At 52.8% G+C, this 71,087-nt stretch overlaps 1 protein-coding gene across 1 annotated transcript; it reads right to left on the reverse strand.

The window, feature by feature from the left end:
- Nucleotides 1-11,002: 11,002 nt before the first annotated feature.
- Nucleotides 11,003-36,064, reverse strand: WFDC1 (WAP four-disulfide core domain 1). The gene is made up of 7 exons (XM_080829027.1): nt 35,298-36,064; nt 22,858-23,041; nt 18,907-18,990; nt 17,840-17,980; nt 14,372-14,413; nt 12,803-12,874; nt 11,003-11,430 (listed from the first exon to the last, which is right to left on the reverse strand). Exons 1-6 carry the CDS (start codon nt 35,451-35,453, stop codon nt 12,816-12,818), a joined length of 666 nt encoding a protein of 221 aa, XP_080685153.1. The 5' UTR covers nt 35,454-36,064; the 3' UTR covers nt 11,003-11,430; nt 12,803-12,815.
- Nucleotides 36,065-71,087: the final 35,023 nt, after the last annotated feature.

Below are 71,087 nucleotides of genomic sequence, written 5' to 3' on the forward strand. Positions count from 1 at the left end.
ACCGTCTTGCCAGGAAACCTGTGCCGGCAGCACAAGACCGTTGTCCCCACCACGGAGAGTGGCAGCTGGGGCGGGGGCACTGAGGGTCAGAGGGACACGGGGAGACCATCCTCCCCTCCCCACCGTGTTCCATTCGCTGACAAGTCCGCTCTACCCCGCTCCTGGGCACAACGGGAGCCACGAGCTCCGCTGACCTGTTTTTCCTTTCGCTCGGTTCCACTTCCTGGGCTGCTGCCAGCAGAAAGCTCAGCAAGGCGGGGGGAGAAGGCCCATCTGCGGCGGCTGCCGACAGGGCCGACGCCACGCTGCCAAGCCATCTCGCCAATGTTATCACGGTTACCTTGTTAAGTGTAAAATACGACAGTCCGAAAGAACCGCACAAAACCAAGGCGTGGCTTGAACAACGCTTATCAGGGGAAGCCCCGGAAGCCACCAGCCAGCGGGGACAGAGAGTGGGACGCGGCCACCCCGACCAGGACCCTCCGCTGAGCGCAACAGCCCCCCACCCCTCAGAGGTGCCCATTCTCCTGACTTTTCACGTTCACATGTTCATGGCTTCCCTTACCCGCGGCTCTGCTTTGGTCTTGTGGTGTTGCTAACTCGGTGTGTCCTTTGAATTCCCCTAACCTTCAGGTTTCCGATCTGCATTCGTTTCTTGTCACCACAGTAAAAGACCATCACGAGCTTGGAGGCCTGAAATGACACAAATTGACTCCTCACTGTCCCAGAGGTCGAACGTCTGAAACAGTCCCAACTGGACTGAAATCCGGGGGTTGGCAGGGCTGCATTCCTCCCAGAGGCTCAGGGGACAATACAGGCTCTTATCTCTTCCAGCTTCTAGAAACCGCTGCGTCCCTCCGCTCCTGAGGCCTCTTTCCATTTGAAATCCAGAAATGGCTGGTCAAGCCTTGCTGCTCGCGCTGCTTCACCTTCCTTTTGACCCTCCTGTTTCCATTTTACGAGGCCTCCTGATTGCCCTTGGCCCATCTGAACTATCTCCCTCTCTCAAGATCCTTAACTTACGCACACCTGCAGAGTTCCTTTTGCTACAGGAGGTCATAGGTCACATGGACAGCTTTAGGGGCCATTTTGCAACCTCCCACTCCATCTAACTCCCCCCCCTTTATAAGTTACCTATTGGGGAGCCCAGGCTGTGTGGCCTCTAGCATCCCCCACGACCTGGATTTGGCAGATCACACACTCCCAGTGCAGCTCTGCACGTTCGTCTGTCCTCGAACTTGCTGCAAACTGGCAATGTGATCATGGTCCAGAGGCCGGATCGGGCTCAGGCGCCATCCCCGCTCTCCAGATGCCAGGTTGTCTCTTTCTGTGACGCTGGGACTCACTGGCTCTGAACGTCTAGATTCGCGAATTCACTGGGCAAAACTGTGATATCCTAATCCCAACATTTGCTTCGAAGTATCACTTGGAGTACTTTCTGAAAGAGATGCTTTCCCTCGTCTCCAGGCGGGCTGCCCACTGGAACGAGAAAGGCAGACCCGCTACTTGATGCCTGCCCTTGACCAGTTTTCAAGCGAACACGTTGATTCCCCAATATCCTCTAAAGAAGATCCACTAAATTTTTAAAAACATTTGGTGAGCTCACGAATTTAAACATAGACTTTAATGGATAGATTCATAGATTTTTATAGCAAATATAAATCTTTTAAATGATTTTATTTATTTATCTGAGAGAGAGATCACAAGTAGGCAGAGAGGCAGGCAGAGAGGCAGGGGGAAGCAGGCTGCTTGCTGAGCAGAGAGCCCAATTCGGGGCTCGATCCCAGGACCCTGGGATCATGACCTGAGCTGAAGGCAGAGGCTTTAACCCACTGAGCCACCCAGGTGCCCCTAAATGTACTTTTTAAATGAAATTCCTGAGCAAAAATAAACAAGCGGGACTACATCAAACTAAACAGTTTTTACACTGTGAAGGAAACCATCAACCAAACAAAAGGCAGCCTAGCGAGTGGCAGAAAATATTTAGGTATTGCATAAGGGGTTAACACCCCAATACATAAAGGACTCCTGTAACACTGCAAGAACCAACTAATCTGATTTCAAAAACGGGCAGAGAACTTGAATAGACATTTCTCCAGAGAAGACATCCAGATGGCCAACGGACACGAGAAGACGCTTAACATGGCTCAGCGTCAGGGGAATACAAAAGTCTGACGAGATCCCACCTCGCACCTGCCTGAATGGCTGGTATCAAAAAGACAAGAAACAAGGGCTGGCGAGGATGTGGAGGCCGGGAAGCCTGCAGGAGGGGGCGCAAACGGGTGCAGCCGCTGTGGAGAACAGTACGGGGTTCCCCAAAACACTAAACATAGAAGGATGAGAGGGTCTAGTAATTCCACTTCTAGGTATTTACCCAAAGAAAACAGAAACAGGAATTTGAACAGATGTGCGCACCCCTGTTTATTAGAACACGATGTGCCATAGTCTGGGTGTGGCAGCGACGTCTGTGGATCGGTAGACACGCGGGCACGGAAGGTGTGGTGTGCACAGACGGTGGGACCTTACTCGGCCGGAAGAAGGATGTCGTTCTGCCATTGGCGGCGACGTGGATGGACCTGGAGGACACTGCGCTAAGTGAAGTCAGTCACAGGACAAATCCCATATGATTTCGTACAAATGTAGAATAAAAAAAACAAACCCAGAACCAAATCAAGCCAACAGACAACAAAAATAGAAACGGAGTCCTAAGTATAAAGAACAGACTGGCGGCCTCCGGAGGGCAGGGGAGCGGAGGGTCAGCAGGACGGGTGAAGGGGAGGTCCTGAGGTCCCCGGGAGGTCACACCGTGAACTTCCGCCGCGACCACACGTGGGTCGGTTGCCTTGCTCCAGAGCTCGGCCTGATGGTGCCACTTGGGTTGGCACCTCCCGCCTCTCATAGGCTAAGTCCTGTGACTCTTCTCTCACGTGCGCGGACATGGAGACTAGACTTCCATCACCCCGCTCAAGTTCTCACTTAATCAAAGGGTCCAGGAGTCTGTCCTCTTAACGGTATGTAACTCGTGTTTCCAAGCCTTAGGGACAACCACACCCGGGGCGACTGTCCTGGGTGTTGGCTCTGAGCCCAGCCCCCGCCGCCTGGCCCTCAATCTTCCTGGAGTCCAGAGCCCCCACCTCGATCCTTGGTTGTTTGTCCCTGTTTCCCTGCTCGGCCCTGGAGGCCCGGAGAACCTTCCCGGGGCTCCCAGAGGCATCACAACTCATAGCGAAGGGCGGGCCCCTCCCCTCCTCTCTCTGGGACTTTAGGGAACCCATCGCCCGGGGCAACCGTGAGCTCCTTCCCCTCTATCTCTTGCCACGTCACTGCCTTGCAGCCTCCCCGCCTCAGGGGGGTTCCCTGCTTTTCCCAGCAGCCCCCCAATCTCCTTCACACCTCCCCAGAGGCCCATCCCCAGCCCGGCTCCTGAGAATCAGGCTCCTCTTCCTCTTACCTTGGCCTTGCCGCCCGTGTCTGGTAAGAACACTTGCTGTGCACCGGGGAAAATTCTAGGTACTTTCTATACTTTATCTTTGGCCCTTCTCACAGCCAGCCCAGGAGGCACGTGCCGCCAGCTGCACATTGTAAGGATGAGGATACCTTGGCTCAGGGTTCCCAGGAAGTGAGGGGAGGAGCCAGATCCCACCCACTAACCATCCAGCGCCAGCGTGGCCAAATCTAACCGGAAAACAATACCACTTAGGGCCAGCCCTTCAGCATCCTTTGGGAGCAGGAGTTAGAACCCGCATAAATAGTAAACGGACAACATGCAAGTATGGAATCACTTCCATGGGCTGTCCGTCTTTCTCCAGAGCAGAAGTTCTAGAGCTGGAGCTGGCCTCAGAGTCCCAGGGAGGGGGTGTTCAAACACACAGGTTGGGATTGCTTGCCCAACCCCAGAGTCTCTGACTCAGTAGGGGCGGGAGCTGGGCCTGAGACTCTGCATTTCTAATGAGTTCCCTAGTGATGCTGCTGGCCTGGGGAACCCTGCTTTGGGAACTGCTGCTCTAGTGAACTTGCCCACCTTGGGAGAACAGGACTAGGCTGGGACTGTCTGTCTCCTCCCAGGACACATGGGTGGGGGGGTGGTTCCAACACGAACTTTCCCAACCAGTGGTCTTGTGACAATGAGCATACGGGTACGTTTAAAAAAAAAAAAAAAAATCCTCACCTGTTAGAGACGCATTCTGGACCCTTCATAGGGGATATGTAGGATATCCAGGCTTTACTTTAAAATACTCCAGTCTGTGCCCTTACAAAAAAATTGAGGGTTAGATGAAACAATGGTAGCTGGCTGGTAAGTCCCAAGAGGTTCTTTACACCATTTTTCTACACCTTGTTTCTATGTGAAGGTGTTAATGGTAAATCTTGCTGATTTCATATTAAAAAAAAAAAAAAAGCTCTGTCTCCCACATGTAGTAACTGGATAAACATGAGTAAGAAGCCAGCAGTACCCAAGCTTGATATTCTTTCTGCTGTCAACGCAGTTGATGGCATCCTTCCAACCCGGTGGCCGAGGAGGGGATGCACGTCAGGCACTCATCCTGGCAGGTACTCGGGAAATGACGACTGCCCCCAACTTACGCCCCTCTCGCACATTCTCCAGCCTGGGCCTGGCTGGGTAGTGCCTAATGGGCCTGGCACTCTCCCACCTCAAGGCACCTGTTCAACAAGTTCCTGGGTTGAATACGGAACTGGCCAGAAGCCTGCCCGTCTGGAGCAGGAGGTGTGGGTGTGGAATGTGGGGCGGCCGATCACATGCATGTCCCTTGGGAGGTGAGGCCTCTCGGGAGCCTCGGTGACTGCCCCACGGGACACCTGGCCTGGTTTCTGTAGGTGGTAACCAAGGCTGGGGCAGGAATTCCCTGGCACCGAGTTCAGAGGCGTTCCGGCGGATTCCGGGGGGGCTCCAGCTTGCCAAAATGTCCCAGCCGAGGCGTTTCTTGTTCTGGTTGCCGTTTCGTATTGCTCTGTTTGGGTCTGGCTTTGATCATACGTAAGAGAAACCCGCTTATGCCAGCCTCGGCCAGAGTCAGGGGCGGCGGGCCCCGGTGGGGGCGGGGGCACCGCGAGAGTCTTTCCTGGGACCCCAGGACAGGGAGGGCGGCCAAGGCTCTTATCAGTTGGATTCCAGTCCTGGAACGCGGTCAAGAACTCCTGCGGCCGCGCTCTCTGCGCTTCCTCCGTCTTCCTCCTCCTCCTCCTCCTCCTCCCAGGGCGGCCGGCGGCCTCTGCACAGCCCCAGTCCCCTCCCGCGGTTCACACAACCAGCTGGGCGGCCGCCTGCCCGGGTCTCCTGCGGGCCGGGCCTCGGGCACCAGCTCCACCGCCAGGATCCCACGGCGTCCCGCAGGGGCCTGGGAGAACGTGCAGCTCTCAGTTCTCTGACTCTCAGACAAGGACACCGAGGTGAGGAGAGCGGCGGCAAGTTCCGGGAGGACACAAAGCCCAGAACAGAGGCGGAGCCCGGAGGCGCATCTTGCCACGCCGGAGCCAGGCGCCTGGGCACCTTCCGGCGTCGAAAAGACTCAGGAGCACGATGGGATGGGGGAGTCTGATTGGTCTACCTTGGGTCAGGTGACACAAGGCTGGGCCAATCAGCTGTGGACAGGGCGGGGTCTCAGCGTACCAACATGGCGCCCCCCAGGCCCAGCGTCAGAAAACCGTTCTCAGATAGGGTCGTGGGTATGGTGATTGGTCCACGTGAGCTCCCACCTCTGTCCCCTTCCTCCTTCCCGAAACAGCCTTACCTGGACACGCAGAGCTCTGCTGCGTTTGTCTTCCCGCTTAAGGGGTTAGATGAGGCTCGATTTCGAATCTCATTTCTGACATTTTCCTGATGGTCTGTTCTTGGACAAATGACTTCTCCTCTTTGAGCCTCAGTGTTTTCAGATGTGAATGAAGATAGCATCCTGGCCTCTCAGAGATATGGGGGAGAATCGAATGAGGTAGATAATAACCCGCGCAAACCCTTCTGTGCCTCCCCATTGTTTTCATGGTGAAGTTCAAACTCTAGCTGTGGACAAGCTGGCACCTTTCAACAACCGTCCCCCTGTCCTCCCACTCCCAGAGGCCCCCCTTTCCGAACCATGCCCAACTGCTTGCAGTTCCTGGAACCTCTCTGGTCTGTGCCTTTGCACATACTGTTCCCTCTGCCTGAGATGCCTTTCCTCTACTTCCCCGATTTAAGTGAGCTAACTTACTCCCTATAGTTCGTTAAATTGTGTCTCCCCCCAGAAGAGAGGTGTTCCCCTCCTAACCCCCAGAATCCTGGAACCTGTGTGTGTGGCCTTATTTGGAAATAGGACAGATATACTTAAATTAAGGTTGCTGAGATGAGATCATCCTGGATTTAGAGTGGGCCCCAAATCCAATGAAAGCTGTCCTTGTAGAAGAAAGGAGAGAGGAACTTGACACAGAGGGACAAAGACACTGAGGGAAGGCCATGTGAAGACAGAGCAGAGATCACATGATAATGCTGGAATTTTAGGCAGCAGCCCACAAGAGATTGCAGGAAATCTGTTTTGGCCAGAGTAACTCTCGCCTTCTCAGCCAGGGACCTGCTCACCTCTCCCCAGGTGAGAAGCAGGAGGATGCCTTTCCTGGGATTCTAAGAGGATTTGTCCTACACTGTCTTCATCTGAAGACCCCACCTGCCTTCTTTTTTAGACCGTCTCACTGATCTCTTTGTGAATGTTCTAGAAAAGACTGGGGGTGGGGGAGTGAGTTAATCCTGGCAGCTCAGGTGGAAAATGGCCCCAGGAAAAACTAGCTAAGTCCGTCATCCCAAGGGACAAGGGGAGTGTTTCAGGAAGTTTGCTCTCACAGAAGAACCTTGTCAGTGGGTGAGGCCTCTAGGCAGCCCCAGCATTCAGCCAAGTGCCCCCAGGGTCCAGCCACTTTTCAGGGGCCTTATATGAGGCTCTTTGTCTCCGGCAGGCAGGGCTTGCCTGCTCTTTCCCAGCTACCCCTCCCCCCCCGCCAGCCCCGCCTTGAGCTCGTGCTCCAAGGCACCGTTCACTGTCAGGAGAGACTCAGCCCTCTCGGAGCCCGGGGCCACCCCTGACCCTGTGGCGGTGGACCGGTCCCCAGGCAGCCACTGAGGTGGCTGTGGCCTCTGATGACTCCTCCATATGGGAAGAGAGAAAAGTCCAGACGGTGGATTCGGAGAAGAGGGGCCGGCCTCCTCGAAGTTCTGGAAGAAGGACAATGGGAGGTTGGGCTCCTGATAGGCCTGTTCCAAGCCTTGAGGCCTTGGGCGAACTGCTTCAGCTTGTGGAACTAGGGCGAACCTCCGCAGCGATGCGGAGCTCCCGTGCCAGCTTCCTGGTGGCGCTGGTGTGTGTGCTACGCAAGCTGTCACCACGGGCGAGGCGGGCCTCCCGGGACGGCCCGTCTCTCCGCGTGTCCCTTAAATGTACCATTATCGCAAATAAAGTGTGTTTAAAAATGATTTCTAAATAAGAAAAACAGGTAGACAACCTCAGTATAAAGTATAACCTGACTTTGACAGTTAATGGCAGGGGTGGGGGACAAATGCGTTCTCTCCTTTATACAGTCTTTTCCAGGAAGGCTTCCTACAATTTGTACCTCCAAGGAGAAAAACAGTAAGTGTGTAATCGCTCTCTGTTCTGAATGACTATAGGTGGGAGAATGTCCTAATCGAGTCAAATGTTTTATTCAAATCTCAGTACCCGTACATGTTCATACAACTACATAAATTACAGGCTTGTTCTTGTTGATAAGGAAAAAGAAAAAAAAAATCCCTACTTCCCAAAGACGAGAATCCGATTATTTAGGTCTACATCTTCACCCTTCCATTTACTAGCTGTGTGACACTTGCTGAGTGACTTTATTTCTCGGCACCTCAGTTTCCCTAATCTGTAAAATGGGTTGATAGTATCTTCCTCGTGGGCTTGGGATAGTTCAGAAGAGTTGCTTGTGTCTGTAGGAGGCTTACAGAGGTGCCTGCAACCCAGTAAGTACCCAGAAGGAGCTGGATCCTGGGCTAAGGTTGCTGTGAGGACTAATGTTACAACGTAGGGCAAGGGCTAGGAGCAGGAGTTCCTGCTAAGGATTCATTGCCCACCTTTCACTGCCTGGCTGTGTACGACCTTGGACAAGTCACAAGACCTTCTGAGGTTTGCTGTCCTCCTTTGTAGAATGAGGTCTCTGGTGTGGACATCTAGGAGACTGCCTGCCGGCCCCCAATGTGTGCGTTTTCCTGGGCCCCCTCCTGCTGCACCATCCCCACCGCTCCCCTCATTGCCCCTGCTCATGGCAGAGCTGACAGTTCCTTCTTCAGCCTTCCCCTGGCTTCAGTTGGTGACCCCAGAAATGGGTGCCTTCCCCAGGGTGCCAGAGGGGTGGCAGGCAGGGGACGGGTGTGCAGGATGGAGTCTGGAGCTGCCGGGGCCTCGTCTCCCATCACGGGGAAGACGGTCACTCTACCCAGAGACGACAGACAGAACTGGCGGACTCTATCCCTGGTTCCTGCAGCCCCTCAAGACCAGGTGAGGCCCTGTCTTCCCAAGCAGGGGCTGTCGGGTCTTCCTTAAAGGCAATAACAGTAACAAGAATAGCAAGGAGCGCTTACACATATGCACCGCGAGCCAGGCACTGAGCCATCTAGGTACTAGCACTTTTGCTCCTCCTAGCAGTATCAGGAGGTAACTTTGCCCCCTTTTACAGATGGGGAAACTGAGGCACCGCAAATAACCCGTGTAGGGTCACGCAGCCAGCAAGTATCAGAGCCACCGTGTACCATTCTTATGTGTACCTGACAAAGAAGCTATAAGTGAAATGGATGGAAGAAGGTATTTCCTAGAAGGTCATCACGTATGGACCCAACTCTCCCGAATCGCTTTTCCAGGTTGCCAGTGTCCGAGTCTTTCTGCCAAGATGGTCCTGTGCGTCCCCGAGAGCGCTGGTGACACAGAATTTCCCAGAAGGCTGTTCCTCTGTTGTTCTTGGAAGTCTCCACCAAGCTTGCTTATGCCCAACCTGTATGTTTCGACATGCTCGTGTTCGGGCAATGATGCACAGTGCCTGTGACCACGACTGGGGCACATTCCAGCTTCAGGGAAATGGGGAGGTGAAAAAATGGGGCATCTTGGATTCACCAAGCTAGCGTGGTCCGTGCTTGGTAAATATTCTTTGCCAGAATGGACGTGTGAATGAGTGAATGAATGAGGGACAAGCGAGTGGGGAGGTTAGTGAATTTCCCTGCACCTGAGGGCAGCACGCGCGTGCAATTTACGGATGGAGGAAGGGACACCAATTAGAGGCTCATTATTTGGGCTTTCCCAGAGTTCTCAGCGAGGGGGCAGCTATGCCTCCAAGGGACCTTGGTGCCGGGCTGATAATAAGGAATTCTAGCCAGACCTGCCAAGCACCTGCTGTCCATAATCTCCCTGATGCCTCCCCAGCGAGTCTGATAGGCAGCTACTCTTACCACGCCCACCCCACGAAGAAGAAACTGAGGCTCAGACAGGCTAAGTGCCTTGCCCGGGATGGGAACCCAGGCTGACCAGTCTCTGATCTCTGCACTGTGCCCTCAGCCCTGATCGGTCTGGCTGTTCCGTGGACCCCCTCCACCCTCAAAGGCTTCAGCCAACCTCAGGTCCAGGTTCCTTCCAGCCCAGTGAGATCAACCCTCCAGGACGGGGGGCTTACTGGGGATTCCACGGGTGAGCCAAGCTGCGAATACTGTAATCATATATTTCACGAAGGGGCTCATGCCTGGCTCGGACAGACATGAACCCCACTCCCCAAAATGGAAACTGGATTGGTCTCTTGTTGGACTTGTCACTCTCAAAGAAAGTCGTCTTTCCTTTCCATCAGCAGGAAGGAAGGTCACAACGTCCGCCCGCACGGTGTGACAAAGGCGCACTCTACGTAGGTCGTGTATGAATCACTGGACTGTTCCCCTCTCATGTTTCCCCACAAAAACAACACGAAATGAAACAAAGACCCTAGTAGTTCTTCAGCAATGCGGAGGCACCAAGGCCCCTCCGTCACCGGTCTTTCCAGTGGACTTGGAGCGCTTCGTTCTACAAGAGTGTGCGTTTTATGGGAGAAAGCGTGCGTCTGGGGTCAGGGAGGTGCCTGGGGCTGGGGCTGCTTGTTTTTTGAAATATGGGAACGTGGGTGTTTGTCTTCCACCGAAGCCCACTTTGGAACTGGGAAGGTTGAGCCCCGCAAAGGTCTGATCAGTACCACTCACCTCGGGCTGTTCGGAAAGGGTGAGTTAGTGGTAAATGCAGCCACTGCTGTCCATGAGCCTACGCAGGTGTGTGTCCGTACTGTGCAGCCGCTGTTGAGATGTGTGTAACGGCTGCTCCCAGGGCTCTGCCCACAGCCCCGTGGGGTCCCCGTCCTGGCAGAGGCTCCCCTAGGGGCAGCCCATACCTTGTCACTGAAGGGCGCTGGAGCCTCACACAGACTGGGCTCCCATGTCCCCCACTGGGGCCACTTCCACAGTGTGACTCAGGGACAGCCTACGCTATTTGCAAAACAAACATGAGGGGCCCCTTGGTGGACAACTGCTGCGAATGTCATTAAAGCCAAGTGTGAGCCCCTCTGAGCAGCTGCTCCTGGAGCCCGCCCTGGGGGATCTCACCAAAGTCACCCTCTGTGGGCCCTTGACACTTGACCTTGTCTGACTACCCCCCTACCCCAACCCCTCTACCCTTCCCCCAGGAAAGTTAGAAATTTTCCTAACAAATCACTTTCCAGCTGATGATTCACAGACCTATACCCCTGGGGCAAATGATACATTTTATGTTAATAAATGTTTTTTTAAAAAAATCACTTTCCAGGTCCACCTCAGAGGGATCCAACCCAGAGGGGTGCACACATGGCTGGATATTCCGAGGTTCCAGAAGGAAAGCTGAGCAGACACCTCATCCCAGGATCCCCTCCCCCACCCACCCCCAAGGTGCAAGGGCTTGGGCACATGCAGTTTAAGATCTTGGGGAATTAAAACCATGAATCCCACCTGAATAGCTAAGTTCCTTTCCATTTTATAAGGAGCAATTTATTTTGAGCACAGTTGGGAGAGGTACGCGCCTCCCAGAGACAAACCTGGAAGAAACATGTGGTAACCGGGATGATGAACCCTCTGACGAAGGAGCTCCGTACAGCTCACGAGGGCGGTGACTTCGTCCGGCGGTGGGGTCAGGTCAAATGGGACTCCAAGGTGTGCTGTATCTTCAGGACAGCAAGACAGGGACCCAGGGCTGGGAAGGGGCTCCCGCCAAGTCCCCCAGCCAGGCGCGTCACGCTGGCCTTGAAAGCCAGCTGTCTTATACTCTTAAGCATTTTGGGGGTCACGCTCTGTCAAGCGGGGCATAACCTCCGGGGGTCAAATCATGTTTTATCCAACTGTTTCCAAGACTTAGCAGAAGAATGGAGGAACGTTCTCGCAACTGGCTGGAAGACAAGCAGAGAAGGAAGGAACGTGAGCCGCTGCTGGGGCAGAACACGAGGTGACAGTCCGCGTCGTCTACTTCCTTGTCACCCCCCACATACACCAGTCAGACGCCACTTTCCCTAAGACTGAATTCTTAACTTACTTTCCGTCTCTCTGTGTATCGTCCTGTTTAGTTCCTAACACATCCCTCCCCATCATTCCCATTATATAGATAAGGAAAGCGGGATGGGGAGAGTTGAAGGGATTTGCTGAAGGTCACATGTGGTGGGTCAAGAATTTAAGCCCAGTTCGGGGCCGGCTGGCTGCTCCCAGACGCTGCCGCTGCGAGCCGCCTCTTGTGGCCCGCTCTCCCGCGCTGTCCCCAGCGCTCCCCCGTGGCAGCTCGCCGTCCTCGGTGGGTCAGACCCACTCCAAGGACCGGTCCTGTCATCAGCAGGTAATAGACACGTTGGCACCCATCCTCAAGGGCTCAAGACTTTCCCAGAGGACTCACGTCAGAATATTCTGGAATCTGAAACCCGATGTTTGCCTTTCAAAGACATTCTGGGGAAATCAGCTGCTTTCAAGGGCCTTTGTTGGCTGTGTGAAGATATTTGGCCTTCACGGGGTTGGGTATAACTGGCAAAGATGCTTCCAGTCCTTGACACCCACAGGCACACATCTCACCCTGGAGAGCGTCTGAGAGCAGGGCCTGTGCCTTCCCTGGGGTCCCCCTCTGGTGACAGCCTCACCGCATCATTCTGTGCCTACCCCAGTGGCCTCCCTGTGGCTCCTCGTAGCCAAGGTCTCTCCCGCCCCGGGGACTTCTGCTCTCCTGGCTTCTTCTGCACAGACACCTGCTCCCCAGGTCTCCCCAAGGCAGCGGCTTCTCCTTGCAGATCTTGGCTCGGATGTGACCTCCATATGGTCCTTCCCCAACCTACTCTTCCTCACGCCCCGTCCAGTTCCTTCACAACACTTACTGTGGGCTGATGTCCTTGTTGCCCTCTTTAGCCTCCGGCAAGGAGGTAAGCCCCCAGAAGCAGTGGCTGGCACTTGAGTGTATCGTGCGACAGAGGGAGTGAAGGAGGGATGGACTTCAGGGGACAATGGAGGACTCACCTGCTGTTCATGGAGGCATTAAGACAAGGAAACGAAAGTTGCAATCCGGTCTAGTGTTTAGATTTAGGTCCGGATGGGAGAGAAACTTTCACTTCCGGCTATATACCAAGTTCTCCTATGTTTACTATGATACTGTAAGAGAATTTTTAAATTCTACCCCAGGTGAAGCCCTAGTCTCTCCTCTCATAGTCAACTTGGTGATTAAAGCTCCCAGGACACCTGGCTGGGCAAACCCTTCCCCGGCCACTGGCCACCACTCCTCCCACTTACCGGCACCACTGCCTTATGAAAAGTGCCTCTGGGGTCCTTTCCCAGGCTCCGCCACATTCTTAGAATCTCCCTCTGCAAAAAGACGGGGGCTGGGTCAGGGCAGCCGTGTCTTCTGCTGCTCAAATGCTCATGGCTCACCAGCCACGGCCCAACAAAGTTCAAATACCAGGTGCTCTGGCCCTGTCCCCGCTTCCCCAAACGAGGTCCCCTAATCCCAACTTGCAGCCTCTCCCCTCATCTCACCACAGCCACACCTCTGGTGCAGGGTCCTGCTGCGTTTCTGGCCCAATCTACTGCCACCACCACCCCCTTGCTCACTACACACCAGCTACAGAAAGGCCAAGTTGCTTCCAACCCTAGGATTCTCACACTGGCTGTTCCTCTGCCCACTGTTTCTTATTCTCTAGGCTGAGCTTAAGTGTCTCCTCCTTGGGAAGACTTCCTTGACATTCAAGTACAAGGTGTCCTTTTTATGGTGTCCTGTATGTGACCTCAATCACCCTTATCACTATTATTACTAAATAACTACTTAGAGGCTCTTCATGTCTGTATTTCCTGCTTGATATTAGCCGCATGATGGAAGGAACTGCGTCCGCCAGGATCACAAATGTAGCCCCAACTCCTAGCACAGAATAAAGGTTAACACTTGATGAATATGTGCTGTAAATTCTTAGTAACGATATGATGGATGGAAGGATGGATGGACAGATGGATGGATAGAAGGATGGATGATGGATGGAAGGATGGATAGAAGAATGGATAGATGGAAGATTGGAAGACTGGATAGATGGATAGATGGATAGAGATTGGATGGATGGATGGATGGATAGAGATTGGATGGATGGATGGATGGATGGATGGATGGTTGGATGGATGGTTGGTTGGTTGGATGGTTGGATGGATGGTTGGATGGATGGATGGATGGATGGTTGGATGGTTGGATGGATGGATGGATGGATGGTTGGATGGATGGATGGATGGACGGATGGTTGGATGGACGGATGGACGGATGGATGGAAGGTTGGAAGATGGATGGATGGATCAATGAATGACTAGATAGATAGTGTCGGGCATATTTTCAATCCCCTGAATGAAAGTAGGAAGGACTTAAGCATATCTAGCCCCAAGTTCTAACATTTAACGAAGCCTTTTTTCTTTTATGAGTCCCTCTTTGGCTTCCACCTCCTCTGTTCACCATCAGGCAACAGGGCTTCTACTTTATTCCCCAATCCTAGTTCTCATTTTGTCCCCAGTGGGACATCCCTAACCTGCAGCCTCTGTCCCAGGCTGCAGCCTAGAAAGGCTCCTGCCCAGGTCAGATGCCACCTGGAGGGCTTCTCTGGAGGGAGGGGAGATTTTCACACCAGAAGCATCTTGGCTTCCCACCACCAAAGGGCCCTCTGATGGCATAAAAGCAACTGGGAAGAGTCTAGGCATTTCCCTTCAGAGCAGCTTCAAACTGTAGCTCTCAAAACAGGCAATGGGTTTCTGTTTTTCTTTTTTCACCCAAGAAATCCTTACTGTTCCTTTCAGTGTCTGCTGCAAAGGAAGAGTGGTTTCTTCTCTTACCTGGGTATTCTTTGTAAAATTTGTGTCGGAGGAATCGCCCATCTGGAAAACACATGAGAGGATTAAGCTCCTTCCAGTAAGTTCATATGGCCAAAACCATTTCATAATAAGATTGAGGAATTCTTTGTTTTCACTCTCATTCCCTCCCAGGTGCGCATGGAGTGTCCAGAGGCTGCGTGACGTGTGATGTCACGGCTGATGGAATGCAGAAGCAGGCGTGAGAACAGAACGCTCCTCTCTCCACGCACATATTAGAACTACAAAAATGTAAACCGGGGCTAGTCTTCCATTTTTGTGCGTTGGAAAGTATAGTTACTTGTAAAAGAAACACTATTTCTGTTTAATGCATAATGAGTTTATCACTGTCATTCTTCAGTGAATTAACACAAATGTCTTTAATGCCTTGGCTTCAGTTTCTAATACGGTAATTACCCAGAGCCACACAAAGGAGAGCTCTATGGGGTCCTCGATGTTTTGGGAGTGTAAGGGTGTCCCGAGGCCAAAAAGTTTAGGAACCACTGTCTTAAAAGATGAATTAGAGGGGCACCTGGGTGGCTCAGTGGGTTAAAGCCTCTGCCTTTGGCTCAGGTCATGATCCCAGGGTCCTGGAATCGAGCCCCGCATCGGACTCTCTGCTTGGTGGGGAGCCTGATTTCCCCTCTCTCTCTGCCTCCCTCTCTGCCTACTTGTGATCTCTGTCTGTCAAATAAATAAATTAAATCTTTTAAAAAAAAAAAAGATGAATTGGAAGCTGAATTTCAACGTATTATTCAGCAAGTGTGATTACAAGCTATGTACTTCACATGGGGAACATATGGTACTTTTCTGAGTCTGTTCAAAGGGGTTTTGAATGTCCTCACTGCATGGGACAAAGTAATGAGTAGCTATCTCATTGCACTGCTTCCCTAATCCTCTCTGGGCCTCAGTTTGCTCACCTGGAAATGGGCACAAAATTAGCAACTCATGGGGCGCCTGGGTGGCTCAGCTGGTTAAGCGTCTGACACCCCCCTCACAACTCCATGTTTACCAAACATGATCACAGGGTCATTTTAACAAAGTAGGTCTTCCCTGCTTAAGGCAACACGATCCTCTGTCCTTTGCAAGCAGCACTGGCCAAATCACTCGGTCAGAGGCAAGCCGGGGGGACAAGGGATGTGTCACCTCTGAGTGACCTCAAACCCACTCAGAGAAATGCACTGACTCCCCAGGGCCTGCTCTCCAAAGAGGCAGATGTACTGCCTGTGTCGACGTTCATTTTCCTCTCGGGAAAGATGTGAACCCCTCAAATGTTGGGTTCCAAGCTGATGTACCATAAAACCCAAATGCTCCCTGGCACCCTCTAGACACTGGCTCTCGGAAGAGACTGGCGTCCTAGAGGTGGGCATGAGATCTGCAACTTATTCTCCAACAGTCCCCAAAATAAACACACCAATGTATATGGAGAGATAGCGGGGACTGGCGGGAGGAAGAGAGAGAATGGTAAAGTGAACGTGACCATATTTTAACAACTGATGGGCCACTGGGGTGGAGGGTTCAAGGTACTGTTCTTGCCTCTTTTCTAAAGTCTGGAATTATTGCTTTTTAAAAAAAAATTTTAAGATTTTTATTTATTTATTTGACAGAGAGAGAGCACGTATGCATAAGCAGGGGGAACGGCAGAGGGAGAGGGAGAAGCAGTTTCCCTGATGAGCAGGGAGCCCGATGTGGGACTCGATCCTGGGACCCCGGGATCATGACCTGAGCCGAAGGCAGATGCTTTACTGACTGAGCCGCCCAGGCAGCCTGAAGTCTGAAATTATTTCAAATATGTAGTTTAAAATGATAATACTTAAATAAAAGGCTTCTTTCTGGTTAACCTGGGACAAGTGCCCTTGTTCCTCCCCAAGGCTGTTGTTCCAAGAGAAGTTGTTGGAAATCAAGACATACATGTCCAAATTCCCATATAATTACCAACAGTTGCTGCTCCCTGACGCCCCTGGGAGCAAGGCTAGGAGGAATTTTGCTTATATTTCCATCTGCAAGGCTCTGATCATTCCTGGAAGAGGGGAGAACACAGACCCACACACGCCCATAGACTCTACATCCCATGGACAGGCTCAGAACCGCCCCCCTCGGCTCCTGGTCAGCTGTGCACACCGTAGGCAAGTTCCTCTTCTGTAAGACAGATGACAGCATGAAGCAGCCTATTATGAGCCCACTTTACGGGTAAGGAAAGTGAAGCCCAAGAAGGTTAGGCTATTTGCCATACACAGCAGTAAGGGGCCAAGGGGCCACCGGAGCCCAGGCTTCCTGGGTACAGAACACACTCGTGTTCCCCAAACAGCAGGTGGAACGTAGGAGAAACCACCAAGATGCCTACTGTGGGCAGAGAGAGAGAAAGAGATAGACAGAGAGGGAGAGAGCTTGAGTGGTGGGGGAGGGGCAGAGGGAGAGAGAGAATCCCAGGCAGGCTCCACGCCCAGCACAGAGCCTGATGCAGGGCTGGATCTCACCACCCAGGGATCACAACCTGAACCTGGGCCGAAACCAAGAGTAGGACGCTTAACCCACTGAGCCACCCAGGCACTCCTAAATGCGTCCTTTTGAAACACTTGCGGGAAATACCATTCTCCAATGAGGAAAAGAAATGCTCAGGCAGATCACGTGCCCTGTTGTGTTCTTTGGGCCTCAGTGTAGACCGAGGGTGCCAGCCCCAGCTCTCAGGGCTGAGAGATGCAGAGGCGGGGGCTGGGCCCTGAGTCTGGGCTCTCAGAATCCCACGAGCTCAGCTGTGACAAGGCCATCTCACACCTCCCTGTAATTCCAGATTCTTCGCTTGTCCCGCATTTCTTCCAAGTTCTGGGGACCTTACGCCTTGCCTGAGGCTCGGAGGGCTTTAGCTAATTATCACCAGCCGTCCGTGCTCCTGGTCCTGGCCCTGCTTGGGAAAACTCACGTCCACTAAAGCAATGCCACTCACGCCCCTCCCTGATCGCTTTGCTATTTACTATCCACCTCCAGGGACCGAGATGAATGAAGTCACACCGAACGCTCCTGGCAGAGACCCTGGGAAGTCAAGGGTTCTCAGACAAGTTAAAAAACAGCTAATCAGATGGATATTAAACATCCAATGTTCCCTGATCACCTAATTCTGCTTGGCTCTGCTCTGAAGGCTTTACACCATGATTTAAATGAATTCCCATAAGGGTGCACAGTGGCCCCATTTCATAGACGAGAATACTGAGGCTCAGGGGTTCAAAGGCACTGATCCCAGTTAGGAGGTGGCAGTGCTCAAAGACCTGTGTCCCATGCAGGCAGGGAGGGGATGGGAGAAGACAAAGGGAGAAGCACAGAAGGAGGAGGGCAGGAGGAGCTCTCGGCCAGGCTTCGGGGGGCGCTGGCGGTTGTCTCTGGGACAGGTGTCCCATGTGGGGTGTTCTAGGGAGAGAGGGCAGGGGCCAGGAGCAAGGCTTGGGCGTCCACACTCACCTGTCTGCCGGCGCTGCTTGACACACTGCCCGCGGTTGGGGATGCCCTCAGCCGCATCCCCAGGGCTCAGGATGTGGCACTCGTAGCCCGAAGGGCAGAGGAGGGGTTCCGCCCCATCCTCCGTGGTGCTGCAGGCCTCGGCTGGGGGACAGACACGTGGCCAGGTGTCAGGTGGAGGTCGTGAACTAGAGGGCCTGCCTCCCCTCTGTACCCCACCTTCCAGGCCATGCCTCAGGTCTCACTCACAGCAGTGTGTTTGCACACACACATGCACACACAGGGGCCATGCAAAGTCACGTGATCCCAAATTGTTCACCTACACACACGCTCATGCTTATAGTCATGTGTGTTCACACACAAAAGCCCGACACATACACACACACTCACAGATACACACACGCTCCCGCACACAAGTCCTGGCCTGTACACACGATTCCCAAACAGGTGCACGCGCTCACACTTACAGCCACTGGTACACATGGGCGTTCCTACACAACTCCTGATGTGCACACATTTGCACAGCATGGCTCTTACATGCACACTCACACCTACAGGCACACACGTTTGCAAGCACGCCAATGCACATTCACACAGCCCTGAACAGCCACACAGGTGCACACACAGCCGCACACCCTCCCAGGTGCGGTCGTGCCCATGGATGTGTGCAGGGTCACAGGGAGAGCCCGGTCCACACAAGTACAAGGACACACTCATACCCCCCAGTTCTCTAGGCCCCCGGGGCCCCCAGCCTGCTCTCCACCCACCCGGAGAAGGCCTCATCCTCGGGGAACAGGGAACGCCTTATGATGATTTCAGGGAACTGAAAACCAACCCCAAACCCCTGCCTCTCACGTCTCCACCCTGCGTGGTGGGGGGAGCAGGAGGCCCCATTTGCAGGGCGCGTCAAGCCCTCTACTGTTAAGGGGATTCGGAGCGCCAGGCCAAGCCGCAGCCACTACCCTTCTACGTATTGGGGTATCTGAGAGCAGACAGCCTGCTGGAGGAGAGGCAGCCTGAGAAGCAGGGCCCTGGCTCAGACGTCAGGTTGGGCTCCACCCTGCACGTACCTTGCAACACCTCCTCGGGGCCATCCAGAAGCCAGCCGTTGCCGCCAAGCCATCGAGGTTTCGGCTGCACTAGCCAGTCTAAAACTAACGAAATAATACATGCTTAAATGGAGCCCTCCCCCTGCCGGGCCCCCGTCTGACAGCCGAGAAATGCCCCAGCTCTGGGATGTGGGGAGCCTACGCCTCATGAAGAACACGGAGGCTGCCTGCCGTGTATTTGCCCTGCCTTGCAGTAGCAGAACTTTGAGTCTCCTCGAGGCACTGGGTGGCCAAGCTGGAGACTACATTTCCCAGCCTCCCTTGCAGCGAGGTATGGCCACATGGCTGAGTTCTAGCCAATGGGATATGGTCCAAAGTGATGACACAGCTTCCCGTGTTGCCCAAGCATAGATACCTGTTTGCTCTCCTCCCTCTGGCTCTCCCTCTTCCTCCAGCTGGGGAGCCACATCCATCATGCAGAGCAACAAGATGGAATGAACCCGGGTACCTGCATGACTGGAGTGGTTGCGTCTACGCTGACCTATTATCCAAGAGAGGAGTAAATGCCTGATACGTTGGACTCCTGGCTTCTTTTTATCATCGCAGCATAGGCTGCTCTGTGGTCAATATATTTCTTAACAAGAAGAGCAACCCACATGGTAGATTGTAAAGGGTTCAAAATCCCAAAGCAGGGGTAGAGAGCCCAAATGCTTCCAGGGAGCAGGTAGGTAACACACAGAAGAAAAGCAGGTCAGGTAGGACCATGGTAAACTGGACACCATCCCTGCCTCAGTGGGTCGGCTGCTGGTCAACTTTGGCCAGCACTCCCCTCTGTTCCTAGAGCCTATGGGTTTGTTTTTTTTTAAACTTTGGGGATTTTTAAAAAAAATGTAAACTCCTGGTTTTTAAGTGTTGGCAATTAATTTTTAAAAATGTGATGTACTATAGAGGCATCTGGGTAGCTTAGTTAAGTGTCTAACTCGTGATTTTGGCTCAGGTCATGATCTCAGGGAGGTAAGATCCAGCCCCATGTCCGGCTCCATGCTGAGTACAGAGCCTGCTTGGGATTCTCTCTTTCCCTCTCCCTCTGCCCCTGCCCCTATCCCCCCAAATTTTTATGCATTATGTAGATCAAATAAATTGGTCTGGGATCACATTTATTTATGACCTCTGCTTTTGTTGGACTCCAAAATATGACAAAAATAAAGAGATTGATGTGCTGTCTAGCATCTTTGAAGGCACATAGGTGGATATTGGTAAAAATGCTGGTTAACCTTTTGTTTAAAAGAGCACAGATGATCTCAAGACAGTTGCTCACAGCGGGCAACCTGGAACAGAGGAGCAAACGAGCAGCTTGCAGCTTCTAACTAGAGGGATGACGGGAGGAGTTCCCGCAGGCTGACTTCCAGTCTTCCGTTTCTTCCCTCCTCCTTCTTACCACCTTGGACCAGGTGATAGAAAATGTTTTCAATGCTACTTTTTACCAAATAGGAAACTGTATTACTATTTCTTATTTGTATTCCTTCCTTTGTCAAAGGCTCCTAAGTAGCAGGAGATACATACACGCAGTTTGCTGCATTTTTAGAAACTGAAACTTGGACTTGGTCTTGCCTTAACCTGCAGACCCCTAAAGGCCTGGAGGCGCAGGGTCTCCCCTCTTCGTGCCTCCACAGAACTTCCTGGGATCACTTGCAAAATGAACTCTCTGCACCCCCGTTCTTACTTCAAGATCTCCGTTGGAGGGAACCTACCTAAAGATTGCAACGAAGTGTGTAAGCTGCTTCCAACCGGGCCTGGTGCATTTCAGGTCACTTGCTCATGTTAGATCAGTGGTTCTCAATTTGGGGTGATCTTGTCCTCACAGAACATACAGCAAGTCTAGAGATACTTTTGGTTGTCACAGTGGGAGTGGGGGGACTACTGGCATCTCGTGGAGGGGGGAGGTCCAGGGGTGCTGTTCTATGTCCCACAGCACCCAGGTCAGCCACCACACCCCAAACTAGAATTATCCAACCCCAGATGTCCAGGGTCGCAGGTGAGAAACCCTGTGTTCGATGTTACTGTTATAATTGTTACTCTAACAAACAGTGGGAATCTTCTCCCTGGCCAGTGATTCATGGATTCATTCAATATTCATTGAGTACTTTTCAGGTGCCCAGAGACCAGTTAGATGGTGGGCATCCAAGAGTGAATGAAACAGACCAAACCCTGCCTTATGGGGGCTGACCAGCAAGTGGGGAGAACAGTCACTGAACAAACAAAACCCAATGTTCTAGATTGTGCTATAAAGAGAAATTAGGCAGGGAAAGGAGGATAAGGAACGGCTACAGGAGGGTTTGCCATTTAGAGAGGGGAATCTTGCCTGAAAAAGCCACCACCTCTGGATCAAATCTGAAGCCAGTGAGGAAGTGAGTTGTGTGGGTGTCTGGGGGAAGGAGGTTCCAAGGTAGTGAGGGACACCCATCTATGGGCTTGGATCCAAGAGTAGAACCCCATGTCCCTGCAGTCAGGGCATAAAGCACCGGACACTTCTCCACAGTCAGAAGACTGCATTGAAATACCAGCTTTGCCTGTGATCTTGGGCCAGCAACTCAGCTTCTCTGAGTTTCTGTGTCTTCAGCTGTAAAATAAGCCTGATAACAGCCTCCCCCCACCATAGGGCTGTGAGAGCGTTAAATGAGAAGATGTAGAGAAAGGAAATGTCATGAACAGTTGTATAGCTCGTGCACTCTCTAAAGCTCTTGGCGTCGGTGGCAATAAGGCTAGAATCCTTGCTCACTGTCACAGTCCAAAGGAAGGGGCACATTTTTTGACTTACCCACCCAGAGGGAAGTACCTTTATGTGTCTCCTCCGTCAGAAGGGGGTGCCACGTTGTCTTTTTTAAATAAAAGGCCCTGCAGAAGCCTTCCTGGCCCTGCCTCTCCCTGGCCAAGCAGGGTAGACTGTAATTAGGAGCATTACCGAGGGTGTTGACTACCTTGTCACCGCTGTGACCTCACCCCAAAGAAAACAAAGTGCGGTTGGTGTTCCTGCTTCAGCCTTGGGAGGAGGGGTTGGGCCTGCCTTCTCAAGGGGCCTCCAGCAATCTAGCCCACCACTCTGAGAGCCCTTGCCCTGAGAGGTGCGGTCTGAGCAGGCTGCTGTCATCTAAAGGCTCAGCCCCAAGCAGAACGGAGAGGGAGGAGACTTCACGGTGCCCATCCAATCCACTTAGGGGTACCTTTTCTTCCCCCTGGGCAATGCACTGCCCACCCACTCCTCAGTATCCCCACAGGCTCCCTTCCTACCCCTCCCAAACCTCTCCAGAAGGGATCCCAAACTCCTTCCCTTCAAAGATGAACGAGTCTCTGCGGGCTGTTTCTCCCAAAGAAATCACCGCTGAGACTCAACAGACTTCTTACTGCTGATGTGCTCCCTGCCAACCCAGCCAATGTTCAGAGCCCTCTAGGAGCTGCACGTTCTCATTTCGGTCCCGTTTTACAGCTGGGGGGACTTCAGGGCGGTGACCAGCTGGCCAGTGAACTTGAACCCAGGAGCCTGCATCCCCCCTGCCTCTCGGGGGCACACTGCATCCGGACTGCTGAGGTCCCAGGTCTCCACCTCCAATACCGCCGGGGCCAGGATCGCCAGGGAAGTGGGTGTGGTAGGGTCCGGGGTGGGGAGGGTGCTGGAGACTGGAGGACCCACTGGCCTCTTGGGGCACCTTGGGTCCCCGGGGAGGGTGGCGCAGGGAATGCGGTCCAGGGATTCTAAGAAAAGCCGGAGACCCGGATTTTTTTTTTTTTTTTTTGGAATGAGAAACCGCCCGCATCTTCTCAGGAAGGGGCATCTTCCCCGGAAGGGGCGTCTCCCCCGGCAGCGAGCGGGTAGGTCGTCGGGGGCCCGGCTCCGCCCCCCCAACCGCCCCCCCCCCCCCGCTCCGCGCACGCGCCCCCCTTCCCCTCCCCGTCCCCCGGGGCCCGGGCGCCTACCTGGCGGGGGCGGCACGGCCTCCAGGCAGGCGTAGGCACAGCCGTTGTAGCAGCAGCGCCGGTGCCGCGGGCACTCGGAGTCGGCCTGGCAGCGCGCCGCCTGGCAGGCGCCGGGGGGCAGCGAGCGCGGCGGCGGCGGGCAGCGGTCGGCGCGGGGCTGCCGGGGGCCGGTCGCCTCCTCGGCCTGCGGGGGGGAGAGCGCGGTCAGCCGCGGGCGGACGCGCGTGCTCGTGTGTGCGTGTGCGCGGGTCTGGGTACGCACACGCACCTAGACACGTGCACACGCGGGTCTCTCTGCAGATCTGCAATCCCCGTGCGTTCGCGAGCTCTGAGAATTTCCAGATCACACAGCAGTGGGAAAGTCCACACCACGTGGATGAACCTCGCACGTTAAAAAAACGCCAGCTCAAAAGAGAACACACAGTGTGACTCCATTTAACTTCGTGTTCAAACACAGGCACACAGGGTGTCTGGTGTGAGAAGTCAGCAGAGGGGTCCCCTGGTGGGTGGGGACCCAGAGGGAACCTCTGGTCTCTGGGGACAGGCCCTGTTCTGCTTCGGGATCTGGGCGCTGGCTACACGGTGTGTTCACCTTGTGGGAAGCTGGACACGAGATTTGCCCACTTTCTGGTATTTGTTCAATAAAAAGTTAAAAATCGTACAGTACTTAACATGTGGGAAACATGGGCACATGAGCAATAAAATTAGCATTTTAGGGGTGAGGTGGGGGGGGGGCTCTGTCACACCAGGCTACCCACACTGGGTCCCTCGGACACCAGATCCCGTCCACGCTGGGCACACCTGTTCGGCTTCTGGATTTGAAAGTGGGTTGTGTGGACGGCAGGTCTTACACACACATCCCTACACACAAACACACACACAGATAGAAGAGGTTCATTGGGAGAAAACACCCCGGCTTGCCCCACCTCCTCACCTCTCCTGTCATCTGAATTCCTATCTACCCCCTGTCCCCGCTCCCCTGCAAATGTATCCGGATTTCAGATTCCTACCCTCCCATACAAGGAAGTGAAGCTCGTCCACAGACTGGAACCCTGTGCCCTTCCCCTGCTTTGAAAGATTAGCAAGATACGGTGGTGGGTGGGGAATATTAGCGTGTAGAACAGTTTGTATGCTACACACCTAACGATGCTTTAAAATAAGCATATGCACACTCATGCAATATGTATAAGGTTTGCCTAGAACATTTTTGGAAGGATACACAAGACACCGTTATCACAGATGGCCATTAGAGAGGAGCATTCGGTTCTGAGGCCAAGGAGGATTTCTCCTCGTTGCCTAGTCATTGCTCTCCTTCAATATTCTTTTGGCCATGCACACACTCTTTTTTTTTCAATTTAAAGGAGGCCATCAAAAATTTAAAAATTTTTTTAAATCCAAGAGAAGTACTTCTGAAGCATTTTTGATGACAAGAAAAACACTTATGTTAGCTTAAAAAAAAAAGAGAGAGAGAGAGAGAGCAAGGAACAAAGCGGCATATGCAGTCTGACCTCAAGGGAGTAAAAAGAGGAAGGTCAAGGATGGGTCCACATCCGTCCCTTGACCCCTACCTGACAGCTGCTACGGGGCGGCCAAGCCCATGCGCTGCTCCCGGTGCCCTGTAGGGGGCGCAGGTCACCGAGGACTGGTACACGACCACGCGCATCTTGGTATTGGTGCAAAGGACGGGGGGGGGTGGGGTGGGGGGTGGGGTGGTGTTTCAAACTACCTCCCAGGGGAGCCCCAGGACGCTTAGGGGGAGGGCAGGAGAGGGAAGAAAGCAGTGACCAACGGGGCAGGGACAGCCTGGGGAGGCCCCGCTTCTCCCAGGGAATTCGTCTTTTCTCCCATCGATATGTCCGTCACTTAATTTGTGAAATGGAAAAATGAACGCAAAGCCAACATTTGGCTCCTAAGGAAATGAAGGCTTCAGGGGATTGGTGGTTCTTCCCCAAAACAAAAGCAAGATCACGGAGACCACAGCGTGGATTTTCAAACCGGTTCAGCCTTTTCGCCAGCCCCTGCTCAGACCAGGCCCTGTAATTCCTGTATCATGAGTAATTTTGAAGTTGCAAGCTTGCAAGCCATAAGCTCTTAGTTCATTTTTTTTTTCCAGGATTAACAGAATTGGACCCATGTTGGGGCCCGACCATTTTCATCCTAATAGAACGTGACAGCTGCCCGGGCCTCCTCGGGACGGTGACGAGGCCGGGGTGCATGTGGTTGGGAGGGCGGGTGGGATTTTCTGCCCGGCCTGATTGTGAACGAGGCCTCATTTACAAACCTCACTGCAACCTTCAGATCATAAATGAGACTGTCTCCCGCCTGCTGCACCTCCCAGTCTGGCTTCCCAGTCTGGGAACATTAGGAGGCCCACGGTGGAGGTGGGGGGGTACAGAGAGATCCATCTTTAGCTGTGCCCCTGCTCTCCTCTCCCAGGAAAATTCAAACCTCGGGTCTCCCAGAATTTGGAGAGAACAAAAGAGATAAGCCCCTTAAAAGTCAAATCTCCCGAGTTATGAGTTATTTGCCGGGCGGCCCAAACAACAGATGGTCGTGGGTGATAAAGAACTGATTTCACCGAGGGGCCCAGATTAAAGGATTAAATGTTTGGGAAAATATTTCATGTCACACAAGGTAATGCTCAAAGAGGATCCTTTAAAAGCATGTTTCCCAGAGTTCTGAGAAAGAACTGACTTTATCAGAGAGATAAAGAGATCACCAACACCCACTCCCACACACCCCATGGTGTCCCAGCCTGGGGGAGGACAAAGGGTTAAAGGTCAGATGGAGTTGGCTGCTTCCCTCCCCTCAGCCCCTCCACTTCCCAGGCTCACCGCCCTCTCTTGCTCATTCCCTGTCAGCCGTCTTGGCCTCTCTGAGGTCCTGGGTACAGTCCTGCCCCTGGGCCTTTGCACAGGCTGCGTCTCCTGCCTTAGATGCCGGCCTGGCTCCGCCCTCACTTCCCCCAGATCTCTAACTGACACGTGCCGTCCCCCTGCACTGCCTGTTGCTCCCCCTGGGTTTTCTTCCCACCTGTGTCCCTGGTACCCACAGCAGGGCCTGGAACAGAGTAGGCACTCAGTACAGATCTGTGGTGGTTGAATGAATGACGACAGTTGCTCAAGATGAGGTCCGCCACTTGCCAGTGGCTCCCCAGGCCTCCCTCTAAGGGCTTCTGTGTTGGGACTGACCAATCTGCAGGCACAGTGGTGCTGTGTGGGGGGCACTGCTGTCTGGGCAGCCTTCACTGCCCGGGAGCCATGCCTTGTAGAAGATCCATGTGACAGACACCTCTTCCCAAGCACTGACACCCTCCTCTGGTCACATGAGGCCAGCGTGGGAGGTCCAATGACTACCCACATACACTGGGGCCTGCAGAATGAAAGGTCTGCCTCAGGCCACAGGCTGAGAAGAGTCACGAGCCTAAGGAGTCCACTCCTCTGTCCCGAAGCCCAAGTAATGGATCCCAGCTATGAATCTAGAATCGACGGCCTTGAGGACTGAAGGTCTGCTCAGACCCCTTCCTCCTCCCGGCCTGTGGTCTTCCACACACTGTTCCCTCCACTCAGAACGTTCTCCAGCTGCCTCCCCTTCCTTCGGGGCAAGAACGTAGGAGCGTCTGACTTTTGAGTGTACCAAGAGGGGTGGGGCTCGTGGCCTCATAACAGTGCAGGCTGAGTTCAGCTGGGATCTAACTCAGGCTTAGGAACGACACAAGTCTGGGCTTGTTTGGGGGTTTTGAGGGTTTTTTTAAAATTTTTTAATTCAATTTAGTTAACATATAATGTATTATGAGTTTCAGAGGTAGAGTTTAGTGATTCATCCGTTGCGTCCAACACCCCGTGCTCATTCCATCACGTGCCCTCCTTACTGTCCGTCACCCAGCTGCCCCCCCCAGCCACCTCCCCTCCAGCAACCCTGTTTATTTCCAGAGTTAAGAGTCTCTCAGTTTGTTGTCCTCTCTGTTTTCGTCTTATTGTACTTTTTCCCTCCCTTCCCCTATATTCGTGTTCTGTTTCTTAAATTCCGCATATGAGTAAAATCTTACGGTATTTGTCTTTCTCTGATTGACTTATTTTGCTTAGCATAACAGCCTCTGGTTCCACCTGCGTCATTGCAAATGGCAAGATTTCATTCTTTTTGATGGCTGAGTAATATTCTGTCGTCTCTATCCCACATCTGCATCCACTCATGTGCTGATGGACATCTGGGCTCTTTCCATAGTTTGGCTACTGTGGACGTTGCTGCTGTAAACATCGGGGTGCAGGAGCCCCTTCGGATCACTGTGTGTGTATCCTTCGGCTCAATACCCAGTACTGCGATTGCCGGGTCGTGGGGTAGCTCTGTTTTCAACTTTTGAGGACCCTCTGTATTGTCTTCCAGAGTGGCCGCACCAGTTTGCATTCCCCCGACAGTGTGGGCTCCCCTTTCTCTGCATCCTCGCCAACACCTGTCATTTCCCAAGTTGTTAATTTTAGCCATTGTGACTGGTGTGAGGTGGTCTGGGTTTGAACCCTGCAGCTCTGGGATCCTACAGGAAAACCACTGATTTCTCTGAGCCTTGGTTTCCCTCATCTGCAAAACGGGCACACATATCTCACCTGCTGCAGGTGTCTGTGGCAGGAGGCCAGGAGCTCACACCTGTGCCACCGGCAACACCGGTCTGCTGGAATTCTGTTTGCTTTTCCTGTGGTCAACCTGGTGGCCCTGGAAGCCTCCTGCTCCCCAGCTAGGGGTCTGTCAGCTCCTGGTAGCTTTGGTCTTCGCCTCCCCGGGTCTTCCTTCCTGCGTGCCTCTCCCCTGCCCTCCATCACTCACAGGATGGTTTAGGCCTGAGGCTGGGGCAGATGCTACAGGAAATGAAAAGCTTGTCCCTGCCCCGGAGGAGTCTGGATCTAGCTGGGGACGGAAGATGCACCTCTAGGAGACGCTCAAGCAACAATGCCATGAGGCACTTGGCAGCATCGTCCTGTCTTTGTCAGACGAGGGCAGACAACAGGCAGGGTTCCTAAAAGGACGGGGGCATGTGGACACAGCCATGCCCAGTGCCAAGGATGCCCTGAAGCAGCGTCCACCCCCACTTTATAGTTACGATCACTGTCCCATTGTACAGGTGGGGGAACTGAGGCACACAGCCACCACACCGGGAGGCGCCAGGCTCGGGACCTGGGCGGTCTGATCCATAAGGACAGCAGAGCAGGTAGCATCTACGGGGCTCCGGCTGTCTGCTGACGCCGAGCTGTGTGCTCACATACTAAATCTCCCTGAGACCTCCCACGTGCTGCAAGGCCGCTGCTGTTCTGAACGCACTTGACAGATGAGGAAATGGAGGCACCGAAACGTGACAGACGCTTGCCCGAGGCCACCCAGCTGGCAAGTGGCAGGGGCCGGATTCGCACCTGGGTCTGTCCTACGCAGGGAGCAACTTCTCACCCTTGCCTGTGAGTTCTCTCCCACTTGGTCAGCTCAGGGGGGCCCCCCTCCCATGCCCCCACCACCTGCCCGCCCGTGGGCCAGCCCCAGCTCAGGACGCAGTCAGAGAACTGTCCCACAGCCCCTAGATATGCATTCTAGAAAGAAATCATCCCGGCCCTCACCCTCTGCAGCCCCATCAGCCCTGCCCTCCGTGGCCACTCAGCGGAAAATAAAATAATGGCATGTCAAGTCCCTCGGACAGATGAGGCAGCTCACCCCAGACTGACGGCACCCTTCATGAAAATCCCAGGGCGACTGCGATTTCCATCTCTGATTTTCATTCCTGCTAAGGGAGCGTATCCCAAGTACATTTCCAAACAGCTGCTGAACACACACTTACAGCACAACGCAGACCAGAACTCCTCAGTTCTGTAGGCCTTACTTGGATAAAAATGACTCCCTGAAGGTTTCCCACCGAGTGGCTACATTTTTTTACTCTTCGGGGAGATCGTTCTGGAGACCTCTGTGGGTCTGCCAAGCCATTCTGCTGCCGATACCCTCAGGAAGTAGGTTAAGGAAACTCCGGGTGTGGACTCTGCAGTGGAAAACCCGATTCTTCAAGTCCAAGTCTGGCTTCTACAGAGGCAACCAAAGAAGTCTGGATAAAGGAATCATTGCCTATCTGCACCGTGGAACACCACAGAAGCTTTGAAAAGAAGACACAGAGCCACCAGGTCAACGTATGGAACTATCAACATATGCCGTTCAGTGAAAACTACAAGGTAGAAAACAGTACCAACAAGCCGGACACAAATTCCAGAGGGTGTAGGATGGCATTTCCACACACTGTCCAGACAGGGGAATCCAGAGACAGAGAGCAGACCGGCATCTGCCTGTGACCAGGGCAGAGGGGAAAGGGGAACCCCTGTTAGTGGAGACCCCGCTTCCTTTCAGGGCAATGGAAATGCTCAGGCACGAGACGGAAGCGGCAGGCGCAGAACGTCACGGACCTGCATGCTTTAAAACGGTTAACTTCACATTATGGGAATTTCGCCTCAATAAAAGAGTTTTCAACAATAGGAATAAATACCATTAAGAAAAAAATGTCTGAGCATCATTATTTCGTGGAAAAGTCTAGGCGCACTCATGCCAGAAAGTCAACAGAGCTTATGTCTTGGAGGAAAAATGTAGATCTTTTTTGCGTGGTTATGACTTTCTGTGTTGTCTAAACTTCTTTTACAGTAAACATTGTTTTTATAATGAAGAAACAATTGTGCACCATTGCCATTTAAGGAGAAAGAATCCAATCTCCAAAGCTGCCCCCATTTCCCCGCATCCGTCCCTCGGCGCTCTCCACCCTCTCCACCCCGGTGCAAGCTTTACCCTTCTTTGGGATGTTTCAGTGACTTAACAGCCAGACCAATAAAAGTGCACCCCAGGACTGAATTGCTTGGTGCCGGAAGAAAGCCAATTTTCCTCCAAGCATTACTTGCTCTTCCTCTGGAATTCGGACGTCAAAGTTCTAAAAATATGTCTCTCCCTGGAACAGAGGCTTCGAGTTCAGTGTGCCTTGATGAATGTCATTTCCTGACACCCTGTGACCTTAGGGCTGGGCTCGGGGAGCGGAACTGGGTGCATCGCTAAGGGGACTTCCTCAGGGAGGTACTCAAAACCCCGGATCTCACACCAGGGACGACCCTTCTCAGTGCATGACGAGAGCAAACCGGCATCCATGCACGCTGCCGTGCACAGGAAGTCTTCTGGAAATTTCCATCCCCTCCTATCCTGTTCTGGAAGGTTTTAACGTAATTTATTCATTCATTCATGGTACATTCACACTTCCCAGGCCTACTACAAGCCAGGCACTGGGCTGGCTCTGAGCTGAACTAGAAGATGTCCCTGCCTTCACGTGGCTCAGTTCCAGAACAAGTGACAAACCCGAAACCAGACCGCACACAGATAAAGCAAATGAACTGCCTTTTTTTTTGGTCATCTGTAAAAGTTGTTAATGAAAACTAAAGCCACAGTAAAACAACAGTCACACAGGTAATAGTAATGGAACTAAATGCTTTGAAGAGGTCGGGACGATAGGAAAACATTTAAGGGAACGGCCTTCGGAGAAGAGCGTGAAGTTAAGACCAACTATGACTGGGGTTTGGCGGGGCCGGGAGCAAGCGCTGGAAACGCCTGCCCAGGGCACTGGGGACGGAGGGGACGACCATCCAGTGCCCGGGCCACATGGATCCCGTGGGCCTTCAGAATCCTTACAATGTTGTACCTTGGGTTCCCACTGTCCCCTTTCTTTAAAATTAATGTGGTCAAATATATATATAAAATTTGCCACTTTAACCATTTTCGACCGTACGATTCAGTGGTACTAATTCACAATACCAGGCAACCAGAGCATCTATTTCTGAAACACTTCCATCGCCCTAACAGAAATCCCGTTCTCACCAAGCAGTTCCTACCCATTCCCTGTCCTCGGCCCCCTGCCCCCGGCCCCTCTAATCTGTCTGTCCCTATAAATTTTCCTCTTCTGGATGTTTTGTACAGAGAGATCATTCAGTACCCGGTCTTCCATGACTGGCTTCTTTCACTCAGCCTATGTCTTCAGGGCTTATCCGTCCTGCCGCTGGTGTTAATATAGCGTTAATGTAATGTTTGTGTAACATTCCACTGCATGGAGAAGTCATATTTCATTTCCTCACTCGGAGCTTCCAGACCTTCGGGCTGTTCCCAGCTTTGGCGGTCTTGACTCACAGTGCTGCTCGGACAGTCACACACGCTTGCACGCACATTCCCAGATTATAACCACACACGGCCTGGATGCTTCTTCCCTTGCCCATTTCCACCTGGGATTAATTTCAGGACTGGAACCTCAGATGGGGAAGCCGGGTCCAAGAGAGGAGAAAGTGATCTGCCCAAGGTCACCCCCAAAATCACACTATCCTGTTCCTCTTCCTTCTTTCCTTCCATCTACCCACCCAGGCAGCCAGCTCCCCAACACCACCCCTGCCGCATTTCTAAAATGATTCTAGATGCCTATGATGTGCCAGGATCTGTGCTAGACACAAGGCCACGGCCAAACCTACAGTGGGGTTGTCTCACTCCTGCATCCCACTTGCCCTCTCCTGCCCCCAGGTAGGAGCCACAGAGGCTTGGCCAGGAACACCCCAGGGCCCACATGCAGCTCCTGCTCCTCTGAATGGGGGCATCCTAGAGGTCTTGATGACGGGGTCCTGTGGGGGTGGGATCTCTCATCTTTCAAGGAGCAAGGAAAATCCCGAGCCAGAACACTCTTCACCAGGGCCTCGATGACCTCATCTGGAATCGTCCAGCATCAGGAGTGCTGATGACAAGCCCTAGCAGCCAGCTCTGTTGGTGCCCAGAAGCAGACTGGGGGAGCTGGGGCCTGTCCTTCAGTTCCCCGTGTTCCCGCGGTGTGAACCCCCCAGCGTCTTGGCCTGTCCTGTGTGCCAGCTGGGCGAGTCCCCCACCGGACAGAGAGAGTCTTCCAACGACCAGAGCAGATGGGAGGTTTGCACAGCTCCAGGCCTCCTGTCTCTCCCGCTCTTGCTAACTTTGCAAAACTTAGAGATGTGATAGAGAGTTCTGGAGCTCCCAGAAGTAACAAGGGAAAGGAGAACCAGTTTGGGGATACTGAGGAAGCCGGGTCGCAGTGGGCAGGGGCTGGTAGCCGGCTCCTGGGGGCCAAGAGCTGCCTGCACGCGTGAAGGGGTCCTAGTGGGGGGTCACAGAACGGCCCCCCTTGCCCCTGCAGCCCCACGTGGCCCCTCCACCGGGCAGGCCCTCTGGGACAGGGTGCGAACTGTCCAACCACGTCCAACTGAGGGGACAAAACAGACTCAGCCACAGCGACATGCAGAGACCATTGAGCCACCCACGACATGGTGGCTGCCATGGGCCCCATGGGGTGGGATTTGCCAAGAGGCTCCTCAGAGCTAATGCACAGTGAAGGCCTGTCCTGACACACAGCAAGTGCTCAGTCAAGCACCGTTTCCCCAGATGCCAGGGAAGACAAGCCCCAAACGCCCGCCCCACGGAAGGGGCTGAGCTCCCCCCACCTCAAAAAGGCCACCGGGCTATTTACAAACTTTCTGCTTCTGCTTTCTCCAGCCTGGAGAACCAAATATTTGGTTCTGTGCATTTGTCTGGTCTGGTTTTCTTTTTAATAGTGCACTCGTAGAGAAGGGGGCTCTGGGCCAGGCATGGGGCAGAAAGCTCCCGCCCCATTTTCCCTGGAGGGCACAGTTAAGGGCCCCGCTCCCCATGATGCAGAAGAGGGGGCCAAGGCTCCGAGAAGGGAGACCCCTTTCTTACGACAAGCCCCTCAGTGGCCTCCTTGGGGACGGCGGCAGTGCCTCCCTCTCTTCTGTGTCTCTAAGTCCTTGGGCAGTCACAGGGACACCGGGTTCAGGAAGGGCCCTGGGCCCGATCCGCCCACGGCTGGAGGGACTAGTCTCGCCATCTCCCTGCGCTGAGAACACCCAGACATTAATAACCACAAGAGCAGACAGAATTGTAAGATGGAGCACAAGCACAAGCAACTGATACAGTCCTATTAGGGAGCACCTACTTCCTGTTGAAATATGAATCACAGCCGTCCAGGGCCACGGCCACAGCTGTAGATCTGCCTCAGTCTGGGGTGGGGGTGGTGCCTGCTGTGTAGGAAAGTCATGCTTCTCAGTGTGGCGGAGCTGTTTCCTATATTCCGAATTTCCCTGTTGGACATTTCCAAGGGCCCTGGAAGTCCTCTGGTCTCTTCCCTCCGTTTCCCAGGTAATGACCAGAGAGGGGCAGTGAGTGGCCCAAGGCTGCACAGCTCATTAGAGATGCCACCGAGATGAATCCCTGGGCTGGGTGCCCACAAGTCAACAGCCTGGATCCTTCCCCAGGCGCTTTCTCTAAGGCTGATTCTTGGCACAGACCTCTCGTGTGTCCCCGCACTGGGGAGGGATGCTGGTTTCTGCTGATAACGGGGGAGAGCGCCAACCCAGGGAGGGGCAGACTCAAAGCACTTGCGTTCTGGCAAATGGTGGCTAGGAGCAATTTGGTTTCTGAAGACCCCCTCCCTGGCTCGCATGCCCATCATCCTGACCACCCTGCTTCCCCATTCCTTCTAGAGAGATGTCACACAATCCGCTCCTATGACACGCTGGGACAAAGGGGGGATCAGACTAGACGATGTATTGGAAATCCCTCTGTGGTCCTAGAAACAAAGGGCTAACTACCCTGGAAGACGAAATCATCCTGCCAGGCCAGCAAAAGAGGCTGGAAGTGTCAAACCCAAGCAGGGTCTCTCTCCCCCTTGCACAAACCAACCCCCTCCTATGGTGAGGACTGCCCCCTCAGGGGCTCCCAGATGCACTGTTTTTGCTTCAGTACCTCTGTCTACATTGACTCTTCTTCAAGGAATGTCCTTCCTCCCCCTAATTCTTAATAGCTCTTCAAGATCTGGCCAGGATCTTGCCTCCTCCAGGAAGCCTTCTGTGATTACACTGTCTCATACAAGCTCTCCCTTCTCCAAGCATCCACCACCACTTCAGTTGCTATGATTCTGTTCCGCTCCCAGCAGCTGCCTGCCTGACATGCAGAACATGAATCCGGGAGGCTACAATGAGCCTCAATACAGTCTCATGCGTCTTACCAGGGCAGCAGTCCTTAAATGTTCCCCTTTACCACTTAGCTAGCTGGAAAACTCCTATTCATCTTGCAAAGCCCAGTGTTGAATGTCCTTGACCCTGGAACCCCCCCCACCCCGACTCTTCCTGGGTGGAGCCAAACTCATTCTTCTGTGCTTCCAATGCATTTCCCCACAACTTACTCCCAAGGATGTACAGAGCGCCAAGTTACGGGCAGGCAGCTGGCAGGGCACCAGGCACACTGTACCGAATGAGACAAAATCAGGCCCCACGCTGGGGAGCCTACATTCCACCGGGGGAGGCAAGTACCTGCCAATTTCCCAGTGACTTAATGACGTCACCAAGATGCACTGAACACTCGCTAGGTGTTAAGTGTTTCATGCGTCGTGAGTCATTTCACCCCCAGAGGGCCAGAGCCTGCTCCTTGACCTCCCGTGCCCCCGTGCCCCCGGCGTGGGAGGGCGCTAAACTTACACCCTCCCGCCCCCACTCACTCTCCTAGTCCCCTCCCTGCTCTATTTCCCTCCTTGGCACTTGTCACCTAACACACTATGTTCCTCTTATTTCTTCCTTACCCTCTGCCTCTCTCACTAATCGAGCATTCCGCAAAGCAGGGACCTGCCGTCTGTGTGCCCACAGCCTAGGACGGTGCCCGGTCAACACCGCTGACCCAACACATTTGTCAAAAGGAATGCATCACTCTTGCATTTTCAGATGAGATCACTGGTGCTCAGAGATGTCATTAACTCACCCAACGTCACACAGCTGGTGAGCTGCAGAGGCTGGATGCAAACCCGGGCCCCTGGCACCAAGGTACATGCTGCTTGCCACTTGCTACATTGCACCGTCCCCTCGTATCACCACCACGTGTCACCCGACTGCCTCCCCCACCTGACTATGTCGCCCTCGAGGGTGGGAGCTGTCGTCTTCATCTTGTCCCCAGGGGACCACACACACACAGTGCCTGGCCCGGAGCAGTTTCCACTAACCGTTTACTAAATGAGTAAACAACCCCATGAATGTCTAATTATGTTTTATAAACATCTGGTTATTGATTGTTGAGACAAAACTCTCAGTTTCAAGTCCCTGGAGTCTTAAAGCGGGTGCTGTCAGGAGGACTCTACTTTGGTAGGCGAAAGCATGTCCCAGTCCCCCTTGCACATTTCTGGCAAGCCCTCTGCTTCTCTGCTTACAGACCAGGAGCCTTCTGAGGGCGGTGAGCTCCTTCCCTCCCCACACCCCCAACCTTGGCATGCTCTGATCAAGACGCTGCCCTGCCCGAGTCTGCAGGGAGCACTTGCCAAACAGACAGCATCCGGGGGTCGCCCAGCCCCTCCCCGCCTCCCTTCCCCAGGCACTTACGCGGGACTTCTCCACCAGCCTCGTGTGCAATGCCCGTTTCCAGAGATTCTTGGCAGAGCCGGCTTCGAGGAGAAGCAGCAGGAAGCACAGAGCCCAGATGACCTTCCTTCGGCCGCTGCCCATCCTGCGGCTGGAAAATGGCATTTCCTCCCACATGTTCAGGGAAGAGGGGCCCTCTGGCCGGGTGGGTGCTGGAAGTGGGGAGCCGAAGTGTGCACGGTCTGCCAGGCTCTTAGCTACACTCGGCCAGGTCGCTGGGATCCTGCGTCGGCGCCCAGCCCATGCCCTCACCCTACCCCCACTCCCGATGGTGGCCGGCCCTCCTGGTTATTTTTAGCTGGGCCCTATAACATCTGGCCCCAGAGGCTCCACCATAGACGTCTGCGGCCCAGGCAGTTCAGACGGTGGAGGCAGGAGGAGGGGGCACCGAGGGCTGGCTTGGAGACGTGGCTGGGAGTTGCCCTGTCCCACTGGGATAATGAGCACTTCCTTGCAGGCTGGGGCAGTCTCTCCTCCCCAAGGAGGTGGCTGGCTGCCGGGGCTGGGGAGGGGGACCGGGCCGGGTGGGGGCGGGCACACAGGGGAACCGGCCCAGGAGGGTGGGTGGGGGTTGGCGGCTTCTAGCTCGGCCAAGTTTTGAGCTGAGCTGACGAACCATCTGCCCGTAGAAGCTTCTTTGGGAGAGGTGCTGGAGGGGGACTGGCTGAGCACGTGGCCGTGGGAAAACGACTCACCGCCTTGAACCCTGGTGTCCTCCTCCTTCATGCGGGTGTGCCAACAGTTACGTCGTGTGTTCCTTGGGAGAGTTCAGTGACGTTTTGACCGTGACCCAGGTCACATGCGTTGTGAGTGTGCCGTGTCAGCTTGTGCGTGCTCTGTACACATGCAGAAAGTGCTGTGCTCAGTATCTGACAGTCTGCTGTCTGCTCGCAGCAGCCCCTACTGTGATGCCCATTTCACAGATGGGAAAACAGGCACAAATACTTGCCTGAGGTCAGGCAGCAGGAGGCCAAGTTGGGGCTCAGCCCCAGGTCCATCTGACCCCTGCGACCTACCGTCAGGAAAGCGGAAGGGACCCAGGCCCCAGACTGAGCCACGCCCAGCTCGGCCATGTAGGTATGATGCTGGGAAAGCCGGCCCTAGTTCTTTCATCTGTGATACTAGGTCTGTGGTCTTAGCTCCGGTAGCAGGAGAAGCTCAGACACCCCCATATGAGCGCTGCAAGGTCAGGCACCTCTCACTGTCTACGTGGGGCATGGCCCGTGTGAGCCCCCAGCAAGTCTTGGATTGGGGTACAGAATAGGTTTAGCCATCACGACAACCCTCCAAGGAAGTACGCCTCATCTGCAGACGAGAAATGGAGGGCAAAAGTCAGTCCCAGTACGTGGCACAGGATGGCACCCAGTAGGTGCTCAGTACATGCTCTTCGGCTGAGAAATCAGCTCCATGGCAGTATTGGGATCCCAGGGACCAGGGCACTGAGCTGGGACCCATCTATTCATTCCCTGCAAAGATTAACTTATAGAAATGACCATCCAAAGTCTTTAGGACAGGAGGGGGACACCCGGGCACACGTGTGCTCCAGGCTCAATATGGAAGCAGAAAGACTCTAAGGAGAGAAGTTACCATGGAACAAATCTGCCTGGGAAACCAGCCGCTTTCCTTTGATCAGCTACACTGCGGGCTCCCAGCCTGACAGCCTGGCTGGACCGCCCCGTGGGCGCCGACGGGGCCAGCCGGGGCCAGGGACCTGCCGAGACTGGGGGGCCGCCAGCTCCGTCTGGCTTTCTGCCAGGCCTCGGAACTTCATGTTCCAAGCAGCGGAGGTCTTTCTGGTTTATCTGAGTTCTGGAGCCTGGATTTGATCCCAAGCTTCATGGGCTGTCCTCCCAGGACTGACCAACCCATGAGTGTGACTTCCTGCCGCTCCAGGGGCGGGAGGTTTCCTCTGGGAAAGCCTTGGAGCCAGGAGGACTTTTATCAAGTCTGCTCCGAGTGAGGGGCCCACTGGGGTCTGACGGCGGCTGCCCGCCAAGGGCCTCTCTCCCTCTGAAAAAAGAGGAAATAGTCTCCTTTGAAATACTAAGGGCACAAGCACGTTAAGGTCTCCCACTCCAGAGCAGAGGACGGGGCCCACAGTTGCAGGGTCTAGGAAGAAATCCTGAACCACCACCCCTGATAAAACTCCCCCACCCTATCACTGGGCCTTTCCATGGAAGGCAGAAGACGTTTCCCATGGTGATCAGATCAAGCCAAGTGCATACTTTAGGAGAGGGGCCAGAGTGACTTTCATCCATAAATCGTACTAAAGTGTGAATGACTTGCAGCAGAAAGAAATATACTGGCACAAGAAAGAGGACCAGGATACATTTGTTCATCCATTCAAACATTTGAGTACCTACTCGGTGCCTGGCCTGGGGATCCCGGGGTCAGTAAAAACAGGCCCAAACCCCACCCTGCTGGGCCTTCCTGCCGAGTGGGCAAATCAGGAATTCACCAAACCGTGATTTTCACGCACAGTTAGATGGCACTTTCCAGTGCAGGCATGGCTTGAGGGCTTTAAGCATACTCATTTCATCTATCTGAACTCTGCAAGTCAGGTACGGTTACTACCCCGATGTTACAGATAGGGAAACTGAGGGTCAGAGACACGAACAACTTGCCTGAGATGACATCATGGACAGTTCGCAAAGCTGGGAGTCACGCCTGGACACTCGCTTTCAGAGCCTATGCTCGAAACCACTGCTCCATGTGCTCACGGGGAGCCAAGTTGCAGGTGAGGGGCGGGGGGGCGGGGTGGATGCTGGACAGAGGAGGCCTCGCAGGGCTCCCTGGGGAAGCGGACACACACCTGAGCGCTGGAGGATGAGGCTGGACAGACGCCCTCGGTTAGAGCGCGTGGCTGTGGGGCCCGTCCTCTAGGTAAAATTAGTAAATATCAAGGATCTACTACAAATGCACTGATGAAAAGACAAATAGAGGGGTGCCTGGGTGGCTCAGCGGGTTAAAGCCTCTGCCTTCAGCTCAGGTCATGATCTCAGGGTCCTGGGATCGAGCCCCGCATCGGGCTCTCTGCTCCGCAGGGACCCTGCTTCCTCCTCTCTCTCTGCCTGCCTCTCTGCCTACTTGTGATTTCTCTCTGTCAAATAAATAAATAAAATCTTTAAAAAAAGAAAAGAAGAAAAGACAAATAGAACCCAAGTTGGGACATATTCTTTTTTGTTTATTTGTTCTGATGTTAAGAGAGATTAAGATACTTTCCTGAGCCCCTAAAGGTCTCGGGGGCCCTAGGCAGCATGCCTGAGGATGGCCCTGGGTCCAAAAAGCACTGTGTGACATGGAGCACGCCTCTGCACTCTCTGAGCCAGGGAGCTGGGTGGTGTGGACGAGCCCCCAGGTGCCTGGTCCCTGCCGGCCCCTCCTGACCATGTCTTCTGGAAGCCAGGGCGGCCCCAAGTGGAAAAGGGCCTCAAGTTGGCACTTGGCCTTAAGCACGGCCCAGCCCAGCCCAGCTCTGCTCCAGGCTGTGAATGAAAACAGATGTCCCCTGAGCTACTCGTTCTTGGACAGCCAGACCCTGGCCTCCGTTCACCCCATCTCCCCGCCCCGTTACTGACCTCCACTCACTGTCTCCCCTTCCACTCACCGCTGAGGCCCTCCCTGTTAGGGAACTCCCAGCTTCTGTACCCCCTCCAGCAGGCCTGCTCGCCTCCTCCCCCTGCCCTTGCCCCCAGAGTGAATGGTGGCCCCAGGGCCAGACCTCCCAGGAGCAGACCCCTTGGCGCTGGCTGATGGGACCTCCCCGCTTCCTTCCCATTCAGCGTTGCTGCAGGAGAAAGCATCCCCTTTCAAGCAGTAGGAAGTCCTGAAGCCAATGCACATGGGTCAGAAGTCAGGTTGGAAGGCTGGCCTGGCTCTCTGCACCCTTCACCCCGATGATGCTCTGGTCCTATCAGCGCCTCTCTGGCTGCTGGGGCAGGGGTCCACCAGCTCCTCTGGCTTCTCGCCCATGTGACTCAGTCACGTGTTTTTGTTTCTCCCTCCAGAGCAAATCTGATTGCGAAACCCCTCCACGCCCCACCTCCTAGGACCCAAGCCTTGGCCCGGCCCTACTAAGGCAAGGGCAGACCCGGGCAACCCCACAGGCCTTGTACGTCTATTCCAGACTCGCTCAACCCGGCCGCACGTTAGCATCTCCCACAGGAGGGGTTTTCAACCAGCCCCACACCCGGGTCAAGCCCAGACCCAAGAACTCAGAACCCAGGTCAGTGAGATCAGAACAGGGGCATCCAAAGGTCCCAGGGTGACTCCTGGGAGCAGCCAAGGCCAGGAGCACTGACGCTGCTGGTGTCTCCCAGATGGGCCCCCAGACCCACCGCCATGCTCCCTCCCACCTCCCTGCTGCAGCAGCCCGGCCTCCCCCACAGGCTGCTCCCCTGCCCCTCTGCTCTAGGGCCTTTGCCTGTGCTGCTCCCTCTCCCTGACACCCTTCCCTGATGTCTTACCAGGGAAACTGGTTCAGGCTTCCGCATGGCTCCACTCTCAGCAAAACACTCCGTGGCTTCCTCCCAGAAACGTTCCCTGATCTCCAGGCCAGACTGGTTCCCCCAGAACAGGCTTTCATAGACCACAGGCCTAGGCTGGAGGACAGCCAAAGTGATGTTTCTTGTGACAATGCCTGACTCTCCTAATAGGTGGTAACTACCCTAAGGGTAGGGATCGTCTCTTCATTGTTCGTTTGTTTGTTTTTCTTTCTCACCCACGATGCCCACTGGACACAGTAGGAGCTCAGTGAACATTTGCTATGTGGCTAAAGGGATGCTCCCACGGCCCACCCAGGGCTCCTGCCCAGATGACTTTGCCAGGACTTCTTAATGGCAGTCAGTGACCCTAGAGCCCCCCACTGCATGCCACCAAAGTCCCCTGAGCTGACATGACAGATGTGACTCGTGTAGCCACACCTGTCCCCACGCTGTCACCCTTCCCCAGCCACTACCTATGCTAGACAGCGTCTTAGGAGCTGGAGACACACCTGTCCCCTCTGCCAGCTGGGCCGGAAGGTTGCTTGGCGTCTTTGACACTCGAGGCTCATCCTCTGTCATGGCGACTGCCCCGTGCACTAAGGGACACTTAGCCTCTACCCATGAGATGCCAGTGGTAGTCTACCCCCTACCAGCTATGATTACCAAAAACATGTCCAGACATTACCAAATGCCCCCTAGTCTGGGGACCAAATCGCTCCCGGGTGAGCCTCTTCATTGCTGAAGCTGACCACAGTAGAACAGAGTAGAGTAGGGACTTTGGCTTAGAGTTGTTGCCAAACCGTGCACACCTGTCTATCTAAATCACACACATGCGCGCGCGCGCACACACACACACACACACACTCATAATTACAAGAAAAAACACAAAAAGCAGCACCCAGTAATAAACTCACAGGAAGCATGAGCCGAGGTCAGGGGCGTGGAAGTCTGCATGAGGTTCTGCTCCTGCTGTAATCGGTGAGCCCAGCGAGGCACTGTCTGCCTCAGGCCTCTGCTCCTCGTCCATAGCAAGACTGCAGCCACCCCTCATCCCTGGGCTACTGAGCTCGTGGCGGCTACAAGTGCAACTTAGCATCGCGGCCATCAGTGTTCCTCCAACATCCAGTTCAAGTTCAAAGCATGTTCTAGTTACGGACATGTACCATTCAAGCAGAGTGGATGACGACCACACAAAGGGGGCCAGATGCGAGTGGGCGGATCTGGGGAGAAGGGCATGTTGACATTGCCTGCAGAATTCTCCCACATCTCAGTCTGGGTGACATCGAGACAAGGAGGTCTAAAAATTTTAAAGGGTACAATATACAAAGAGTTCTTGTAACTCAACAAGAAGACAATTTAAACCCAATTTAAAAAATGGTCCAAGGACCTGAACAGGTATGTCTCCAAAGAATCTGTACAGATGCTAACTGGTCCATGGAAACGTGCTCAGCATCACCAGTCACCAGAGGAAGGCAAATCAAAGCCACAGTGAGACTCCCCCTCCCCCTCACTTGGATGGCGAGCACCATGCACGCACACACGCACCCACACACGCAGAACACAGCAAGTCTTGGTGAGGATATGGAAAAACAGAACCTGTGGACATCACTGGTGAGACTGTAGCATCCTTTGTGCAAACATCTGGTGGGTCCTCAAAAAGGTAAACACAGGCACCTGGGGGACTCAGTCGGTTAAGCTTCAGCCTTCGGCTCAGGTCATGATCCCGGAGTCCAGGGATCGAGCCCCGCATTGGGCTCCCTGCCCAGCAGGAAACCTGCTTCTCCCTCTCTGACTCACCCTGCTTGTGTTCCCTCTCCCACTGTCTCTCTGTCAAACAAATAAAATCTTAAAAAAAAAAAAAAGGTAAACACAGAATTACCATATAACCCACCAATTCCGCTCCTAGGTAAAGACCCAAAATAACTGAAAACAGGTGCTCAAATAAAAACTTGTAAACAAGTATACAGAGCAGCACCATTTGCAGCAGCCAAAATGTGGAGATTTTTAAAAATCCTATAAAAAAGAAGGAAGTACTGATTCTGGCCACAACACGGAGGAGCCTGGAGAACATGATGCCTAGTGAAGGAAGTTGGACCCGTACGGAATACCCGGGATGGACTAACGTACAGAGACAGAAAGCAGACCAGGGCTGGGGGTCTAGAGGGATGGGGTGTGACAGCTCAGGGGACGGGGCCCCCTTGAGGTGCTGAGGACGTTTTGGAACTCCAAGAAGTGCTCGCTGCACAACCATGTGAATGTGTTAAAGGCCACCGTATCAAACACTTTAAAATGGTTAAAAAAATTTTTCTGAGAGGGCGCATGAGCCGGGGGGGGCGGGTCACAGCGTGTGGGGGGGGGCAGCATGGGGGGCGTTGGGCAGAGGGAGAGAGAGAATCTTAAGCAGCTCCATGCTCAGCGTGGAGCCCAGTGCAGGGCTCGATCTCACCACCCTGAGATCATGACCTAACCCGAAATCAAAAGTCAGACGCGTAAGTGACTGAGCCACCCAGGTGCCCCTAAAATGGTTCATTTTTATAATGCAAATTTTGCTTCAATAAGAATAAAGTGGAAACAAAACTAAAAAGGGCCAGGGGAGCAGAAATGGATTTGAGCTCTGCGGGCAGCTGCTGCTTCTGGGTGGTCACTCGACCCTCTGCCCAGGGCCCATCCCCTCACCCCCTCCTGCCTGTGTGGTTCAGGTCAGGGCTCAAGGTCAACCTGATGGAGAGGGTCAAGGTCAGACAACCCCAAGAGACACTGATGTTAGCACCACAAAGACCCAAACCAGGCCAAGCCATCCAAGATGTTATTGGTTAAAGATGTCCTTAAAAAAACACACACACACACGCGCAAAAAAACTCTGACTTTGGATCAGTTGGGCATCAGACCACTCCCTCTGCTGATAGGACGCATGGCCTGGAGGTGAGCTGGAGACTTCACAGCCCTTCCCCAGAGGAAACTCTTAACCTTCTAGAGAAGTAACTGCTCCCCCGTTCCTGCACAGAGCCTCATTGTGGGTTGTCCTGGGATATAAGGAACACGGAAGGCCCCGGGGACAGGTCCTGCTGCCCAGTGGGACCCGGATAAGGCCTGAGAGAGATCCTCTCTATCAAGAAGGAGACGATCCAGTGGGAAGACACAGACCAAGCAAACAGGTAAATTGTGCTAAATGCTCCAAGGACTCAGAAGTCCAAGAAAGACATGGTAGGTGCCAGGTCAGATGGGGGACCCCCTTCAGAGAGGGTGGAAATGAGCAGCACCCAAGGGGCGACATCTAAACTCAGAGATGAGAAGGAGCCCGGCAAGTGGGGGGGGGGAGTGGGGACAATCTTCCAGGCAGGGGCCACCTGCCTCTGGGCCCCAAACTGCTCCACTATAAACTCATGTGGGGTCTGAGAGGCAAGAGGAAGCTCCCGCTGCACGCAGAGATTGGGGGGGGGGGGAGTGCAGGAAGGGGTGGCAGGACCAGGATTGCGAGGGAAAGTCATCTAGGGATGAGGGTGCCTGACTCCCCCAGGAAGCCTGAGCCCATCACGTATCCCACCCACCCTCTTCCTGGTGATCAGTTCAGGAACGGGCGGGCCATCTGGTCTGGACCAGTGAGTATCAGGGGAAGTCAGGTGCGATACTTCTGGGGAGGCGGTGCTCACACCTGACAGACATGCAGGAGAGTGATATTCCCTCTGTGCATCTGGACTTGACCCAGTTAGGATGCAATGCCAGGATCTTCAGCAGCCACTTTGCCACCATGAGAAGACAGTTAGGAGAGGGAGGCCAATACTAGTATTGGTAGTGGGGTGGGGGACCCTGAGTCCTTGCTGACTTTGCTGAACCACTGAGTTTGGCCAATCCTAGAGTCATCCCACGTGGGCTTCCTGCTATATGGGACAAAGTCATCTTAGTAGTGTTAGTTAATCTGATTGACTTATAGCTCTTTGTCACTGACTGCCAAATACATCCTGACTGATATACACCAAGTTCACGCCCAGTCTGGCGGATGAGCATCCATGAAAGCAGAGGCTACAGGGGAAAGAGTAGAGGAAAGTAGCATTTCTTGAGCACCTACTGCATGCCACACTTTGTACGAGGCACCTACGCAGGTCCCTCCTTGATCTTCAGATCAGCCCCTCCAGGCATCTACCACCCAATTATCCCTACTTAACTGAAAACTAAACAGGCTGAAAGGTGATTGCGTGATTCCAAGGGGCGGGACCAGGTTGTGGCCCAGGTCTGCCTTGGCAGCTGGCCAGCCTCTTTCCAGAGGTGCAACCGCGCTGTCCCAGCAGGGGAGGGGCCTCAGCCTGAGCTGAACACTGGTGTCTGCCAACATCTGTCATCCCCTCAAAGATTTGGCCAACGGCCAGCAGCCCCCAGAGCCAGGAGCCCACCAAGGGAGGTGGGGAACTTAACCGGGTCCCATCCGAAAGCGGAGACACAACTGTCACAACCCATGTGATAATTCCCTCTGAACCCTTCCTGCTTCCTTCTTCCTCCCTGGGCTCAACAAGTCAGGCCACTTGGCCAGGAGTGGTCAACGGGGCAGTAGGACGGCCTGAGCTTTTTTTTCTTTTAATTAATTAATTTGAGAGACAGAGAGAGAAAACATGAGCACACAAGTCAGGAAAGGGGCAGAGGTGGAGAATCTCAGGCAGACTCCCTGCCACTGAGCGCAGAGCCTGAGGCAGGGGCTCAAAACAGGGCTCGATCTCCCGATCATAAGATCATGACCTGAGCCGAAATCAAGAGTTGGACACTTAACCGACTGAGCCCCGCAGGTGCCCCAGGACACCCTGAGCAGCCCTTCCTGGCAGGGACCCTGGAGACGGCTTTAGCTTGGCAGGAGTTCAGGGAAAAAAGAGAAAGCAAGTCTCCTTGGCCCTTATTATTCAGCGCCTGGTGCAGGCAAATCTATCACTTGGCAAACACAAGCTGTCCCGCCATCAATCACTGTGGATCGGCACATAAATTCAGAAAGTGATTTCTGCCTGGCTGAGCACATGGGGCCCCAGTCCTGGCGGGCAGGAGGGAAAGGTGACAGCCCACCCCTGGGGCCCACTCCCGACCGTCTTCTTCGTCCATTCATCCATTCCTCGACAATCAGCAGACTTCCTAACTCCGATTCCCTTATCTTTCACGCTACAAAGGCACAGGATTTGTATCAGTGGCAAAGAGAGGAGGTGGTGTTCCTCGGGCCTAGGACCTGGGTCACCCCAAAGAATGGGAAGCACAGGAAAGCTGTCTGGGGATGCTGGAGCCACAGACGAGACACAGCCCCTGCCCAAGGCGCATCCAAGGTCCAGAGACAGGGAGAAACACCTAGGCTTCTCCCTTCCTTCTGTCCTCCAGCCTCCCCTCCGGCCTCCCACTGGCTGAGCCCGGTGACATGAGAGCAGGGGACATGCTGTCAGGGGAGTCGGTCCCCTGGGAATGTCCCCCAGAGTGGATGAGGAGGGCGGATCCAGGGGCAAAGAGGCCCCGGCCCAGCGCAGGTGGCCCCACCCCCGCCACCTAGCCACTGGGCCACACACAGGTGACTGCATTCTCTCCCTTCCCTTCCCTCCCTTTTCCTTCCTCTAATGAGATCAAAAGCTGACAGAACCCAGAGTGATGGCAAAAATTTCCATTCATTTGTTCGACACTGATTCACTGAGCATCTGCTAGGTGCTGGCTATTCTTCTTGGCCCTGGGATCTGGGGAACGTGCATTCTAACTGGGGGAGTGGGGAGAGACAGACTACAAACAAGAAGCAAACGGATGAACAAGAAAATCCCAGAGCAGTGGGCACTATGAAGACAGTAAAATGGTGATGAACGTATGAGAATGAGCTGGCTAGGGTGGTGGGCAGGAAGATGTCCGTGAGCAGGTGACATCCTAGGCAAGACTAGAGTGATGAAAATAAATCACCTCTATAGAGAGAAGATCAAGGCATATTCCAGGGAGGGGGTACAGCAGGTGCAAAGGTCCTGAGGCAAGTACGAGGCTGTTGCAAGAATCCTAATGTAACGAACACTGTCACAAGGTTTCAACTTACTGGTGCGTAAATAAGAAACATACCAATGGCGCCACGTGGACTCTGTCTGCGCCACACTGTACCCTATCAGGACACTTGGCTATAAAATCCTGTCCAGCCTGTGCAAACTCCAGGCTCACATCTAGCTCAGCGTTCTCCTGAAGACAAGCTAGGTTTGAGGCCCAAGGCGACCACACACCAGGCTTGTCCCTCCAGGCATTCAGGCCCTTTGTCCTTTGGGGGCAGCTGCTCCTGCCAGAGACTCTCATCGCTCTTCTTTCAACCAAAATAGCACAGCCTTCTCAACTACATTAACAGACTGCTAAGGGATGAGAGCTGGGGTGTCAGCGGGCACCCAGCCGACCGATAAGAACAACCCGTGACACACCAAGTGGGCAGGAAGCAGGCCCCAAGCTAAGATGCACAGCGGGTGCCATTTATACCCTTGGCTCTCCCATCAAAAATGCTCCTGGTGACTTTTTCTGGACGGTAGAACTAGGGGAAATTGAATGTCATCTATAGTTTCTGATTTGTCTATAGTGGATCACGTGGGTTCCAATCCAGCTCTGCCAATTTCCAGAAACGTCCCCTGAGCTCTGAACTCATCTCCTCTTCCAGCAAATGGCACGATGAGGGCACCTGCCCCATAGGACTGCTGTGCAGAATCAAACAGAAACCCCACAGAAGTCCTCTGCATAGAACACGGCACAGGGTCCTTCTGTTAGCGTCAATCGCAGTAGTGTCATCGTAGGAAGCTCTAAGGAGAGTCTAAATAAGGGACTTTCTTGGGCCTTGTGATCTGGGGGCGCACACGGACTCATGGAGGACACGAGGAAAATAAAAGGCTGAGGAGTGATCTCCTGCCGGCAGATCAGCCAGAAGGAAAGGGCATTAGGCGGGGCTGAGTGACAAACAGGTCTGGGACAAAGAGACGTGTCTGTTGCTATCAAAGGCAGCAGTTAGCAAAGCGGAAAGCTTCAGGACCAACCACGAACAGCGGCTGAGCAGAGGGTGTCTGACCCCCACTCCCACAAGGAGGACAGACGACGGCAGGTGGGGTTCCAGGGGCCTCCAAGCTGTCCCCACCCACCACTTGTTCCTCCCAAGGGAAAGTTGTGAATTCTGCATTCACTGGGGGCTGGGGGCTGGCGGCAGGACAGAGGAGGAGGATTATAATAACAACTAATTCTAGTCCTAAAAGTAATCACACTGAGGGGCGCCTGGGGGGCTCAGTTGGTTAAGCATCTACCTTCAGGTCAGGTCATGATCTCAGGGTCCTGGGATGGAGCCCCACATTGGGTTCCCTCTCAGTGGGGAGCCTGCTTCTCCTTCTCCTGCTCCCCCTGCTTGTGCTCTCTCTCTCTCTTTCTCTCTCTCTGTCAGATAAATAAATAATCTTTTTTAAAAATCTTAAAAAAAAAAAAAAAAGTCATCACACTTAGTCTTCCTCTAAGCCAAGAACTTCACACACTCACTTAATCCACATGAAGACTAAGAGGCGGACACTACTCTGATTCCCATTTCACAGATGGAGAAACTGAGGCCCAGAGGTGACTTGCCCAAGGTCACCCATCTGCTTAATGACTGAGCTGGCTCCATTATAATCATAATCGCTCTGTCACCTCGGGTTTCCCTCTGTCATTTGCTGCCCTAACATCTCACCTTGGAGATGAGCCCCAAGTCATGTGATGGCTCAAGACCTGGGCCAACCCCCACCAATGCACACACACAGGTACCTCCAGTCACCTGAGTCCAGGATTCCCTGGAACAAGGACCCTACTTCAACACCATCACCCAGGCCCTGTATACCCGGGGCCAGCCTGGCCTAGCGGAGAACTTTCTCTCCCACAGGCTGACAGAAGGGCCCACACCCTGCCCTGCTCCCAGAGGACTGTAAGGGAACCTGGACCCTGGCTGGGCATCTTCGTGGTGAAGTCTCAGGGCATGCTGGGGGCCAGGCACACTCCCGTCAATTTGCTTTCGCTGGTGCCCTTCCCTGCGCCTCACTAAGCCCTACTACCCATCGTCAGGGCCCAGACTCTCTTAGGGTTAGGTAAAGGACATGGCAGCTGCTGGAGGACAAGTGGTTGAGGCCCTCGGTCGCGACCATGAACCCTTTCTTTCAACCAGAGCAGCTTTCTGATCACTTCCTTCCAGTGTCACCTGCTCACTGAGCAAGAACCCGCCAGGGCAGCAACAAGCCACCTGCGTCCAGCACTTCCCACCCCTAGAGAAAACTGGGCACTTTCCCCAAATTTGGAGGAACAGTCTTAGTAATTAAAAACACCTTCCTGTATTTTTCAACAGTGCTTCCGTGAGTTACCCACTGTTCGAGGCATTTACAAGTATTGCCTTATTTCATTCACCGTGTATGTTTTTAAAGTCCCCTAGAGGGACGCCTGAGTGGCTCAGTTGGTTAAGCAGCTGCCTTCGGCTCAGGTCATGATCCCAGGGTCCTGGGATCAAGTCCCATATTGGGCTCCTTGCTCAGCAGGGAGCCTGCTTCTCCCTCTGCCTCTGCCTGCCTCTCTGTCTGCCTGTGCTCACTCTCTCCGACAAATAAATAAATAAAATCTTAAAAAAAAAAAAATAAAGTCCCCTAGAGATCAAGGAGCAACATCTCGGATTCTTGATAAATGTGTCTAATAGAAATCTGGGAAAATTGCTCCAAGGTGGGTAGAGTAAGTGAACACAACAGAATTTGCAGGAGGAATAGGAGAAAGAAAAGGAAAGCAGGAAGGGAGGAGGGAGATTTATCTGAATTGGAGTTGCCAACGGGTACTGAGAAAGCTAGTCGCCCCAGGTAATTTCCAGGGGGGGCAGGAACCGGCCATTAATTACAAAGCGGGTGGCACAGGTCTAGGACTGAAGCCGGGCTGGCTCACAACACCACCTGCTGGAAGCAGCCCGCCACTACTGAAGAAAGGAGAGGGCACTCACCTAACAGCAGGTAAACACTGTGTGGTTCCAGCTAGAGAGCCCCGTTAACTCGTTTTCTACCTTAATAAAATGAAATTTGTCCTGACTTGGCTAGCACTGGTCTGCCTTTTATCTATCACCTCCCCTCGCTTTGCGAAGCACAGAGACTACAGGGAAAGATGACGTCATTGAAGAGGCCCCTCACCGCACAGTATATAATGGTAAAGTGTGGCCAGTGCGGGCAGGAGGGACAAATGTCCTGGTATAAGAGAACCACTTAAGAGAATGAGATGTATTTAGGCAGTGGAATTCCATACCAAAGTGGTGCACACCTCCACTGACTTGTAGAGGAGAAAATGTTTATAACGTATTGCTAAGACATACAAAGGAGTTTTACAACAGAATGTATATTTCAGGTTTTACCCAAAAAAAAGTGTATTTCTACACATGTGTGTATAGAAAAATGTGGAAGATGTCTCTGAACAGGTGACATGCTAGTTAAGATGGGAGTCATGAAAAAGGATCACCTGTGCAGAGAGAAGGTCAAGGCATATTCCAGGCCAGGGCCACAGCAGGTGCAAAGGCCCTGAGGTGAACACCAGTTTGGCTTTCTGTGATTGACATGCTGAAGGGTCTCATTTTAGTGGTGCCCTCAGCCACAGCTCCATTGTCCTCCAGCCCATCATCTTCCCAGCCGTGCTGGCCTGCTGTCCCTCAAAACCACCAAATCCATTTCTGGACCAATCATTCCCTCCACCCAGAATGCTCTTCTTCCCCTACCAAAGGTGGCTCAGTCATTGGGCGTCTGCCTTCAGCTTGGGTCATGATCCCAGGGTCCCGGGATCAAGCCCCGCATCAGGCTCCCTGCTCAGTGGGAAGCCTGCTTCTCCCTCTCGCACTTCCCCTGCTTGTGTTCCTCTCTTGCTGTCTTGTTCTCTGTCAGATAAGTGAATGAAATCTTTAAAAAAAAAACATGTTTGCCTCTTTGGCCCTTATCATTTAAGCTTCAGTTCAAATGTCACCCCCTCAGAGAGAAGAATTCCTGCTCACGCTAGTGAAAGCAGCCACCCCATCACTCTCACTGCCCTATTTTAATTCTCCTGCCACACCTATCACTCACACATTTCCCTGTTTGTTTTGCAAGTTGCCTGTCTCCCACTCAAGAAGGTCAGGTGCATGAGAGAAGACCTTGTCTATCTTACACAGAGAGCTAGAAAAGAACCTGGAATACAGCAGGCATCCATATATGGATGGATGGGTGGATGGACGGACGGATGGGGAGACGGACGGGTGGGCAGAGAACTGGTGGGTGGAAGGAAGATGGAAGAATGCATAGGATGTTGGATGGGGAAATGGATGTAAGAAGAGATGTAAAATCCCCCAAAAGGTGGCTACCAGACTGAGCTGTACTGTTGATGCTAAACACCTCCCATCTGTGTCTGAAGGGACCTGGCTGCTCTATACCCTTCTGATGGGGGGACTTTGGTCGCCAAGTGACAGAATTCAACAGCCTGTTTGTGCCCCTAATCCTCTGAATCAGACTCCAAAATCATCTTACTCATCAGCAAATTATCTATATTTCAGGAACTCCCCACGGGACGCCTGGCTCCCCACATCAGCTATTGATTTAGCTGCTTTCTCACAGGCCTTGATAATCGCAGTTCAAAGCACGAGCACGAACTTCTCCCACCACCAGCGGGGTCCCTCTGTGCTCTGGCCTTCTTCCAAAACAAAAACAGAAACCCTGCTCACAGCACTTCTCTGCTTGCAACCCCAGGGGGTGATCTGTGACTCACAGAACAGGAGCAAGTTCCAGGACACTCAAAGTCCTTCCCATCCTGGCTCTCACCTGCCTCCCCAGCCTCATTTCTCAGTTCCCACCATGTAAGATGCCTCTCTAATTTGAGAACAGACCCTGCTGCCCCGGGCCTCCAAGCACCCATACACACTGTCCTCTCAAGCTAGCACCCTGTTATCCCATCTCTCCAGCCCGGGAATGGCCCTCATTCTTGATGCTCGAGTGTCCTGGCATGGTAGTTCCACTTGTCCCTTAAAGACAGTATTGTCACAACAGGAGCCACTGCCACCCCTGCCCAAAGCTGGTGCCGGTGTATTATCCGTGTCCTTGAAGGATCCACCCCGTGCCCCAGACCAGAGACCCGGCAGGAGACACACCAGCCTTTTCCTCGTCCTTCTGACCCCATCAGATGCCAAGCGTCAGCTGTCCCAACTCTTGAAGCGCCCAAGCCCCCACTCCAGGCTCCCACCCTCTCTGACACCACCAGGTCCCTTCCCTCCAACACAGGCAAAGCAAAGGCCCCCACACTCACCACCCCAGCCCCATCCTGGTGCTACCCACTCAGCCCCATGGCAGCCAGCCAGCCAGACCTCAACAGAGCCTTAACCTGGTCCCAGCAGGCCACTGCTACCCTGGAACAAAACCCCTAAACCTAGCCTGGCCTCATGAGGGCTTTCTGGTCTACCCTATGCCTACCCCTCCAGCGTGTGACCACCATCCCCCAACCCCCAAACTCTCACTGTTGCTGCATCGGCTTCCTTTTCCTTCCTTCTAGGCTTCAGGTCCTCTCAGCTCCCAGAGGCTACTGCCTCGGCTCAGAACACTCTTTTCCACCCGTCTTTGCCTGGATAACCTTTCTCAACAACATCACCTCATCACTGTCATTGTCATGTTAACCAGAATAAGAGCAACGACAGCTAACATCTGAGAACTTCTATGTGCCAGACACAGTGCTAAATGCTTTACAGGCATACCCTGCTGGGTCCTTAGAGCAACTCTATGGAGCAAGGATGACTGTTCACCCCATTTTACAGGTGAGGAAACTGAGGCAGAGAGCTCAAGCGACGGGCTCAAGCAACGGGCTCAAGCTCTTGACAACAGAAATTGGGACCAGAATGCAACAGAGTCTGACCCCAGAGTCCCCCTCTTAGCCCCGAGACTCTAGACTCACCCCAGAGAGAGGCCCTAGCTTCTCAGGAAAAATGATACTGATCCCTACCTACCGGGTATGATATGAGGATTAAGTGAAAGTACCTTGCAAATGAAGATGGTCAGCTGTTGGTTGCCAGTTTTTAACTCTGGATCAGCCAAGAGAACAACTGTTCCTTCTAACCCAAGTCCACGCTATTCTTATGTGCCCAAACTGCCCAGACGCACAGCTCTCTGTTCCCTTCCCTGCTTTGTCCTTCTGTGTCCTGCCTGGTGCTGGGCTGTCCCGGCCAGGCCCACGGGGATGGGGATGGGGACAGATGTCCTCCACTCACCCAGAGCAGCGGGCCCTAGGGGGGTCAGTAAAGGAATCCAGAGAAAGGACTCCATCCAGTGCAAATCCACCATCCAGGGAAAACCACAGCTCAGATGCAGGAGACGGACCACGGTCGGCATCTAGAACACACCCTCGCTGAACTCTCCAAATTAAAGGATGATTTGACCCAGACCTGCTCTCACGAAGGAGAAAGGAGGAAAAAAAGGGATATTCCCATCGGAAAACACTCCCAAGATCTCTTCCTGAAGTCACAGTTTCGAATGGCTACAGGGCCAGGCGGGTGACAATGACGGAACACGGCGAAGCACATGACACAGAAGTTAGGATCATAGTGCAATGCCTGCCAGGTGCCCTGTGGTTATTTCAGTTGCTTGCGGTCTAAATTTACCCTACAGACACACATCCAAAGCACAGAACTCATACAGTGGATTAGCGATAGCCCAGGGCTGGGGGCGTGGGGGTAAATGGGGAGTGACTACCAGCAGGTACCCACTTTCTTTTCAGGGTGATGAAAACATCCCAGAACTGGAGGTGGGGCTGGTTGCCCAGCCCTGCGAATACACGGAAACCCACGGACTCTAACACTGTAAGTGGGTGGATGTTCTAGTACGTGAGTAACAGCTCAATAAAGCTGCTTGAAAAATCCAAAGGATATAGAAGAAAAACGATGGCGCTCGATGAATTTTCACAAAGTGAAACAAAAATGAGCTCCAGCTCATTTTCTACACCCTTGCCCTACTCCTAAAAGGTAATCGCTATCTTGACCTTGAATAGTAGGCTAGTTTTGCCTGTTCTAGCCCTTCTCGTGAACAGGCTCATTCGGTGTGTAGCCCGTCATGTCCGGCTTCTGTCACCCAGTGCCGGTGAGATTCACCCATGTGGGTCCCTGGCTGGGGGTCCAGCTTCACGGCTGCTAACTCTCCACTGTGTGAACACACTGTGATCCGTTCATCTGTGCTGCTGGGCGCCGGGGCCCATCTGTGTTGGAGCCACTCCCACGAGAGCTGCTGCGGACGTTCTTCCGGGACGGGTCTGCTGGTCAGAGGACTCACCCTGCTGAGTGAGGAGGTGGCAGCGGCATTACTGGGTCACAGGCTTAGTAGATATTGCCAAATGGGTTTTCACAACAGTTGTTCCAAATTGCACTCCCTTCACATTGTGTTTTAATAACATCGTGTTCACAGGCACGCTGTTGGACCCTCCGAGCCTCAATGTACTCATCTATAAGATGGGGCCAAAATAACACGGGGTTATTGGGAGGACCAGGTGGAAAGCCACCTGGAAAGCATCCGAAGGCTCCACAGATGGGATTTATCACTGACACCCAGGATTATCTTACTCTGAGGCCATCATCTTCCATCAAAACCCACGCACATCAGTCAACACCCGCTGCTAAAGCTGAACACGGATGAGCACTGACAGCTTCTCACTGGAGAACTCACAGCGCTAAGTCATACTAGGGTCAGGCCCCACCATGTTGCTCCAAACCCTGAGGAACTACATTTGGATGGCTGCGTTCTGAGATACCCACGCCGCCACGTGCGGGACAGTTCTGTGAATCACGCGGTCCTGAATCACGCATCAGTTCTTTCAACTGATCCTTTTCCCCTTTTACTAAGGTCCGAGTCAATCATAAAAGTTTTAAAGTTTGTCATTGATGCTAAAACCAAAAAAAAAAAAAAAAAGTATGTCTTTAAAGTTTATACTAAAATCAAACACCAGATAAAGAAACAAAGACTTCCAGCTTCGGAAAGCTGCAAAGCCCTGAGTTGTGTCCGTAGTGTCCTTCTACAGAAGGTTAACGTTGGAAATGGCTTTCTAGTTACATTTTGAAATGGTTTCATGCGCTATTAACCACTTTGTAGAGGCATGAATTTTCCCAGGGCACCATTTTTGCCACAGGGACTGATGGCCTGCGAAGGGAAATGGGAACCTGGAGGCTGCAGTGTCCCATAAAACCTGGGTTTCATGACCACGGAGAAGATTAAGCTCCTGGGCGCCTCATTGTTCATCTCAAGCGGGGGCGGGGAAGGGGGGGGGAGCCTTTTAATCTCCAGGTGAAAGCTGCGATTCAAAGGGTGATAACAAGCAATCCTGTTCCAAATGGTCTAGAAAGGAAACACAGCCTGCCCTGATGGCTCATCTTTCTCTTTTTTCTTTTCTTTTCTTTCTTTTTTTTTTTTTTAATTCCCTCTCGTTGGAGGCATCTGATGAGGACTTAGTATAATTAAAGTGGTGGCAAGGGCCAGAAGATAAAACAGCTATTTGAGGGAGGGAATTTTTCCAGCTGAGCTTAAAGGATCAATGAAATCCCTGGGCTGAGATATCAAATCATTAGCACCTCCCTAATCCAAAGGCAGCTCAATGCTGCCAGGGAGTATAGAGAAGGGGCACGGAGACCCTAGGGCTGGTGCTAACCCAGGGAGGTAGTCTGGGAGTGCAGACAAGGCAGGTGGGCCCCTGGGGTCAAAGTCCCAATGCGTCTGTCTGGCCCTGGTGAACTCTGGGTGCCATGCCCACTGAACATGCTTACTGAGCCTAAGGTGCTCTGAGGCCAGATCCTTTCCCTATTTTGACTGATTGTACATATCTCAGATGGCCTCCGACCCCAAATCCCAGCCCCTGTCTTCTGACAGTGCATAAATGCCTGAGTTCACTTACCAGCTCCAAAATCCTGAAAGTGGTACCAGTCCCTCTGGTCACTGTTTCCTCATCTGCAAAAAGAAAAATAATAATAATAAACCCCCATCCTAGGCTAGCTGAGTGTACTAGTGAGCACGATGGCAAAGCCCTGGTCTACGGTGGAGCTCGTCAGGCGTCATCTCTCTCCCTTAATCTTTCCTCTGAATGGTGCCGTGTTTTATTTCTCTAAACTCACAGCATGGAGAGAGCTTAGAGGTTAAAGGAGACTGGCTTTGCAGATTCATTCTTCCAAACCTTTCCAACGTGAACAATTTCTACCTCTCTCTACTCAAGCTGACATGGGGCCCATGCATACTAGAACAGCCATATAGGTGGTTAAACTATTGAAATCTTTCCATATCCATTAGCAAATATCCCATCCCCCTCCACCCCCGAGTGCCCCCCGACTCCAGGCTCCAGGAACCCACCCCTTGGACTCCCCATGGAAACAGAAGGGCTCACCCTGGACAGAAGGAGCCTCTTCTGGGACCCTAGAGCCCACTGGATCCACTGAATTGTCAGTGCCATGCTGTTGGGCTCACCATACTGTCAACAGTCTGGGGACGTGACCATCCCCACGCAAGAGTGGAAACTAACTGGGGGGTCATCCTGGAGGCGACCAGCTCGAAGTCAGTCTTCAAGGAGAAGAGCCAGGACCTGAACATAGGAGCTACTGGACATGAGGTGGGAACATGCAGGTGTTGGGGGAACCTATTAAATGCATCATCCCATGCCCTGCTCGTGGTGCCCACCGACCTTCACCTGGTCTAAATCCTGACTCTGCCATTTACAAGCTACGTCACCAAGGGCAAATGACTTAAGCCCTTTGGTGTTAAGTTCTTTATTTGTAACAAAACCAAACCCGGAGCTTTAATACGTCAGTACCGCTGACATTTGGACCCACACCCTGCTTGTGGTACAGGCTGTGCTGCGCGTGTAGGGCCTTCAGGGGCCTCCTGGACCTCCACGCACTAGGTATCCGCAGCGCACACCCCACCCTTCGGTCAGGACCATCAAAACTGACCCCAGGCGTCGCCTAACATCCCCTTGAGCCAAAACCACCCCCGGCTGACAATTCCTAGTTTATTGAGGTTATTCTGAACGTTCACGGTTTAGGGCCCAACAGAGAGGGCCCGATATACAGCCGGCGGCGGTCGCTCCCTCGTTCGTCAGTGAAGACCGGATCTGCCCTCAAAGAACCGTGGCTTGCGCCGGACAGACGCTCGGTTCTCTCTCACACGGAAGGTCAGACGTTAGCAGTTCAGGGCTGCGCGGTGGCTCTGCTCCACTCCTCCCTCCCTAACCTTCGACTTCGTCTTCAGGAACCAAGGCGACAGCTGCAGACCACAGTACGGGAAAACGGAGAAAGGAGAAAGGGACAGGCACAGGGCACTTGCCTGCTGGCTGGCTCTTAAAATAGATCCCCAGGTGCCGCCATGTTGACCTTCGACTGACATCCCATTGGCCAGAACTTGGTCACATGGCCACAGGTAGCTGCAAGGGAGGCTGGGAAACGTAGTCTTTATTCCGCACGGCCACGTGCCCAGCAGACCTTGCGTTCCTGGGCGAGAAGAGAGAACTGGCTGCCGGAGGTCAAGGAACCCTCGGGGCCCGCTGCAGTCAGGAAGCTGATTAAAGCTAAAGGCTGTCAGCGCCACCAGGCCATGAGGGCGATATAATCCTTGGAACATCTGGTCCATTACATTTAATAAACCACAAGTCAAGAAATATTGGCACAGCACACGGGAAATCAACACACAGGCTACTCGTCTTTAAAAAGAAATCCTGAGAAACGTGGTGGAGCCTGCACCCTTTGTAACCTCCTCCCTCCCCTCACCCACCTCCATGTTCCATGTGGACTGGAGGTGAGAGGGAGGGAACGTGGCACCCCGGCCCAGGACCTGCTAACATTCGACCTTCTATGTGAAAGAGGTCTCTCCCTCTTCCCCTTATGTTGACCCTTAGAAAAGGTCCCCCGTCCCACTCGTTAGGATGGCTACTGTTTTTTACAAAAACGAAAAACAGAAAATAAGAAGGGTTAGTGGGCACGTGGAGGAATTGGAACCCTGTGCGTGGCTGGAAGTAAAGTCCAATGGGGTGGCTGCTATGGGAAGCGGTGGCGCAGTTCCTCAAAAAATTAAAAATAGAACTATCATGTGATCCAGGAATCCCCCTTTCTCCGAAAGACCGTAAAGCTGGAACATGCACTGTTCTTTGCACACCCACGTTCATAGCCATGTTTCCCACAGCAGCCAGAAGGTGCAAACAGCCCAAGTGGCCAGCGATAGATGAATGGAGAAACAACATGTGGTCTATAGGTACAGTGGGACACCAGTCGCCCTAAAAAAGGCGGGAAATTCTGACTCCTGCTACGACATCGATAAACCTTGAGGCCATGACGTGAAGTGAAATAAGCCAGTCACAAAAAGACAAATCCTGTATAATTACACTCATAAGAGGTACCCAGAGTCATCAGATTCATAGAGACAGAAGGTAGAACAGTGGCTGCCAGGGGCTGGGGAATTTAACGGGGACAGAGTTTCAATTTTGCAAGTGAAAAAGCCTGGAGATGGATGGGGATGATGGTTGCACAACGCTGTGAATGTTCCTAATGCCAAAGAACCACACGCTTAAAAATGGTGAAAATGGGGGCGCCTGGGTGACTCAGTGGGTTAAAGCCTCTGTCTTCGGCTCAGGTCATGATCCCAGGGTTCTGGGATCGAGCCCCACATTGTGCTCTCTGCTTAGCAGGGAGCCTGCTTCCTCCTCTCTCTCTCTCTCTCTGCCTACTTGTGATCTCTGTCTGTCAAATAAATAAATAAGATCTTTTTAAAAAATGGTGAAAATGGTAAATTTTATATTATGTATATTTCTATTTATGTAGTTTGTAAATATGTATTTATAAATATATTTTATATGATTTTTTTTAAAGCACCCCAAAGAACTCTGAAACTCATCAGCAGTAATGTAAAAATACCCGGTAACAGACTGGAGTGGGAGACCCTGGCCGGATCCGACAAGGTTGGAGGCGTCGGCACGAATCACGGCAATGCGGTGTCTGAGGAAGATTTAGGGGCACCAGGACCTTTCAGCGTCCCCGAAACGCTCTCTGCACAGAAGCAAACCTGCAGAATGATGTCATCAACCACACTGAGCCCAGGAGCTAAAACCAGATGAACTGTTTCTAGAACAGGGACCTTTCTCATCTCCCCCTCGGCGTTCTTAAGGCTATAAAGTGGGTCTTCATGTTGAAATAAACAACGTTAAGACAAAAGCTCGCCAGTCCTCAGGGTGATCTTGCCTGGACAGGATGCTGGCCTGGAGATGTGGCTGTGGCAGAGACCACAGATACGGGCTGATTCGGAACCCGATGCTCAGACAGCTTTGTTTGGGATGTCAGGTCTTTCAATTTTCATTTGATTTCGCTGCCAGCATTTAAAAATGCAAAACTGCACATAAAAATCTGCCTCCAGTTCTCTTGAACAAATGAGAAAATCTGGCATGATGGAGCCTACTCTTCCATGTGGCAGCTCTGAGTGGTGGCGACCTGTTCAGCTGGGACTCACCCTCCTCCGTTTACCACAATCCCCACCCCTCCCTATCGCCTCCCGGTCTCCCACAGCCCATCTGTGTTTGTGATCAGCCCCTTCCCCACTGCTGAGGTTTTTGCCAACTATATGAGAGGTAACAAGAATGACAGATTCTAAGAATGTCTTATATAGACAGGAAACTTACAGATAATCTCAATTAAATCCATTTTATAGATGGGGAGATTGAAGACTAAAGAAGATAAACGAGGTGCCCAGGATTTCAGAGTCCATGATGAGCCACGTTGAAATGAGAAATCAGGTCTCGGGGGTCCCATTCCTTATTTCTAGCTGTTTTCATGGCTTTAAAACACACGTGTGTGCAAGCATGTGGGCACACAAGCCAGTGCCCTTGGCAACAGTAGCAGCTGCTGAGTGTTTACTGATCACCTGTTAGGAACCCAGGGGGCACCCATCAGGCCTCCCCCTACTACATCACTACCATCCTGAGGGTAGGACGGGGAGACGGAAGCTTAGCCCAGGAGTGAAGAGTCCTTCTTGAGGCCATACCTCCCGCAGGGGCTCAGCGGAGGTTTCTGTGTGGGTCTGTCCAATTATCGAGTGCTTAATCACAGTTGCAAATCCTACCCCATTCAGAGACAGTTACCATCTCACCCTCTAACAATTACATCAACCCCAGGAGCTTAATAGCTTCGAGGCTGGGAGACAATCGGGCTTGATGATTCTGAGCTCAGATGGGAATCTAGCTTCTCCGTGTACCCAGGATCAGAATTGGGCTGTGGGAAACCATTTGGTTGCCTCCTTAAGGGGCTGCTATCATCAATTGACTCCATAACTAATAGCCTACATTCTACCCAAAACAATAGGAAGTCTTCCTTGCAAATCCTGATAGCTTAAGTATCCCCATCGACATCCTGGGATTTTTCTTTCTAAATAAATTGGCAAAATAAATAAATAAATAAATAAATAAATAGGCAAATGGCTGTTTCCCAACCACAAATCAACATATCATGAATAGGAGAAGCCAGAGTCACGGAGACCCTCACTGAACACCTTCTGCAGTAAAGAATGTATTTTTCCTATTGAACTGGCCTCAGAGAAAACGGGACCTTCGAACTCGGGTTCCGTTTTTCTATTTTAGTCTTTCGAAGCTGTGTGACCTGGAGTCAGGCACTCAACCTCTCTGGGCCCGGACATCCTCATCTATCAGACTGGAGTGCTACCGCCATAACAGAGACCTGCCGAATCAGATAAGACTGAAACACCTCGTGCAAGTTTGTAAATTATAAAGCATCCTGCAAATGTCAGCTGCTACTCATCTCTCCTCAAGCATGAAGAGCGTGCTGCCAGTGTTGGACAATTTGGACCTCCTGGGTTTTAATCTAGGTTTATTCTGTCTCCAGTTCCAGGGCTTTCCTTAAATAATTAATTTCTCTTGATACTTTGATCTTCAAAGCCCTCAACACCTGCCATCGGCGTGAGGCGGTGCAACTTAACACAATTACATTCCCGCTACAGCTAAACTAAATCCCACGGTGCGGCTTGGAAACAGCCTCTGAAGGCAGCAAAATGATTACCGACCCTCTGGAAGGGAGCTGCGTCCAAATGACCGAGAGGACGGGCCGGACCTGGGGTTCAAGACTTAAGGAAGTGCCACTCCTCTGCCCTTTAGCCTCCTCAGCCAATGCCCCCAGGTGGACACCCTGCAGCACCTGGGCGGGCTGGGGAGGGCGTGGCTGCGGGGCACTAGGGGCGGGGCTGTGCGTGGGGCGGGGTGAGGGCAGGGGCAGGGCAGGGGAGGCGGTGCGGGATGGGGGCGAGGTTGGGCATTCCTGGGGAGCTGCGGCAGTGGGCTGAGCTGGAACCTTCCATTCCACGCTTCCCGCTTGCCTGTTTAGCCACCGGAGAGGGCCCTGCCCAAGGGCACTCTGTGACGTCATGTGCCTTTTGGTTGGAGGGCCCACAGAGTGCACCAGGAGCAAAGGAGGGCCTGGAGGGAGTTACTATGACATGTGACTCAGAGGTGACAAAGGACAGCCTGGTGTGCCAGGGAGAATAGGATACCTGGAAGAGGGGGCCAGGCTGGTCTTTCCAGCCCCAAAGGCCCACCGGTATGTTCCTTTCTGTACTTTCTCTGTTTTCCACGGTGAACATAAAAGTCTAGTTCCAGGGTGTTCTGAAGGCCCCTTTGGGAGGGTGGTCTCACCACTGCCATTTTCAGCCACAAGAAAAGAAATCATCAAGTCCTCTGCATCCACCCGCTGGCTCTAATCCTCACCTTTACTTGCAAAAAATAGACAAAAGCAAACACACAAATTCACCTTTTAAACCCTAAAAAAAAAAGTATTAGCAAATTAATTTTGCTTTGTTATGTTTACAAGGATGGGGCAGTACAGCGAGACATTTAAGGGCAAGGACTCAGGTGTCAGACCTGCCGCCACCCTGTGTGACCTCAGACAAGTTGCTTAACCTCTCTGAGCATGTTTCCTCATCTCTGAGATCATATCTCACAGCTGTTTGGTGGGCCGAGATGGTGATGAAAGGTGTGCAGCAGGCCCTCGAGCCTTTATCATGAAGTAGGTGTGTGCACATGGGTCTGAAGGTAGGCATGACAAGATGGGAAGGGATTCTTTTCTGAGAGGAGGGTGTGTATCTGGATTTTTTTACATAGCCATATTCTGTACAAATATATGAAAACAACATATGCTCGCTTTAGAAAATGTGGGAAATTATTTGGAAGAAAATAAATCTTATTTCCTGTAACCTCCACCACCATCTCTCGAAGGGAGACTTGGGGGGCCGTTAGGTATTCTCATTGTTAACCATGTAAGCCCTAGATGGGACGCAGAAAAATGAACAAAAAGTGTCCTTTCCTTTGGATTCCGGTCCTAGCATCTAAGCACGATTCCCTGGAGATGGAGGTCAAGGGTTTCCCCCACTCCGTTCATTTCCTCTGTGTATGCGCCCATCCAGGACTTACTGTACCCCATCCCATGTCAGCCCCGGGCCGGGGGCATAACTGGCAGGCTTCCAGCTAGGACCCAACTTTCCACTCCGCAACAGCACTAGGTTTGAGTCTGACAGACCCAGGCCAGCCCAGCCCCCGACAGACACAGTGCTGCGGGGGTCTCAGTCTTCCCTCTTGCTGGCGGAGGGGACCATCAGCCAGCCCTACTTCTGCACCACCAGACTTGCTCTAAATCAGCAACTGATGGTGCTGTCTGTCCCTCCTATTTATTTAGCCTTGAAGGGCATTGAATGCAAATGCCAAAATTTCTGCTGACAGCAAGGCAAGTCAAAGAAACGTTTTCTTTTAGGGTAATAAATGTTTCTGTGTTCTAGCAGAGAACAAAGCCTTTGCACTTTTTAAAAAATCAGGTCAATTATTCTTTTGCTTTTAGCTTCTTAATCTTGCCTGATTGAGTGCTTCCTCCAGAATACTGAGGATCCTTAGGACGACGCGCTTTCCTGGTGACCTTCTCCCTCCCTTCTAAGGAAAATCACTGCCCTAGATTTTTCAAAATCTTCATGAAAGCAGAATGTCTGGAGCAAATAGCCCTTAAAAGATGTGAAGGCAAATTATGAGATTTTTCCAGCAATACAATGGGGTTTATGCTTCTGATAAAACATATGTACACACCCACACAAAATGCTGTTGTCAGGACATTAGAAATTATTACAACTCTGTTCTCTTTCTGCTTTTTTTTTTTTTTTAAGATTTATTTATTTATTTGACAGACAGAGATCACAAGTAGGCAGAGAGGCAGGCAGAGAGAGAGGAAAGGAAGCAAGCTCCTCGCTGAGCAGAGAGCCCCATGTGGGGCTCGATTCCAGGACCCTGAGATCATGCCCTGAGCTGAAGGCAGAGGCTTTAACCCACTGAGACACCCAGGCGCCCCCTCTTTCTGATTTTAAAGGGTTCTGGGGGGGCGCCTGGGTGGCTCAGTGGGTTAAGCCTCTGCCTTCGGCCCAGGTTGTGATCTCAGGGTCCCAGGATCGAGCCCCGCATTGGGTTCTCTGCTCGGCGGGGAGCCTGCTTTCCCCTCGCCCTGCCTGCCTCTCTGCCTACTTGTGATCTCCCTCTCTCTCAAATAAATTAATTAAAAAGAAGAAGAAGAAGAAAAGGGTTCTGGGTAGTTCTATGGTTGGTTTCCCTTTATTTTCTTGTGTAATTGTACAACCTTCCATCGGTCATCTCTTTACCAAGTTATTATGAATAATACCACCAAGGATAATGTCTAACCTTGGTCGCTCCCTTTCTGTTGGGCACTATGTTTAGCGCTCTGGGTTCATTGTCTTGTGTATTCCTTACAATAATCCTCATCTGGAGGCAGGTACCATTGGGCTGTCCTTAACCCCATTTTACAGATGAGAAAACTGAGTTTCAGAGAGTCAAAGTAGCTCTTCCCAGGTTACAAAGTTGGGAATGGAAAGAACCGATCTATGAACCCACGCCCTCTGATTCTAGAGCCAGCACACTGAATCCCCGCATGGTTCTTGAGCTTTGGGTAAAAAAGGGAAGAATTGTATGTGCAGCAACAAGAGAGAATTCACGTCTAAACCTTCTGTCCAGAGAGAACAACTTAGCGCTTTGATGACATTCTTCTCTTTCATTTTTCCTTGGTTTTCTTCACTTACCAAATGCAGTATGAGCTTTCTCTCCCGTCAGCACAGGCGTGCTGTCTGCTGTGTGTGGAGTTCCACGGGCCGATGTTACTGGAAGCTCCAAGATTGGAGGAACCAAGAAAAAGAGCATCATCAGAAATGACCAAAGAGGAAGGATGTTGTAAAGGAGACGTAGTAGCCTTGACAGGACCACAAACTCTTTGACACTTCTCCCATTGGCAGGGGAGCTGTGGCCCCTCCCCGGTGTGCAGGCCGGCTTCTGACCGCTTAGACCCAGAGAGCAGAGCAGACATGACACCCTGTGACTTTAAGGTTGGGTCATAAAAGACCATGGAGCTCCCACCTGGCTCCCAGGAGCACTGAGCTGCCATGTTGGAGAAATCCAGCCACCCACTGCGACCACATGAGCAGGCCGAGCCCAGCCTTCTGCCAACCCCGCCATCTTGGAAGTGGCTCCTCTGGCCCCAGATGCTGGTGTCACCCCAGCTTCAGTCTCCCAGCAGAGGCCCTAGACATCAAGGAGCAGACCAAGCCCTCCTTGTAGCCTGCCCAAATTCCTGTCCCATTGTGAGGACCTATTTAGCCAGAGCAACTCCATCTCGGTTAAAAGCCATTTTGTTGTTTGTGCAGTAAAACTTAAACTGACCCTGCCCCCCCTCCCCGAGAAACTTACTTAGAAGCAATTCTGGAAAACTAGTAAAATATGGTCGGCCAGTTCCTAATAACAGAGCCCAGAATACAAGGACGAGTCAGGCCAGGTGGAGACATCCAATCAGTAAAGCACATGTACTATCTCCCTAACCACCAAAGAATGTAAACCCCACCTTTTGGGTGCCAAACTTGAGCGCCAATTCTGACCAGAGTAATAGGTTAGTTCAAACAGCTATTATAGGGTAAATTGTAATGCAATTAGCCACCTGCATGTGGCCTAACATGACTATGCAATGTTACAATCTCACTGGCCACCTATGTATGGCCAGGCTTTTGCTCTATAAAAGGTAACCTGTAAGATGGGGAGGGGTCGCTCTCTTTAGAGGCAGCCCTGACAGGTCAGTCAGTCGATTCTTGAGCCTGTAAGATGGGAGGGGTCGCTCCCTTCGGAGACGGCCCTGGCCGGTCCGTCTGACTTCTAATACTTGGCATAAAGTAAAGCTTTAAATAACTTTCACCTTGTCTCAGTCTCATTCCTTTGGTAACGGACCTAACACCATGATTCTTCTTTCTGTCCATAATAAGCAGGTTCAGGGTGGTTTGTTTAACAAAAATGGACTCCTGGACCAGAATTTGGTACCTGGAGATGGGGAGTGACCTGAGGGAGCCTTGAGCTGCATTCAGGGATTGGTCTGCTTGTCTCTGAGGCATCACAAGTGTCACGAGACTAAAAATGCCTCAAAAATACCAACGGCCCCACTGGCCTTCCCCACCTGGGCCGCCAGGAACGGGCATCAAAATGTTATTTATTTATTTATTTGAGAGAGAGAGAGACAGCGAGAGAGGGAACACAAGCAGGGGGTTGGGAGAAGGAGAAGCAGGCTTCCCGCTGGGCACGGACCCTGATGCGGGGCTCAAACCCAGGACTGTGGGATCATAACCTGAGCCTAAGGCAGACACTTAAGGACTGAACCACCCAGGAGACCCAAAATGTTATTTTTAAAAAGGTATTTTTTTAAGTAAATGTCTCACACCGATATAGAACGAACATGAGCCTATTGTGCTCATGACGGAGGGAGCGGGGTGGGGGGTCAAGGAGCACCTGAGGCCCCCCCCAGCTTACAGGCACCCAGGAATGGGGGGAAGGGGCTGGGTGAGACACAGAACCAGGGAGGGTCCTACAGAGAGGCAGGGGAAGCACAGCCTCTGGTCTCCTCTGCCGACAGACAGAAGTCACGGTCACCCCGGCCAGATGCGAGTTCGCCACTGAACATGTTCCCTTCAAAATCGGGACCTGATGAATAGTAAAAGGAGTCGAACAAAGGCATGATTCCTTGGAGGCTGAAATATAAATAACTCCCCGCCAGTGGGGCCGGTGTCACATTGAAAGGACACGCAGGCATCCGTTTGCCTTATTTTCCAGTTTTTCTCATCACTTTCCTGTTGCGAATCCCGGCAGCGGAGCCCTTTACCACCTTGTCCGCACACTCCCAGGTGGCTCCAGACCCTAGCACCTTCCTCGGGACATCCTGACCTTGGACAGGAGCCACAGGCCCAGAGACGTGGGCTCCCAATGCCTCCAGTCCGCCCCCACCTCCCCTTCCTACGTTAGGCGCCTCTGGCCCCCAGGACCCCGGGACCCTCACTCTTCTCAGAGACCTATTAAGAGATGGACGATTCTGGAGACAAAGCACCCAAAAGTGGAGAAAAAGCCAACTGCTAGTGATAGGGGTAATGTATCCATTTGTCCATTGGTCAATTTCACAGCCAAAATAGTTAATTGCATTTACAAACACTGTGTCACTTTATTGTCTCATTCTGAAGCGGGCTGTCTGCAGCAGGTGCAGAGGGCGGGGAGGAAATGAATTCCTGAAGCCCAATAATACACATGTTGCCACATCTTTGCAAAATAAAGCACTTGGACATGGGCTGAGGGTGCATGCACGAGGTCGGACGTCACCTGAGATGAGACCTCCAAAGGCAAGACGGCCCAGCAACGGGCGTTTCTCCCTCCCTGTGCCCACCCCAGAGCCTCCCAGTGCCAAGAGTGCAGGAAGGCCTTGGGCCTCAACAGTCCCATTTCCTGCCATGTGGCATTTTCACATCCTGTCACCTTCATCCCTGGACAGACCTTCGCCCGCCGAACGGTGTGTCCCAGGTGCTCCCCCCTCCAAAGCCACGGTGAGCAGAGAGGGGACCGTCCCCAAGGGGGCATCCAGGAGGCTGCTGTGTAGGCACAGATGTTCCCTGGGCTGGGGGATGGAAAGGTGGGGGTGCGGAGGAGGGGACCCTCTAAGACCCCTTTCACCCTTTACAGGAAATCATTCATGACCTGAAACGTGCTGTGACCCTGTGGGGTTTCACTGGCTGGTCCACAGACTCTCGGCCAGGCTGCTCTTGAGCGTCCCTAGGAAATCCTACCAGGAGGTTCTTCAAGGAGTCATTGTCACCTCCTCCTGTTCCTTCAAGCCCTGCACCCCACCTCCTCCCGGTCCACACACAGACCCCGCCTCTGCTCCTTCTGAACCATGCCCACCTCCCTCCACTGCCTCCATCCTGCCAGTCCTTACCTTCCCTGTCACACAGTCTTTCCCTGGCCTTGAGACCCCCAACCCGCCCTCCGTGTATCTGCCCTTAGGGGACATCACATTGGAGCATTTTCTTCCAGAGTTCTTTTGAAGACTCTGTAATGTCTTTGGAATAAGATCCAAGGGCCCAGGTGGCTTAGTCAGTTGAGCGGTTGCCTTCGGTTCGGGTCATGATCCCGGCGTCCTGGGATCGAGTGCCACATCGGGTTCCTTGCTTGGGGGGGGGGGGCTGCTTCTCCCTCTGTCTCTGCCTGCCACTCTGCCTGCCTGTGCTCTCTCTCTCTGACAAATAAATAAATAAAATCTTAAAAAAAAAAAAAAAATCCAAGTGCCCAGCCCATCATTCAAAGCCATTTTCCCTCTGATCCCTATTTCTTGTTCTAACCTAATCTTCGTCTGTCCCTCCCTGTTGGGCACCCACCCCACTGCCCAGACACGCCTCCCCCTGTACACTTCAGCCCTCAGTCTGGCACTCCCCTCAGCCCCCAAGAGGTCAGTGTCAGTGTCACGGAGCTCAAACTCCTACTCATACTTCTACACCCAGCTCCAATGACCCTGCCTGCAAAAATCTGCCTTGGATTCTCTCAGTTAGAATCAATCTCAAATTTCCTTGTACTCCCAAAACCCAAGTAAGTTGTGTCTGTCTCCCTGACATGTCCTTAAGGCTGAGACTGTGTCTTACCCGCCTCCCCTCCTCACGATCCCTTATATCTTCCCCCTAGGGCAGAGCTCGAATAGGTGGGAATATTGTTGGCAAGAGCCGAAGGCCTCAAGAGGGTATGTGTGGACATCTCCGGGGCACCAGCCAACCGTCCTGACTAAAACACATGAAATCGTCACTTCATTATATAGTCACCAGTATCTGTTGTATGGGGTCAGTGTTAGTCTAAGAAGGTTTCAAGGGGCGCCTGGGTGGCTCAGGGGTTAAAGCCTCTGCTTCCTCTGGCTCAGGTCATGATCCCAGGGTCCTGGGATCGAGTCCCGCATCGGGCTCTCTGCTCAGCGGGGAGCCTGCTTCCTCCTCTCTCTCTCTGCCTGCCTCTCTGCCTACTTGTGATCTCTGTCTGTCAAATAAATAAATAAAATCTTTTTAAAAAAAAAGTTTCAAAATGATACCCAAAGATTGACAATGGTTTAAGTGAACAGGATCAAAATGCACGATCTGAGTAACCTTAACCTTTCTCAACCTTGAACCCCTCTCCTGGCCTCTGCCCTTCTGAGGCACGGACACAGCCCCCGAAAAGTCAGTCCCGCTGGAATGTGAAATGATAATGAGTTCTCCCAGAGCGGTTCACACTGGACAGACCAGGTATAGAGTCCCGGATGCCAAGGGAAGGCTCCTTAACTTCAAGCCTTGGTGTTCCCAATTCTGCAATGGGAGAATGAGGATCTGCCCGGTCTGTGGTTCAGTGTGGGGTACACAGAAAGAGTTCGGGGATCAATGGCGGTGATGATGCTCTGGTCATTCTTGGCGCTCTAGCCTTGCCCTGTCTGAGCCTGGAGGGACAGACCTCCAGACATGCTATCTCTCGGCTGTGAAAATCGTGTCCGTGAGCGCCAAGAGCTCACATTTCAGAAATACAGAAATCTGATGATGGAAAGGACATCAGCTGACATTAGGGAATCGTTCATTATTGTTAGTGGCGTTTGATGTGATAATGGTTTTGTGGTTCCATAGAAAATTACCTCTATTTTTCTGGATGTCTGTGCTGAAGAATTCAGGGTGAAATGTCACAGTGTCTAGTTTACTTGGAAATGTTTCGGGAAAAAAAGCCGTGCATTCATACAGAAAGTCGACATGATAAAATGCTAGTAATTACAAGCCGGGACCGGACCCATCTTGCAAATTATCCACCTGTGTGAAAAACGTGGTAACAAAAAGCGATCAGCACCTTGGCGGGGCTGGGGGCTGAGGCCCCAGCTCTCCTTCCACTCTGTAACCTTGAAATACAGGGTTCCGTCTCCGGCAGGGGGTGGCGGGGGAGGCCGCAACCGCTCCTCCACCGGGAAGACCTCAGCGGCCAGAGCTCAGCGGCCTGGGGGCATGCCCGGGTAGCAACAGCCTACAGCTTCCACAAACTTCCCGGGGACAGACTCACTCTCCAAAAGAGCTTGCAACTTTTGCTGGGGATAATCGTATCTTAAGCACATCTTTTAAACTCCTCCCTTCCGGAAAAGATACGGGGAGGTGGAAGGTGGTAGGGCTGACCTTCCCCTCCGACTTGTCTCCATCCCCAGGATTTCCGGATTCCAGGAGGGAGGGAGGGAGGGAGGGCAGGGCAGGACGGTCCAGGTAAAGGGCACAGAGCCGGGGGTGGGGGTGGGGGGGGGGTTGTGTGGCTGTTAGCCCGGCCCCTTTCAAACCATTCTCTGTGACAGCCTGGTCATAACCGGGAGCCCGAGGCGGAATCCAGCCTGTCCGTCTGTCTTACCGGGTCCTCCACAACCGTGGGCGCTCAAAACAAAAACAAAACCAGGTTTTCCATTTAAACACAGCACACGTACTAGAGTGTCCACATCTCTTGCACAAATTCAACACAATGTGTACTCATCTCCCTGGGGGAAACAGACCAGCCCTCAGGACCCACCTCACACCCCCAGAGGTCATTGTGCGGACGCGGATCACCATAGATTGGTTCTGCCCGATCTCGAATTTTCCATCAATAGCGTCATAGCTGGCCCTGCTCTTCCTGTGTCTTTCACACAACGGAATGACTGTGCGATTCTCCGAGGGGTTGCCAGGGGTGGTAGTGTGTGCGTTCTCGCTGGGGTCTGGTATTCTGACGTGGGAACCCACGCTTTACTTCCTCCTGGGGGTCGGTGTTGAGATCTGTGTCTGCTGCTAACGGGGTCGGGACCAGCCTTCCAGCCAGTGGTGCCTCCCCGTGAACATGCGAGCAGGTTTCTTGTGGGTATTGACTCCCGGGACAGGAACTGCTGGGTCGTCCCACAGGTGCGTGTGCAGCTGTGTGGTGGTTTATCAGCCTCTGAGTCGGCTGGTACCATTCAGAATTTGAGAGATTTAGCCTCAAAATCGGGATTGCAGCTCTTCTTTCAAAACATAAAGATACTCAGCACTGGGGCGCCTGGGTGGCTCAGTAGGTGAAGCCTCTGCCTTCGGCTTGGGTCATGATCTCAGGGTCCTGGGATTGAGCCCCGCATCGGGCTCTGCTCAACAGGGAGCCTGCTTCCCCCCCTCTCTGCCTGCCTCTCTGCCTGCTTGTGATCTCTGTCTCTGTAAAATAAATACATAAAATCTTTAAAAAAAAAAAAAAAGATACTCAGCACTGGACCCACATGCCACCTTCATGCATTGGGGGCTTGTGCTCCCCAAAAGCACCCAGCCGGCATGTCTTGTGTCAGCCCCCGGGCTCCTGGAGGCACCTTGACGTTGGGACTCTCGGTGGCAAAAGATGTGAGTATGCTTTGACTTCAAGTCCATCATGAAAATATTGAGCTGCCTCAGTTTCCCCAGGGAGGCCACGCTGAATGACCTCCGTGGCCCAGAGACTGTGATGAGTCCCCTCCAGTGGGGTCCATGATCTCCCCTAGGCTCGTTCTTCCATCTTGCCCCCTGCAATGGTACTGGGATACCTTTTAACTTAAAAAAATTTTTCTTAAATCAACACATGCGGGGCGCCTGGGTGGCTCAGCGGGTTGAACCTCTGCTTTCAGCTCAGGTCATGATCCCGGGGTCCTGGGATTGAGCCCGCATCGGGCTCTCTGCTCAGCGGGGAGCCTGCTTCCCCCCCTTCCCCTGCTCATGCTTGTGTTCCCTCTCTCTGTCAAATACCTAAATAAAAATCTTTTGAAAAAATAAAATAAATCAACACATGCCGTCGATTTAAAAAATTAAACAATACAAAGTGATCTAGAGAGAAAAGGAATCCCCTCTCCTTCTCACCCTTTCTCCAAACCTCTCAGTTTCTTTCCCCAGCAGCAACCCCGGTTTCCAGGTTTCTACCCGTTTGTGAGTAATACATATTCTACACACACGCGTGGTCCCCTTGTCTATTTTTACACAAACCAGCGCCTTCAGTAGGCTCTGTTCTGTACCTTGCACTTTATGTATCTCACAGGCCCTTCCACGTCGGCTCACAGAGACTCCCCGGGTTCTCTGTTTTTTGTTTTTTGTTTTTTTAAGATTTTATTTATTTATTTGACAGACAGAGATCACAAGTAGGCAGAGAGGCAGGCAGAGAGAGAGGAGGAAGCAGGCTCCCCGCTGAGCAGAGAGCCTGATACGGGGCTCGATCCCAGGACCCTGAGATCATGACCTGAGCTGAAGGCAGAGGCTTAACCCAATGAGGCCCCCAGGCGCCCCTCCCTGGGTTCTTTGTAATGTCGCCAGAGCTCTCTCTTGCCTTCAGCACCACCATCTACCTAACCAGTCCCTTAATGGGGCATGTTTCGGTCCTTTCCAATCCTTTGCTACCACGAGCAATGCTGTAACATCTATGTTTGCACGCACCTCTCTGCTGAATAAATTGTTGTTGTAGGTACCAGGGCACCTGCATTTCTTATTTTGATCAACAGTGCCAAACTGCCCTTGACAACGCCTGTACCGATTCATTCCGCCTCTAGCAGCACCTGAGTGAGCACAAGTGAGTTCTGGAAAACGCACACCTGATCGTGTCACTCCTGACATCAAGCACGCTTTCCCATCCCCGGCTGCATGATTAAATCCTGGCGGGGAGCTTTTAAACCATCCTATAAGTAGGGCCCCGAACACTGACGATCAGATTTCACTGATCTGGATGTGGGCCAGTGGCCGGAGTTTAAGACGACCCCATCTTAATCCCCAGGAACCTGCAGATACGTGACTGACATGGCACAAGGAACTTTAGCACAAGCGATTAAGTTAAGGACCTTAAAATCCAGAGATGATCCTGGATTAGCCAGTGGGCTCGATGTAATCACAAGGGTCCCTATCAGAGGGAGGCAGGGGGGCAGGGGGGC

This window comes from Martes martes (genome assembly GCF_963455335.1).
Source record: "Martes martes genome assembly, chromosome: 17".
Classification (NCBI taxonomy): Eukaryota; Metazoa; Chordata; class Mammalia; order Carnivora; family Mustelidae; genus Martes; species Martes martes.

Excerpts from the sequence above, each read along its gene's own strand:
- WFDC1 (XM_080829027.1), bottom strand. The coding sequence starts at position 35,453 with ATGTGGGAGGAAATGCCATTTTCCAGCCGCAGGATGGGCAGCGGCCGA. Across the intron at positions 23,042-35,297 it reads GGCTGGTGGAGAAGTCCCGC|GCCGAGGAGGCGACCGGCCC; the intron begins GTAAGTGCCTGG and ends TCCCCCCCGCAG. Across the intron at positions 12,875-14,371 it reads ATTTTACAAAGAATACCCAG|AGGGAGATTCTAAGAATGTG; the intron begins GTAAGAGAAGAA and ends GTCTTTTTGCAG.